Below are 51,721 nucleotides of genomic sequence, written 5' to 3' on the forward strand. Positions count from 1 at the left end.
TAAATAACATATCTTTCAGGTCTGAGATGTGCAAAACCTATGTAAGTCACATGGTGCATGATTTCAAAGCACTATGAAGTGTTATCAGTCTGGTGCATCCAGACTAAACTGAATCCTAGGAGGTGGATGGATCTATCTTTTCATGTCTTTGCACAATGTTCAATTTATGAGGAAACAGCAGTGAAGAAACGTTTACAAAGTCCTCATTACACCAGGCGATTCAGGATCACATGAGCCACATTTAGGACTTCTTTGATCCAATTTGAAGTAACCAAGCTTAACACTCACTAAAAAAACATAATTTTAACAACAACTACTTTGCAAATAAAGTTGAAGTAAAGCTGTGCCAAAGACAGAACCAGAATCCTGATAGTAGATTTTTGAAGATGTCAGTGTACATTTCTATGTTTTTGACAGTTTACAAAAAAAATGACAAATGGCTTTGGAGTGAATTAATATTTAATGGTGACTCTTTTGGTTTATCATTAAACTGACAGCTCTGTCTTTTTTATTCCACACATGTGTCCCCATCTTACCTGAGCCCATGCCACCTATATTGAATTGTGTGCCAGACTATGTTGCACAATGTCAAACAGTTATGTAGCATTTAGACATTGATTTGGCACTAAAATGAAACCCTCCCATGATCGTCCAGAAGTATAAAATCAGATGAGACTCATTCCGAGCGCTGTTCGGGCCAAAGAGTTGGGGTTCACTGTTCGCAAGTGCTTAACGCTGCAACTGAAACTTGGAAGAAGAGATGCCGCCTGTAAAGAAGGTAAAGCCTCTTGGCATATTCTGTACTGTCATTTATGTCCTGCTGCAACTGTTTTACTGACCTGTAAAAAAAAGTTTTCACTGCAGGTTTTGTGAGTGTAGTTTGTAATCTAGCCTGACTAAAGCTGTCACTGCTGGAAAGAATAAAAATGATTTATATTTGCACCTTTGTACCCCAGCTACAGCCTCTTTCCCATAAACATTCACATAAACTCCTAAATTTTCAATCTTTAGTATTTTTATATACAAACTATATAAAATGTCTCCCTCCACATTGTCTTTAGAAACAGTACATAAGTAGGTCTTGATGCATTTTGATGTTTCATATACATTACTTGGCAATTTAATCCTTCCTTCTTTATAATTCACCTCCATTTAATGTATTCCGGGCCTCTCTCAGGGTATCATCGAGCGTCTGAACGCTGGGGAGGTGGTGATCGGCGATGGAGGCTTTGTGTTTGCCCTGGAGAAGAGGGGATATGTTAAGGCCGGACCGTGGACTCCTGAGGCTACTGTCACACACCCTGAGGCCGGTAGGGCTGACAGACACACAAAAACATCAGTGTATCTAAGCCGCTAGTTCTATAAACATCTAAATGCATTGCAAGAGTGAGCCCTAACCCCATTTGGAGGCGTCTGTTACCAATGAATAGTATATTTCAGCTCACTGTACAGATTTAACACACTCCAAATGTTGCATAAGTGTCCAAATACACACATTACATATGAGCGTATGAGGTGACAAATAACAGTTAACATGTATGTCCATGTACTGTTTAATATAAGAAAGCACTATCAACACAGTGACATGTGTTTGACATGTGTCAAACCTCTGTTTCTATCAGTGAGGCAGCTGCACAGAGAATTTCTGAGAGCAGGATCGAATGTCATGCAGGCATTCACGTTTTACGCCAGTGATGATAAACTGGAAAACAGAGGCCAAACCCTGAAAATCACTGTGAGTACCCATCTGCAGCACTTCACAGCCAGCATCTTACAGATTCGACAGTGCTTGATATGCTTAATTGTGGGTTTATATATATGTAGTGTCATTATTATTTCCATGAGGGGACACAGCCTGTGACCTGGCGAGGAAAGTAGCCAATGAAGGAGATGCCATCTCCTGATGATCTGATTTCACTGTTATTTGTCATCTCTGCAGGGAGCCCAGATCAATGAGGCCGCCTGCGATTTGGCCCGTGAGGTAGCCAGTGAGGGTGATGCCCTGGTTGCAGGTGGAGTGTCTCAGACGCCATCCTACCTGAGCTGTAAGAGTGAGACCGATGTGAAGGCCATCTTCAAGAAACAGCTGGATGTGTTCATGAAGAAAAACGTGGATTTCCTGATCGCAGAGGTAGAATGAAATTTTAATAAAAATCTCAGCGATAATCTGGAATTTGACAAGATCAACACATGGAGGCTTGGGTTTGACTCTGCTGTTTGTGTCTTTGCAGTACTTTGAGCATGTTGAGGAGGCAGAGTGGGCTGTTCAGGTGCTGAAGACCAGTGGGAAGCCTGTGGCTGCTTCTCTGGCAATCGGACCAGAGGGAGACATGCACGGTGTCTCACCTGGGGAGTGTGCTGTCAGACTGGTGAAGGCTGGTATGAACTTCTTTTGCCCAAATTGATCTCCATTGTCATTTGTTTTAGTGTTGTTGTATTATCAGATATAGCAATTGTATTTTTTTTTCTTCTCCAGGTGCCCAGGTTGTGGGAGTCAACTGCCACTTTGACCCCATGACCTGTGTGGAGGCTGTCAAGATGATGAAGGCCGGAGTCGAAAAGGCCGGACTGAAGGCTCACTATATGGTGCAGCCGCTGGCCTTCCACACCCCCGACTGCAACTGCCAGGGATTTATCGACCTCCCAGAATTCCCTTTTGGTAATTGGAATATTTGTTAAATAATGATATATTGACTTTTATGCTTTTTTTCTCTTTTTTTCTAACATTTGCCTTTGTTTTGTTCTGTTTTTAGCCTTGGAACCCAGGATCCTGACCCGCTGGGATATGCACAAGTATGCCAGAGAGGCTTACAAAGTTGGTATCCGCTTCATTGGTGGCTGCTGTGGGTTTGAGCCTTATCACATCAGGGCTGTGGCTGAGGAGTTGGCAACTGAGAAAGGGAAAATGCCCCCTGGTTCTGACAAACATGGCATGTGGGGCACTGCTCTGGAGATGCACACCAAGCCCTGGGTCAGAGCCAGGTAAAGTATACTCTATGCTAATATCATCAGCTCATATCAGTCGTATTTTACATTTTACTATTTCCATCTAAGTGTCTACAAACATTATACATTTTATTACATACTGTTATCTAACTTTGGTTACTTTCCAGTCTATAAATTTCAATCCCCATCTTATTCAGTGAAAATCATGCCTCTCCAAATATTATAATTTCTTGAACGTTTATATCCCTCCGTGGACTGACAAAGTTGTCTTTCCTCTAAATCTAAATACACTCCTTAAAAGCCTTCCTGGACTAGCTGGAAAATGAATTACCAAAAAGCTGAGCTCATGAAGAGTTGACTTTTGACAGATAGGTGGTTATCACAGAAGGTCATACTAAAGAATATGATGTAGTGCATAAAGTAGATCAAATGAGCTCAACCTTAAACATCTACAGCTGTAAAATGTGACAAACATACGAAAACAGCAGCAATATGAAACCAAAACCATCATGTGTTGCTGTGGAGTGCTTTCAGAGTGTAATACTTGTATAAGGATCTGAATATTTCTTCTGCTCCTGCTAACTTCAGATACACAGTTACAAGGTTTAGAACTAGTGGAATTAATTGAATATTTTCCTGTCCCTCTTCTTCTCAGGTCTCGTCGTGAGTACTGGGAGCACCTTAAGCCTGCCTCAGGTCGTCCCCACTGTGCGTCTCTGTCCACACCTGAAGGCTGGGGTGTGACCAAGGGCCACACTGACCTGCTGCAGCACAAAGAGGCCACCACCACTCAGGAAATGCAGCACGTGTTGCAGATGCAGAAGAAGGGCAAGTCCACAGCATGAGCGAGACTGAAACTGAAAACCAGCGCACCTCTCCCTTCAGTTGAGAAAAGGGAGACGGAGAATGGACTCAGCTCTCTCCTAGTTCAGTTGTGAGATTAAAAGCACTTGTAACAGTGAACAGTAGTGGAGTATTCCCATGTAAATCCTAACCAATAAACAAAAAATTATGACTATGTGTTTTCAGTGAGTTTTATTCTGCTGTTTTTCGAAAGGATGAAGTGCTTGTTTATTGGTCTGTCTACTCCCAAATAAAATCCCACAAACGACCAAGAAAACAGATCGACACCCTAAAAAGACACCCCCCAATTAATCCGGACTAAACTAGTAATGCTCACAATACTCTCATTCAGTTAAAGAGGGGAGGGGAAGGAGTAAACACCACAGTTGTGTAACTGGGCTCTTGCCAATCAGAGTGGCTCTTACTTTGACCCCTCCCCTCCTTCAGAGAGATTTATAGTGGCCCTCTGTCACGGTCTAATGTCGCTTCAACCTCTCAAAGTCTGAGCAGTCAGGGGTCCACACAGCTGCAGGATTATGGCACCAGTGAAGAAGGTATGGCTCAACTTTTGCACAGAAGGATATGCAAGCGGGACACTCCTGTAGATGTCTGAGAAAACTGTGTTAGTTGTGATATCTTATTCTCAAATACTCTTGAGAGTCAGCAATATTCATTAAATAGCATTTGTAAGTATTTAAAAGATTAATTAACCTCAATTACAAGAATGGAATTTTTCATTTTTCTGATCTTTACATCTGAGATTCTTGCCCTTAACCTCATGCAATATGTGTGAATATTTGCTTAGGCTGAGGGACTCACTACATAGTTATAATTATGATTTATGGTTGTTTTTCTGTGTTTATTCTGGGCAGAAGTCTAAAAAGTAGGCACTCTAATGCGTCTCCTGCACAGCTGGCATGTAAGGTCATATTTCCCAGACCCTTCAGACATCTAAGCTACCGTGCTGTTTTATGTAAAGTCTCATAAATCTACCTCATAGGAAAGAAAACACAATTAAAAATATAGAACTGATGTAAAACTTAACAGAATTTTTTTTTTATTTAAAGGGCACTGACGTGTCAAGTGTTCTTTTGTCAGAGATTTTGCAAAGACTTTTAGTGCAATTATTTCCAACCAGAAACCTGCAGTTTATAGGGAGTAGTTTAATAATAATAAAAAAAAACATGCTAATTTATATCCACATGCATTTTTAAACCTTTAGTAAATGTACAATAACCAGCAGACCGCCGACACACGTCCCTTGAAACCTTTTTAACACCACATGTTTGTCTTGGGAGCACGTGAAAAGTAGTGAATGAGCAGAGTGACCTATCTAAACATAATGTATATATGTTTCATATCAGGGTTTAGAATTTAACAGATCATAGCCTAAACTCACATAAATAATAAAATACAAGTTTAACATGAGGGTATTGATAATTTTCTGTTTGTATGAAGAATAGTAACAATAGACACTTTTACATAATCAATTCTGTTATAATCATTTAGTTTATAGTCCATGCAAGCAGAATTTAGATGATCATCACAAACAACACTTACTCTTATCTGGCTATTTTTAAGGGAAAATCAGATGAAATAGTTTGAGAACCAGGTGGAGCAAACTCAGGGGAATCTTGATAGAAGATGTTTTCCTGATTCAAATACTATGAATGAATTAACAGATGAGTAATCTGGAGAGATATTTCTGCTTTTCCTGGCAGTGTACTGAACTAAAGCACATTACAGAGATAACCATATGGTCAAGAGTGGGTGATGAAGTGAGACACAAATGCATGACAAAAAGATAAATCTAAAGAGGAGTTTGTGCATTATCATGACATTTGTATTAAATAGTTATTTATCTTCTTTGTATATTCACAGCCTTAGGTTGACTCATCAAATATATTCATAACCTGTGTCCAATTCTACCCTTACGATTTCACTATTGTTCTGCATACTTCAATCTCTATATGTGTCTCTTATCACAGGGAGTCTTGGAGCGTCTTGACGCTGGGGAGGTGGTAATCGGTGATGGAGGCTTCGTGTTTGCCTTGGAAAAGAGAGGCTACGTGAAGGCTGGTCCCTGGACCCCTGAGGCTGCTGCAGAGCACCCCGAGGCCGGTGAGAATAGCAGCAGATTAGAACAGCTTCTCCATTTCCATATGCAGACTTTTCTTTGTTCTAGAATTTCCACAGAATTTCATATGTGAAGATGCAATCTGTTTGCTCTATGATTCATAGTGCGTCAGCTGCACAGGGAGTTCCTCAGAGCTGGAGCTAATGTCATGCAGACCTTCACCTTCTACGCCAGTGATGACAAACTGGAGAACAGAGGCAACAAACTCTCCTTCACTGTAAGTTAAGCTGGACTTTTTTCTCCTTTTTTTTTTTTAACCTTTTTTCTTGTATCATGCTCTGACAGCATCCAAGTCCTGCTGAACTGTCTTCAAGATGTGAAAGAATGATTGGAATCAAAAATTTTTTTAAACGTAATGAATCCAAAACTGAGATTGTTGTTTTTGGAAACCCTGATTTTAGTGCTGCCATGGACCGCTTAAACAACTACTGCCATCCGTCAGTCAAAAATCTTGGTGTGGTTTAGACAGCTCTTTTAAACTGGGCCAACAAATTAGTTTAGTAGTTAAATCTTGTTTTTATCAGTTACATCTCCTCAGCAAGGTTAAGTCACTCATGCTTTTATCATGTGGACCACTGCAACTCTTTGTACTGTGGGTCGGACCAGGCCTCCATCCACTGTCTGCAGTTAGTCCAAAACTCTGCAGCATGACTGCTCACAGGCACAAGGAGATATGAGCATATAATAGCATATGTTCTGGACTCCTTGCACTTGCTTCCTGTCAGCTACAGGATTCATTTTAAGATTTTATTATTGGTTTTTAAATGTCTTAATAGGCTGGCTCCTTCTTATCTTTCTGAGCTTGTGTCAGTACATGTTCCTCCCAGAACAATGAGCTCCACTGACCAGCTGACCTTAGAGGTTAAAAACCAGAGACTGGGCTTTTTCTGTTGCAGCCCCAAACTCTGAAACAGTCTCCCTTTGCACATTAGAAAAGCCCAGTCTATTATAATTTTTTTAAATCTTCCTTAAAAACTCATTTGACTGCTTTTAACACAAGCTGAGCAGGACATTTTATCTGTTTTTATTTACCTGTTGGATTGCTTCTATTGTTTTTGTGTTGTTCCTAACTTCTGCATTGGCACTTTTAATATGGTTGTAAAGCACTTTGTGAACCGTTGATTGTTGTAAATGTGCTAAACAATTAAATTTGACCCTGACCTTGACCATGGGCACCTGATGATCTGATTTCACTGTTATTTGTCATCTCTGCAGGGAGCCCAGATCAATGAGGCCGCCTGCGATTTGGCCCGTGAGGTAGCCAATGAGGGCGATGCCCTGGTTGCAGGAGGAGTGTCTCAGACTCCATCCTACCTGAGCTGTAAGAGTGAGACCGATGTTAAGGCCATCTTCAAGAAACAGCTGGATGTATTCGTGAAGAAGAACGTGGACTTCCTGATTGCTGAGGTAGAGATCTGTCATGTCATCATATGAGGCTGTGTCATGCTTTGTTATTTTTTTCTCTTAGTGCTAATGTCTCTGTCCTGCAGTACTTTGAGCATGTTGAGGAGGCCGTGTGGGCTGTGGAGGTGCTGAAACAGACTGGGAAGCCTGTGGCTGCTTGTCTGTGCGTCGGACCAGAGGGAGACATGCACGGTGTCTCACCTGGAGAGTGTGCTGTCAGACTGGTGAAGGCTGGTGGGTATAGAGTTCATCAATACACACGCCATGTGTTTAAAGTAATAGGCTTACATTTTTCTTAATGATCAACCTAGATATAAATTAGGTTTTACAATTTAAAAATTTAGACTATTGCAGAAAATGCTGTGAAAACTTAGCTTTTACTGTTTTACTGGAACTAATACAACCCTAAAAAGAAAAAAAACATAATTAGAAATATTAGTGCAAGCTACTTAATCACTGAATAATTGACAGTGTGGATGTGATTTAACCAAACAAAATAATTCAGACCTTTCCATTGTATACAGTGATTACTGTTTCAGCTGCAACAAGTTTTTTAATCCTAACTGATGTAGTAGCTTCTCATTTCTTAGAAAAATCAGTTTGATAGAGAGCATTAAGATTGGACTGTGTTTCAGTGGAAAAGGTCATGTCGGCTGATGAGCCCAGATTGACCTTATTGTAGTGATCGACACATCAGGATGAGAGGAGAGGCAGATAAAATTACTATCCATCATGCCTAGTGCCTACAGCACAAGCCTGTGGGGGCAGTATTATAATCTGGGATTGGTTCAGATGATCAAATCTAGGATCATCAACGTTATGTATCAAAAAATGATGGAATTAAATGTGACACTGCTTAAGCTTATCAAATCGACACTAATATGAATGCATAAAATAATCAAAGCTAAGGCAGTCCAACAAAATATTAGAGTGGAACTTTTTTTGGCCAGACAGTGCATAATACCAACATAAAAAAGGAAGTCAAGTGTTTCAAGTATAAGGATTAGGATGATTCCTCTCAGGTTCCATAACAATACCACTGTGAGAACACACTGAGCTCTTTTACACATGCACTACAAAAGTCAAGCGTGTGATGTCAACTACCAGACTGTTATGATGAAGAAAAAAAATGCATCAGGAATTTTCTAACAGTGGAATATCTATAGTTAATAAAAAGTGAAAAAATAATTCCTTTCCTTTCATCATTCAGAATTTGTAGTTTGTCATTTCAATAGTTAGACAGAACCACACAAAATATGTCAAAAAAGTGATTTAACTACTCTAAATCATCAGGAAAATATGAATATAGTGGAACCAACAGCAAACTTCTATGATATATCTACCAGTTAAATTACATTGCATTAAGTTACAATTAATCTGACATGTAACATAAACCTTTTTATATTAACTCCACAATGTGATTGCTGAGCGTTTCCAAAGTATAAATGTGGGAATATTTCTTGTGCTGAAATAAAATCCAAACATATGCTAACCTTTCAGTCACAGAATATTATTATTATAGTGTAAGAGTCGGCTCAGACTGGTGCCTGTTCTTCTCCAGGTGCCCAGATTGTGGGAGTCAACTGCCACTTTGACCCCATGACCTGTGTGGAGGCTGTCAAGATGATGAAGGAGGGAGTCGAGAAAGCCGGACTGAAGGCTCACTACATGGTGCAGCCACTGGCTTACCACACCCCCGACTGCAGCTGCCAGGGATTCATCGATCTCCCAGAATTCCCCTTCGGTAATAACATCGCCCTCTGAGTGGCATTTAAAGCCCACCATGCATTTAATAACAATCCTATACAAAATTAGACCTCAAAAATTTGTGCTTTTCTGGAATGCATGCACATACATCATCTGCTGTTGTATTGCATTACACTGCAGTAAGTTCAGCTGCTCAAAATGAGTGCAGCAACTTAAATGTGTATCAATCTGAATCTGCTGTCAGGTCTTGAGCCCAGGATCCTGACCCGCTGGGACATGCACAAGTATGCCAGAGAGGCTTACAATGTTGGCATCCGCTTCATTGGTGGCTGCTGTGGGTTTGAGCCTTATCACATCAGGGCTGTAGCTGAGGAGCTGGCACCCGAGAGGGGTTTCCTCCCTGCTGCGTCAGAGAAACACGGCAACTGGGGCGCTGGTCTGGAGATGCACACCAAGCCCTGGGTCAGAGCCAGGTTAGTAGGATACTTCAGTCTCTCCTGACTGGTGTTAAATTCATCAGTATGCACTGGCAATAAATCAGATGGGCAGTCGTGGCTCTTGAACATCATGAATTACTCTCTATTACTGGGAAGTATCAAAGTGCACTTTTTTTTTCAGACTCAGACTCAGCTTTATTGTCATTCGATCAATAGTACACGATAGAATGAAATAGAATTACCCTGGTCTTGGTTTTGTAGCATAGAAGATAAAGGCATAAAATAAAATATAAAATATATAAAAGGTGAATAGGGTACAATAAAAAGTACCATAAAATGTGCAAACAAAATAAACAATAATAAAATAACTGCTTAATATGTTCAAAATTTCATAGTATGGAGCAACAGTACAGTTTACAGTTACTACTTAAGTACTTAATTCACTTTTTACTTTTACTCCCTACATTTTAACACAGTTATCCATACTTTATACTACAATCAGGGGTGTTGGATTTTTAGCGCAGGAGAATTTCAGAGCCTGGACTTTTTTGACTTTTTCCATTTTAGTGCAGTACTTGACTCTATACTTGGCTAAAAGATATGTGTACGTTTGGGAGTATTCATTTTTTATCCTTGCCTTTCAGAGCCCGTCGTGACTACTGGGAGAACCTGAGGCCAGCCTCTGGTCGTCCACAGTGTGCCTCCATGTCAGTCCCAGACGGCTGGGGTGTTACCAAGGGCCACGCTGATCTCATGCAGCAGACAGAGGCCACCACTCAGGACCAACTCAAACAGCTGTTCGACAGGTCAAAGAGCCACTGAGCGGCAGCAGAGTTCAGTCAAATAAGTGTGATGTGAAGCTACCGATGTTGCACAATAGTGTATTCGTGAATAAACACAGTGTGTGCATCGGTCACCGTGCTGACCTCTGATGTCGTGCAGGGGCTGGATCTTCACTTGAGACTTGCACTGTTGTGTACATCTGTTGAGTTTTAAACTGAAGACACAGTGGAATCTCATGTAAAGAGCCAGCCAACAATAAGATTGGGACCTTTTTTGTTTTCCATGACTCTGGACCAGTTTGTTTAATAAAATAATTGGTTATTTGACTCTTGGTGACTCAAGCTTCTGATATTTTAATTTATATGAAACAACATGTTGAAATCCTGCTTAACTTCAACTCAATGAAGGGGAAAATTAAAAAGTAAGGTCTAAAAGTGGACTGCATATCAGTGGTGATTATCATATTATACTTTTGGCCTTTTCATACTGAGCAAAAGAAACCATTATACAACAGAGAGGATCTGAAAGTGGCTGAAGCATGATTGGTAGGCTTATCAAATCTACACACACAAGGAACATTTAATATCAACTTTGATCAAACACCAACTTTTTAGAGACATCTTCTTATTTCAAGTCTTCTCAACATAAAGAAATAATATTAAAGAATAAAAAAGCTGTAGCAGAAAAAAGTTTTGGACACCCTTAAAATGTTCTAAAATATCAAATATTATTATGAAATATTTTCATAAGAATCTTTTTTGTGTTTTAAAATGTATAGCTGCATTACACTGAAAAAAAAAAGGCAAATCATTTCTTTTGTTCATTGTTAAAAAGTGAAAATAATAAAACATAGGCCTATATATATATATATATATATATATATATATAAAGTGTATGTGTGTGCGTGCGTGCGTGTGTGCGTGCGTGTATGTGTCTGTAGCCCTTTTTCCCCACATTCAATTTAAGGTGTTTTTGTTTTGTCTTTGTTTTGACCCTTTTTTTTTTTTTAAGTATTTCTCTCAAATAAAACAAATTAAAATAAAATAAAATAAAATAAAATAAAATAAAATAAAATAAAATAAAATAAAATAGAGATTAGAAAAAATTCTCCAACAATGAGTATGTACAATATAAATCCGGCAGATGCAGTGTTCAATATCCAGAGAACCTACACCATTTATAAACTGAATCAACTTTTTCCCCAGAAATCTTAATTTAATTTTTTATTATTTTTATTTATCTTTTTAATGCGGCACACTGAGGTTGGTAACATATTTTCAAGGGAGACCCAGTAAGGACAGTAACATTACAAGGATGCTACAACATCCAAAAGAAAAGAAAAGAAAAAAGAAAAGAAAAGAAAAAGAAAAGAAAAAAGAAAAGAAAAGAAAAGAAAAGAAAAGAAAAGAAAAGAAAAGAAAAGAAAAGAAAGACTTTCAGATAGATCTTTATTTCGTATAAGTCATTATCTTACCCCGCAAAACATCTCTGGTTCATGTCTGTCCTCTCATTGGACGACTGCTGACCACATGACCCGGTTATCTTTTTTCTAAGGCGGAGTAAAATTAAAGATAGGCTGGAGGAATGGTACGCTATTTGTCTTTGCTTAGCACAGTGCTGTGTTATTGACATTTATAGACAATATACCGACACTACTTCACTCAAAGTATTTGTATATGTGGAAATAAAAGCCGCTGGAGTCGCAACGGTGATCGACGGGTGTTGTCTTAATGGATTAAGGTGTTTTATTGCTCTATTTTTGTATGTCCTTTTTGACAGGAGGCTAACTAGAACACGGACTGATAGCATGGCCTGAGCCTTTGACCTACAGCACACTGGCATCGTGTTTGGGACAAGACGGTAACCGACCGGATACTTGTTATAATCGCTAAGAAGAAAAGACGCAGCTAGAGGTAAAATATAGCTGATAAATGACTAGATATGGGCTTTATTGCTTGATTTCCTCTAAATTACATGTGTTTTAAAGAAGAAAACCCTAAACAAATTGCGCTAAAAACGTCTCGTAGTGATGGTGATGATCTATGGTATAAGCAGGAGTATGTTTGCCCCCCCTGCTGCATTTTCATCCGCATCCCATGGACCACTTTATCCTATAGAATCCAACAGCGCCATCTTGTGACGTGTCTCTGCTCCTACAGGTACCGCCTCAACCCGGAAGTAAAGCGGTGAGGTCGTCATGGGGAGCAAAGTCAGCTCCAAAATGGCAGCTCCCGCCGCCCGAGTTATTCAGGTAACGCTGTTTCTCTACATTTATTCATTCCAAACTGTCTTGTGTTTTGCTGAAATGACCCCCGCAGAGTGCAACATCATATTTCTGTAGTCTTAGCTGTTAAAGACCGTTTTATTTAGGCATTTTAAAGTGACAAATCCAGTCGTACCCTTGTTGATGTCCTTGTTAAACCTCAAATCGCTCGGTCGTGTTATGCGTTTAGTTCCGTTTAGACAGCAACAAAGAAACTTTTTTAAAATGTCAGACTTATTTGGCATATCTAGTATTTTGTCAGGGCTATTGGCTTGGCATGTCACAGTCGATGGTTGGAGTCAGGTTTGTTTATGAGTTAAAATTAACCACATGAGAGCTGCTGGCAGCTGTTTTAGTCACTCTTTTTGGTCCCAGTTTGCGACTAAAAGTCAGCGACACTTTACCTGAAGTCCTTAAAGCTGTGCGTTTTACCTCAGAAAACAAAAGTAAATAGATGTGCAGATTACAGCCGCATCAAATCCGTTTTTATTTAGAAATATGGCAGGTTTGTTTGTTTATTTAATAGTCCAGGATCCAGGATGTATACTAGACTCATGAGGATGGATCCAGCATTTAACCCAAACCAAATATGTTGATGTAATCCTCTGGAAAATGTCAAAAGTACAAAATATTGACAGTTAAGAGGACAGAACTAGGAATGTTCATGCAACAGACTGAAATGATTAATTTATTAGGTAAAATCACCTTCTAGTAGTTCAACAACTTACTGTCTCTGCATTATAGTTGAAATTGGTGTTGTTTAAGCTACATTTTGTGTATTTTCTGCCACAGTCTCAAGTTTTTTCCACCTTTACGCTGAAAGATTTCATAGATATTTTTGATGTTAAGTAAAGCAGCTATTCTCAGTTTAAATTTCCCCCCCCATTGAGGCATATGACTGGTGTCCACAGCCTAAAAAATACACAAATTTTGAAGAGGAAAAGGCTTTAGGTGATCATCTGAGGATGGTTAATTGTGATGGATCAAAACACCAACAAAGCTAACAGTTGTTCAGAGAAGAGAACATTTTGTGTCTGTGGCCATGACTTTTACAAACACATCTAAAACTGTGTAAATATTTTATTAGTGATTCGAGTGAACTGACACCTGAAATGAAATAAAATTGGTAAAAATCACAGTTCTCTCTGTTTCTTTTCAGGCTGTGAGGCCTCATGCTCCTCTGATCAAATTCCCCAACAGACAAAGCCTCCCAAAGCCCAATGGTGAGTTACACAACTGGATTTTGAACCTTGATCTGTTAGTTGCGCCATGCTTTGTCCCAGAGAACATGTGTTCCTCCATTTTTTTTTCTTTTCTTTTGTCTTTTTTGTTTTATTTGGAAATCTTGTTTCTTTTCCTTGTCCTGTTTGGTTCTGCTTGACTTATGTTTTTTTGTCCCTCATGTTCCTTTTCCAGTCCAAGAGGCATTAAAGACACTAGCAGTTAACCTTCAACAACACACTTCCGGGTCCCCTTCAGCTGCTGCATTGCCTCAGTTATCACGACCACATGTACCTTTGACCCTGATCCCTGGCACACCAGACACCCTGGCCTCTATTCAGCTACTTCCTGCAAGGTACCGCAGGAGACCGTTAGCAGCCGATGAAATGGAATACATTCAGGTGAGAAATACTACGAGGCAGCCATGCCGATAATTTCCAGTCTTATGTGTTTTTAACTGTTTTATTTCTTTTCTTTTCCCCAGCGAGGTGGACCAGAATGACTCAACCCGATCACTGCAGCCAAAGTCTTTATCCATGGATCAATCTGTGTCTTTAACTCCTCCGCACAAGAACCTAATGCCACATGAGACATGATGTAGAATAAAGTATTTCATGAATCCTGTTGAAATGTACATATGTTTATTTTTGTAGATGTTATTCTTGATTGTATTTTACGTTCATACTATAAGGCATCTTCATAGCAGCCACAAAAGACCAGAACCACATCTCCTCATTTTATCCTTTTAATGTATCATACTGCAACTTCTTGTTGTTGTTCACCCCTGGTTTAAACATTATATTCAATATTTAATTTTGTGACATATTTTAATGTTTGACTTGAAGTTACGAATGGAAATCCAAGCATTAAGCTTAGATAAGTCTTTGACTGCAATAAACCGACTCATCTGTCTCTATGAACTGAGCTACATACATGGGTAAAGGTGGAAACTGAATGAAGTGGATGAAATGCCATTCAAGTGAACGGCTGGATTTTAATGATTAAAGGAATATTGCATTTTACTGTGGTCTTCTTATCGTGCTTGATGAAAACACAAAGACACTAAAACTGGTTTGCAGTTACATCAAGAGATCATTGTCTTTAAAAAAATCAGCAGGACCATATTCAGTTTAACTGTCAGGTTTTTATTGTTACTGCCATGCTCTATATGGTAAACATTAACGACATTGAAAATTCACTACAGTGCAGTATGACTGACTACCATGAATGTGTCACTGGTTTTCTATGAGGATCCATAAGTCATTTATTACTTCGATGAATATTGGCACAAGTAGTAAGTAATACAGACATGACAGAGAGGCTGAAAGTGAATAAACACTTCACTCATCTGATTGGCAGATTGTCATTTTAGTCACTACCAGAGCTGAGACAAGCTCACAGTTTCAGTTTTTATTTTCTCCTCTTGCTGTGATATAAATGAGGAGGAGTCACACTCAGGCAAACACAATGAGAAGAGAAAAAACACAATTCTGCATCGATAGGTACATGTCTGCCTAAGAGCAAACCTTTTTTCAACAGGCTCCAAAACACATGAATGCCATTACAGAACAATTCATGGCTTTACAAAAATACTTCTGCAAGTTTAAAACCCAATATCAAACACGACCTACGAACTTTATGAACAAGGGAGTGCAATATATTCATAGAAACACGTACAGCAACAAGGACCGTCAAGTCACAAATGGGCACAACACTAGAAGAAACACTGAGGTATGCACTGGGTTACTGTGGATGTTCTGGGTTGATTTTCTGTCCTATTTGAGTCCTGGTCACAACATAAACAGCGCCTTGTTTATTGGGAATCATTTACAGTACCCCTCACTTCTCTTTACTATGGATGGGGCTGTATCTGCAGACTAACCATTGCACTTGAAATGTAATAGAAGCATTTTGTGCTCCACACTGGAGGGTCAATTGCCCTCTTCGTCCAGATCTTCAAAAGCAGGTAAGAAATCTGCGATGGTGTCCACCACGTAGTCGGGCACCAGGTTGTGGTTGGTGGTCAGCTCACTATTCCTGTACTCCTGGGCCTCCTCGATCTGAGACACACCGGTGAGGGTGAGCATGGTGTCCAGGCCGCAGTTGGACCCGAACAGCATGTCTGTCTCCAGGCGGTCACCCACCATCAGGCACTGGGCCGGGTCCACCCCCCTGAACTGACTGGAGATGCACTCGAACATGAAGCGGCTCGGCTTGCCGATCACAGTGGCTTTGCGACCTGAGGCCACCTCCAAGGCTGCGGTGAGGGACCCAGAACCTGTCAGGTGGCAAAGACAGGACCAGGGTTAGATGTAATGGCATCCATGAGACATGCATTTTTTAAAGTGATGTTAGATACAGTTCTATCCATTCTGGCACTCGTCCCATGTCTGTCATCTATATTATAAATGCCAGGTGGCCTCTGTGTGCGTCTTGGAAATCATACAAAATCCAGAAAGAGCTGACTGCTGTAGTTTTGCATACTTATGTATTTTTGGTCAAGGAAGACAGTGGTGAAAACAGCAAGTTGATAGGACCAATATTTTGGGAGATATTAGTAATTTTGGAATACAATAGCCTTACAATCATGTTGCTATGACCAAAACACTTTGGCGGACTGCTGGACAAATGCAGTACAGCATGCACAAATACATAACAGCATAAAAACTACCACATCTAGAACCTGTGGATCCCCACAGGTCAATGCACTAGTTTATTAGTATAATTCTAATCAAGTTTTTCCAACTTTCTGTTTGTACATTTTTTGTCTTATACGTTTTCACTGTCCTATAATATAAGACTACAGTATTGTATATTATAAAGCAGGGGTCACCAATCCTGGTCCTCCAGATCTACTATCCTGCATGTTTTAGATGGTTCCCTCTTCCAGCATATCTGACGGTCATTATCAGACTTCTGCAGAGCTTGATGATAGGCTTATCATTTGAATCAGGTGTGTTGGAAGAGGGATACATCTAAAACATGCAGGATAGTAGCTCTGGAGGACCAGGGTGGGTGACCCCTGTTATACAGTATTGTAGTCAGTGTATACAGCAGAATTAAACCAATTAGCCAGCTAAACATAAAAAACTGTATTTCTGTTTGCCTCTTAGACTTTGTTTATGACAAATGCACATGTTCACATTAAGAGTATCTCTAACTGAGTAAAAAGGTGTGGTAGTAGTGATGACATTTCTGTTACATTTTTCTTACAGGTGAATGGAGACAACCATCACAATTATGCAAAACAACTGAGGTTCACTTAGATAACTGCGCTCAGGTGATTATGTGACGGTTGTGACAGGACTAAACACACCATGACAAGGAAATAACTCAGTGAGAGTTAAGAAGGTGCTTAGTTATGACTTTAGATATTTTTTGTACATTTCAATGTCCAAAGGAATTGATGTCACATTGCAGTGAATATGCAGTTACTCCTTTTTGCCATTGTGGGATTACACAGGTATTAAAATGTATTACAAAAGATTTTACAGCACCTTATAAAGTATCGCAGGATCTAAGTCTTATGGTAATATTATTATCACAAACAACAAATTTATCAGTTGAGTTACTCCATCATTATGAGACACAGTCAAAGGATGATCATGTTGTGTTGTGTTTATGTGGTTTTATATTTTTATCCATTCTTTTTTCAGTACCATATTTGTTGTAAAGATAGAAACTGTCAAAAGGATTACAGACTCAGCAAACTGCCCTGGGCCCTCAAACATAGAAGTTCACCACCAGTTCACTGTGTGTTGCTTTATGAAATCTGCTTATTTCCTGGTTTTCTATAATGGACAGAGCCTTCTGTTAGTGTGCAGTGTTATGGAGTACAGACACAATGCACAGAGAACACCAGAAACGGAGGTAAACACATGCACCATATTCAACCATGGACAATAATAATAATGCACATGTCCTCACACTGAACCCCAGGTCTAATGGAAACAGGTCCTGCAGGCCAAAAATAATGTGGTAGTTTTGAGATAATTACACAATATCTCAAAATAATGTCTTAGCATCTAAAACTGATGATGATTTCTCAACGTAATGACATAATACCTCAAATCCATCCCACTGTTTTGTGATATTAAGATGTTGTTTTTTGATTGGATGTCATTACAAAGAGAAAGTGATTTGGTATTTTTGAGATGACTCATTATTTGACACACTAAGTCATTTTTATGTGATAAGAAAAAGGACATTTATATTATTACAAAAAATAAATAACTTTTTAGTGTTATTTACACATCCGAAAAGGAGTGGAAAGAAGTAAACACTTATTTAATCCCACTCCTATTCCCTAAATCATCTACTTAGAATATTTCAACCTCCTGACATTACTCTAAGATGCAAGTATATATTTACTCATAGCCTCATCCAAACAATGATCCTCGCACCAGAGGATGGATGGATGGATGGATGGATAAATAAATAAATAACTGTATTTCTATTATTAATTTTTCCCCACACACCCTAAAAATAAACAGGACAAAACCCAACTGTATTTAAACATTTTGGTCCCCATATCTGGTCATAGTCCCCTCCTTATACATTTGTTTCAACTGAATTATATTCGGATGTCGTTTCAACTCCAAGTTTATACTGTTCTATAATCTCAGGTCACAAACAGAAACACAAAATCTCTTCCTAGTTCTGTGCACCCTCATATGTTTAAAAGTATATAATCCCCTTAAATTGTGGTTTCCTTTCCTATTAATAAGGGTTTTCTGAATATTCTCTGGTAGTTGGTTATGTTTAATACACTAAGTCAGGAGTGTCAAACTCATTTTTGTTCAGGGGCCACATACAGTCCTATCTGATCTCATGTGGGTCAGACCAGTGAAATAAGGACATAATAACCTATAAATAATAATTCAAAATATTTGTCATTTTTTTGTGCCAAAAAGTGCAAAAATGTTTCAGCTTCCTAATTACACATGTGCATCACAACTTACAGATCACACTGGATCTACAAAGGCATAAAATATTTAGCACTGGGCATTATTTGATCAAACTTCCACTTATTTTTCTTAAGAAACTTCAGTTTGTTCACAGTTCTTTAGATTATTCAATTTTTTTTGTGAAAGGTTAGCTTGTAAATGTAAACAGGTTATTTAACTTTTTCACATTAAAACAGACATACATTTGAAGTCTCATCATTGTTTATGCTATTATTTTACTAGTCAGATAAGACTATATGTGGCCCCTGGACTAAAATGTCTTACACCCTTGAGTGCTAATACTTCCCAGATAGTAAAATCATTATGGCTTAAATCTGGCCCTAAAACTAAAAATATGGCCTTAAAACTGGCATGCCATTTTGGCAAAGTTCTGGGCGGATGTATGGGCCCTAAATGGCCAAAAATAGGCAAGCCAAAATCAAACCAGAAGGAAGCCAAAATTCACTCAAAACTAATTGGGGACTTCCAAAATATAGCCATAATTGTCCCAGAAAAGCCTCAAATCCACATAACCCAGCCAAAAAGTAGCCAAAACTGACCCAAAGAGAGGCCAAAAGGAGGCCAAAATTCACCCAAAATTTGTGTTGATCATGCTTTTAAAATGAAGCGGGGGTTTCTTCTGGGTAGAAATTCCCGCTGTTTGTGCAGTGTTTTGGCTTTACAGAAATATGCCAAAACACAACCAAAACACATCCATATATGGAATAAGATGTTGCTGCTCTTCAGTCAATCTTCTGGCTTGCCATAAACATGCCATACCATCCATATACTTGATCCCGCTCTTTGCCCAGTCTTTGGTTAACCTGACATATGCCAGAACTCAGCCATATGCTGCTGGTGCCTCTATATCTATTATGGATAACCTTAATCATACCACAGTTAAGCCTAAAGGTTTTCATAATGCCAAAAGAAAGCCAAAAATGCCAAATGTATGCCATAATGCCGCCAAAATATTTGCTATCTGGGTTGCAGCCTGCAAATCCCCCTGGGCCAGATTTGGCCCGCGGGCCCCATGTTTGACACCCCATTACTTGGACTTCCAGGTGCTGCTCTCCATCCCAGTATCCCAGTGTGGAATGTGGGTTCTAAGTGGACCAGTGTGTGAGAACATACGACACACAGATGGATGTGGTCTACGTGGCTTTGTCTGCAGGACTACAGTGACATAACCAGGCCCGTACCTGGCAGTATCCTTCCACCTGACAGCGGGTGCCACGGGTCGTTGTCGGTGGCCAGGAACAAGCAGTCCGGGTCCCTCAGGTAGCACGAAGCTTTGGCCAGTTTGAGAAAAGTCAGTTTATCGTCATGTCCCACCAGCACCGCCTTGACGTCCGGGGCCAGGGCGCAGTTGTAGATGGTGGCGTCCGGGTCGTCCGCCTCCTCCACGCAGGGGATGCCGGCCTCCTGCAGCTCCCTGCGCAGTCCATCACAGCCGATGACGAACACCTGGCCGCAGATCTTAACCACGTCCCTCAGGTATAGAGCCGAGCAGTACGACGAGCTGAAGATCTGCTCCAGCATCACGTCGGTGAAGCCCAGCCGGTAGAACTTGTGCACATAATTCTCCCGGGGCCTGGTGCAGTTGTTGGTGACGAACACTACGTTTTTGCCGTGCCGGATCAGGGAATTCACCACCTTGGCGGCGCCTGTGATCGCCTTCTCTCCGTGCCATATGACCCCGTCGCAGTCGAAGAGAAAGAAGTCCTTCGCCTCCAGCAGATTCCGGATCTGCGGACCTCGAATTTTCTGGCAGCCTTTGAAGCCAAAGGCGCCTGCCATCCCGGCTTTTTCCTCGGTTTCGTCCGTGTTTCACCTTCTAATGTGTCCCCATGTCAAAGGCTGGTGCATATCTGTAGAAAACAGCTGCTAAAATGAAATGAACACAAATCAATGTCAGGAAATCACATTGCAGAGTCCTTGGTGCGGTTGCACAGGCAGCGGGCTACATAAACATTGACATCTGACCACGCCCACATAGAATCCCTGACCAATCAGACAGTGGCAATGCAGCCAATCACAGCCCAGTGTGTCACACGCTCAAATTGAAAGAGCGCCCTCAGCAGCTCGCGGACAGATTCACACAGCATCCTGTACCTAACACTGGAAGAGGTTAAATGTGCTAAATTTTATATACTTTAATGAGATGAAGGGGAAAATAAATGACAAAAGTGCTGGTTGGCTTATGTTTTCAATGTATATGATAAAGTATTATTACATATATTAGTTTATGAGCATTTATACAATGGATCTTCCACTAAAAAGAAGCTGAAAAGTGAACATAGAGTAGTGGAAAAAAGATTCTGGACACCCTTAACATTTTGCATAATCTTTTCACCACTGTATTGTAATGTGCAAACTGTTTTGAAGTAGATCTGGTAGCTCTGAGACAAACATTCCTTTTCAGTAAAACACATTTTCTCATTAATTCTCACAGTTTCACGTTTTGAACCAAGACTGCATCTTAGAAACTGCATCCAATTAGCATGTTGACTTAATTATTGTTTTATTAGTGACTCAACTCTCTTCAACTGCTTTGGTCTTCATCACTGTCCTCCTGTTTATTTACTAACTTTAAACCCCTGTAATACCGACAAATCCTTTTCCTGAAATTTTAGGACTTCCAAAAAAAAAGTAATTAAACATTGCAGAAATCTGTTGGAAAAATATATCACTCAAAACACAATCTAGCAACTTATTTTTGCATGAATGAGCTAAGAATTGTGAATCAAACAGCAATGATAAACAAGTCAAAAACTCAGAAGGGTTCAACCTTGGGTCTGCTCTTATACTGGAGAACAAACAATGTAAGGTCAAAAGATCAACATAAGGCATGTCTGGAATGACCAGTCTGTCAAAGTGTTAATGTGACTAATGAATGAATCATGCAAGTGACATACACCCCCCTAACAGCATCAAAATAGAAATGACTTTACATTTATAACACACACAAAAAAGCCACTGTGAAAAGATAGACACTGGAAAAATTACAACTTTGTTTAAATTTGGAAATCAAATCATATCAAATTAGACCAAATAAATGCATTTAGAAGCAGGTTATTTCATTGACAATGCTGTCTGTCTGTCTGTCTGTCTGTCTGTCTGTCTGTCTGTCTGTCTGTCTGCATCATAATTTGATCCATGAACATGAAGGACTGACAGTTAAAAGGAATACTAAAGATCTCCCAGTTTTTCCAACAGTGAATTTAACCTGGTGTTTTTGATCAAATAATAGATCAGAGTTCAACTCAGTTGAAATTAAGGCAGTCATGGCTTTTAGTCTCAAAATAGTTAAATATTTTGTAATTTTAGTCACTAGATGGTGCTACAATTGAGTAAAAAAGACGACTCTCCACCATGGACAGCATACAGTGTATGTTCCCCACACCATTAAATATATGGTCATTGGTTACTCAATATTATAGGAGCAAATGGAAATGTAATGTTGCTGAGAGAATCTAAAGTTGTTAAAATGTAAGCCAAATGTGGTATAGCATTACATCCATGTGGTATTAATATTTAATAAAACTAAATCATGTCCACAAGAAAAGTTGGTTCAAATTAACCCCAACTATAACACAAAATGTGCCAGATTAATTCAATCTCGCAAAAATTAATGTATTTTTTACGATTTTTTTTTTTTTTTTTTTTTTTTTTTTTTTTTTTATCATGTGTTTATTTTGTTCTTTTTGATACAATAACTGCAACGTGAGTCTTATGCATTCATTCTATTATAAATACAGTTAATTATATTTTGGTTATTTTTCAGAAAATGTCGATCTTTTCAGTAATATACAGTGTGGGTTTTGTTGCCACAGTTTATTTATAGACACTTGACTCAATAATATGTCTCTGCCAGATTTAAAATAACTCTCATAATAAATAAAAAATGCCAAAAAACCATGAGGTTGACATGTTTAAATAGAAACAACTGTAATTACAGTATGTTAAAAAAAAAAAAAAAAAAAAAAAAGAAATAACAAATTTAGATAGAAACACAAAATAATGGAAATCAGTGACTTCAAAATAACTAAACCAATACATTTTTTCAGTCTTTCATAATTAAAGTCTTCTCAGTGTTGTATTGTTAGATGTTTTACGGGAATAAGTTGAAATTTAATCAATAAATAGGTGGTAAATTAAAGGTACTTAACAGTTTGAGTGAGTGAGTGAGTGAGTTGTGGAAATAATTATTAGACCACCCTTGTTTTTTTCAATTCCTTTTTCATTTTAATGCCTGGTACAACTAAAGGTACATTTGTTTGGACAAATATAATGATAACAAAAATACCTCATAAGAGTTAAATTTCAGAGCTGATATCTGGACATTTTCCATGGTTTTCTTGATAATAACCAAAATCACTTCAGTTCTTATATTAATAGCTATGGCATTGTTCTGCCAAAAACAGTGCTTTTAGGCATTCCATGTTTTCTTTTCTGTCTGTTTTAATCACATGATACACACAGGAGTTAGTACTTGATTGTATAACCATTGTTTTTGATGACTTTTGATGGTCTAATAATTTTTCCGTGGCTGTAGATAGATAGATAGATAGATAGATAGATAGATAGATAGATAGATAGATAGATAGATAGATAGATAGATAGATAGATAGATAGATAGATAGATAGATAGATAGATAGATAGATAGATAGATAGATAGATAGATAGATAGATAGATAGATAGATAGATAGATAGATAGATAGATAGATAGATAGATAGCTTCACCATTTATTTGATTAATATTAAGCCAAGAAAGCCACTAAACTAATTGTCTATAATTGTCTAAGAGTCTCTAATTTCCTTTTTCAGACATGCTCACCCTAGATTCTACCATTCTTTTATAAAACCTTGTCCAAAGCAGATCCATCAGAAACAATTACTCTCTGCTCTAAAACAAGCCCTTCACCCAGTCCTTGTGCTTCATTATGGTCGGCCTTGCCCTGCCCATTCTGGATTGCGTGCGAGCCAGAGGAAGACTCACTGGCACCTGCAACTGCCAGACAAACAGACAAATTAAATGCAGAGAGGAATGAAGGACGGCTGAGTGGGCAAAGAACAAGCCTTACTAATTGGTCATTATTTCCTTGCTAATCTATATTTTCCTCCCTGCAAACCCCCAACACAGATGTAAGGAGTGGGAGGGAGGACGGAGCAGAGTGGGGGACTGCTGTCACCGGCGGCCTGAGCGCTGACCGTGAACATTACCGTGTGCCTTTGTGTCTTGTTTAGAACTGACTGGGGATTCAGTGGAAACCAGCAGAGGGTGGGGGTCATAGTTGAGACTTGCAGGTGCTTGTGGTTACAAATGAGGAACCAGTAGACCGTAATGCACACACAAATTAAGCAGGTAAGGTTTAGTTGTTTTCAATGTCTGTCAGCATGTTTTATTTGCAACTAATTGTCCAAAGCAGAAAAGCAAGCAACACATGCAAACTGTCTCAAAATAAATGCAAATGTTGGTGTGTGTGTGTGTGTGTGTGTGTGTGTGTGTGTGTGTGTGTGTGTGTGTGTGTGTGTGTGTGTGTGTGTGTGTGTGTGTGTGTGTGTGTGTGTGTGTGTGTTTGCCTACATACAATCACCCACCCTTGCTCTTCACACAGACGGGTCAAAGCAGCACAGAGGTGGTGGACAATACGACGCTGGAGGATAAATGAGATGTGTGCAGACATGAGAGCATGGGAGCAGAGAAGCAGAGTGGGGAGGACACTTGATAGTAAAGCTGCTTCATAAAGGTCAAACTGAAAATACAAAAAAAAAAAAAAAATCATAATAAAAAAATCTCTGTATAAACATAACTTCAATAAAAGAGTTTTAAGTTAACTCTAGAATACTTGCAAACAAGCCAGGTTTTATTCCCTTCACTGTGTGTGTGTGTGTGTGTGTGTGTGTGTGTGTGTGTGTGTGTGTGTGTGTGTGTGTGTGTGTGTGTGTGAGTTCCTGATGACAGTGAGGGTCATGGTCAGAAAATCCCAGGTAAAATGTAAAAAAAAAAAAAAAAAAAAAATTAATTCATATCTCAAAACTCATCTGATTTGATTTTAACTCATAAAAAACCTAAACAGTCACTGGCAATCCAAATTATCTACTGATCTAAAATGTTTAATACCTGTTGATCTATTAATCCTATCAATACATGTAAATAGGTGGTGTAAAATGGAGTTTTTCATCTTTTCATGGTTATCAGATATGACCCATTTGGACGTTCAGAGGCTCCGTAGTGAACATGGAAACACCATCGTCACCGTCATCGACAACATTGATTCACCAGTAAAACCCATGGAGTTTGATCAATGACAGTGAATGGAGACACTTGTTTTTATGTTCAGTTATTCAGATATATTTGGTTGAAAAAGTCACTTTTTCCTCAGTTTTCTCTGTTTTGATATAATAACCTTCAACTTTAATCTGAGCTTTTATGAACATCTACATGATCAGTGAATTAAATATAGAAAAATACATGATTTTCCCCCCAAAAAAAACAAAAAAACACACACACAATACAGAAGGTAGTATTAAAATAAATAGTGATAGAAAGAAGAAAGGTTAAATAGAGAGAAAAAATAATTTGGGAACTGTGACAAAAGTAGCACTGGGTCTTTATGGGTTAATTTGCACAAATATGTACAGTATCAAGATTCAATGCCATAAAAACTGATCTTGAAAGACTAAGTGTCAAAGTAGATGATTTTCTAAAAAAACAAAACAAAACAAAACAAAACACTATATTGTGTCTAATGCCAATCACTTAGTGGCAGCAAATTGAGATTTCAGTATCATAACTGACAGCTTGAAGATAAAACACAACACATTGCATTTTGGGATTGTTATCAGATAACAGTGTGCAGTGTGCAATGGTCACTACTTGTCATAATGCATTGTGGGATACTTCGAACCAGCTCTACATTCTATAACAATATTTACCATACATTCAGACCTACAAAGCAGCATGCACGTTATAGAGAATAGTGAATGATTTCAGACACGTCTTACATCTTTGGATCATTGTCTTCCAGAATCAGTCAATGCGTGTTAGTGATTTTGGCAGAAATATTCACACTCTAAGTGGTTTTAATTTTCCGTTGAAGCGCTTGATTAAATTTGTTCTGATCAGATTTGAGAAAACTAGGTTTAATTCAGTAAATCTAGCTAGAAAAATAAACTGTTTCATGTGTCTTTTAAGTGTAAAAGAGGAGGGAAAAGGGCTGTCAATGGTTGGAGTATATGTAGTTACAGCTGTATTTATTTCATTGCTGTGTTTTCCTGCTTTAGAACATGTTCCTCTGTGAGCAAATATTTTGTGAGAAATTCAGCAGCATTATATAAGTTCATTGAGCTGAATCTTACCTTAAACTTTCTTTGAAGAATGCGTTTTGCTTAATCCATCTCAAGAATCAGCCGGTTTTAAAGTAAACTGTAAATAGAAGTTAAAACTGAATCACAGAGTTTAAATGTTATATTACATAAATGTGAATCCTTGCTGTTTCATTCCCACCTCTTAACTTCCTCTTTTAAATCACTTGGAAAATGTCAGTTTTAGTTATACTATACTACATTATACTATACTTATACATTATACTATACTACAGTATATGCAATAATCCAGTGTAATAGTTGTAATAATCAACTGCGATGTAAAAATCCAGAATGGTTTTATTTATTGAACATTGACAGGAGTAAAGTTCACACAGTTGTTCTGTAAACAGTATGAAGACAAACAACCTGAGGTTTTATTCTGTAGTCCAACAGGGACCTATTGTAGTTTTTTGTGCTTATCCTTGCAGTCCCTGCTCCTGCATAAAGACCAGCAGAGAATTACAGGAGTGACAAGTGACACTGTGAGTAGAAGCACCAGGTCCAGCAGATACCTCTGGTACCACAGCTGCATCAGTGAAACTGGTCTTAAGTGAGCTCCACCTCCACTCTGCAGGATATGCTCCACCCAGTGAACCAGTCTCAGGGACGGAGGAACCGGATGTGAACTGTGGATCTTACTGAGTCTCAGAGCTGAAGACTTGAATCTAAAGAAAACGGGGATAAGTTATTCCAGATCTGTGTGTTCAGCCCCAGTCACAGTTTGTCCGTCTGGTGTCCACATACCTGACGTCGCTGATAAGAGTTTGAATGGTGGAGCTGAGCAGATCTCTGCTGATGTGTTTGGGGTTGATGGTCAAACCCAGTCCCTTTGCTTCTGCTCTCACCACATTATCAAACTGGTCTCCGAACAGAGGCATTCCCAACACAGGAACAGCGTGGTACACTGCCTGAAGCAGGCTGTTTTGTCCACCATGGGTGATAAACAGGCGTGCTTGTTTGTGACCTTCCAGACATGGAAAAATGAAAGAAAAAAACAACAACAACATGAGAAACATTCTGGAGTGCAGGTGGATGGCAGTTAAAGTTTAAAACAGTGCATTTTTAAGGTTAGTACGGTGGTAGACAGAGCTCAGTACACTGGAGCTTTAGAAGACCCATGCAACAGCAATGCAATCAGTTTTAGAAAACATCTTCATTTATTTACTAATGATACTAGAAAATACTCACAACAAAACCAAATAAACAAATATATTCCTACTAGGTCAGATGACAACAATGATATGGTTCCACACACTTGAGAAAAGTGATGAATCTGGACAAGACATGATTACTTTAGAATTCATATTTCATTTCCAATTCTTAGTTTTGTTGGCATGCCAGCATCAAACACTTAGTTTAACCTGAGGGATAATGGCAAACTTTAAACACAACAATGTACAGAACCCGCCAGGTAAAGCCTTTTTTAAGTGTTCCTGTGTTCTAGTCACTTTTTGACCCTGTATTCCTCAACACATCCTGGGCTACTTGCAGTCCATATGGCTTTTTTTTTTTTTTTTTTTTTTAACATATATATATATATTTGAGCATTTTATCCTGCATGTTTTCTGCATGTGTTTTCTTAAGTTGCAGTGCATTGTGGTTACTTGGCTAACAAAGTTTGAATGTTGTTGTGTTGCTATTATCTATATTACACCACAGCATTAAACTAAAATTACACAACAGAGCAATGCATAGTCACCATATGTCCATTATCATACTGTACTGTTTATACAGAATTGACATAAACCTATGCTGCATTTTACAGCGCATTACTGTGTTCTTGCTACAGCATCAGACAGTAATCTCTCCTAAAATGCATTGTTTTATTGTTTTATTGTTTCCTAGGGGTTAAGCTGAGAGAAGCAGACTGATCCCACCCAGAAGGTCATTCAACGGGAGCCAGTCCACCAGTCTAACATTCTGAGGTATGTCCAGGTAAGAAGGCCATCGTTTGGGGTCATACCTGCAAGAAAACACAACCAAATCATTTCTGTACTTTATCATGATTTCAATCACATAATGTGCATGTTTTTCAATTTGCTAACAGGCTGTGTATTGGTTATAATCTAGCAGTTAGTCATGTGTTATTTTACAGATACTGACAGGTGAGGCGAACACCACCATCTGCATAACATCTAAATGGCTGAAGATAAATTAAAACACCTCCATCGGGTGCTCGGGGGTTTAAACCCACTGTGTGCCACAAATGTATGTATATAAACTGACTGAAAATGGATTCAGTGTTTTAAAGGATCCATACAGCATTACAAAACAAAATATGTTGCAGTACTCAAGAGTCATGATATTTTCTTAAACACTTTATTAACATGATCAGAAAGACAGAGATAAGAGCCTCAGACTTCTGCCACTCTGTAAACTGTGTCATGCTTTTACCTCCAGATCACACCCTGAGGGATCCTGGAGAAACCAACTATGAGCTCTGTGAGCAGAGAGTCCACAGAGACAGAGGAGACCATCGATCCAAGGGTCACAACAATAAAACCTGCCTCTTTAAAGTCCGAGATCCACACCTCAAGATCCTGATCAGTTCAGAAGACAGAGGGATGACAGAAGTTAAAAAAAAAACGAGAGAAAGGTGATGAGTGGGAAGAGCAGTCAGTACATTTGAAAACCTGAGTCTGAGTGATCCATGTAGATATTCTGAACATACCATTTCCAAGGGCTTTGAGGGTTTATTCAGCAGACCCCCGACCAGCACAGTGTAAGGCATGAGAGGCTGTGGGAACTCCAGGGAAAAGTCAGTGTTGAAAGCCCACAGTTCAGCTCCTCGGTGTAACTCCTCCAGGCCACCAGGAGGTGAACCTGAGTCCAGGTGGCGCTCAGCGACATCCCTGAACCTGGACCACACAAGTGTGTGGCCTTTAAAATAAGACCAACAGGCAATTAAAAAGAAAATAACATCTTACATGCCACATTTCTGCAAGTTGAGAGGAAGTTATGCAGTTAGTGATAGTGGGTAGCTAAAAATTACAATCACATTTTTTACAATGCTATTTTCAATCTGGGTTAAATATCAACTGTAAAAATCAAGTTGTCATAATAACATAATATTGGACAGGAATAGTTGCTTTCTTTAATTGAAATAAGGAAATAATAATTTAGAAAAGGGGGCAAAATCTCAATATTCATTTAGTTTCATTATAGGATACTTAATAAATAAAATGTTAATAAGTTATAGACAACTCCACTGCATGTGATGAACTGAAATGAGTGATTGTATAAAAGTATAAAAGTAACTAATATTTTTCAAGACCACACTTAAAGACCTGACAAGCAAATATTAACTTATGCAATTATACCCTTTGTAATATTCTTACCCACAGGAGTCATGACAGAATAAAAGGTATTCTTTGCCCGACCCCAGAGGTCCATGTGGTCTGACAGCTCAGAGCTGAAAACTGGTACATAAGAGACTGGACTGGGAAGAGCGATGGACAGTGGTCCATTCAAAGAACCAGGATAGAAAGCAATGTACTGGACACCTGCAGGAAACAATGAGGAAAACCCATCAACATGATGATTGGTAAAACATTAATTTATACCATTTATACAAAGATATAGTGCAGGCTAAATACTGTGTAACTGTTGTGATGACATTGTTTTATAATTAAAGATCAGGACATAAACTAGTGAAATAAACTGCACACATACCAAGTTTGCGAGCTAGGATGAAGGAGCATGGGTTAAAAGCATCAAGAATAACCACGTCATAGTGTTCCCTCTGGAGCAGGGACATCATCTCTTTGTCTTCTAGAAGCTTGTCACACTGATAGGATAAGTGTCCCATGAAGGTTAGAAAAGCTTTAAGACTGTCCCTGAGAAGGAAAAAAAACATGGCTTGCAGACGAAGGCAACATTTTACGGTTAAATTGTCATATATAAAGTTGTACAAATACAATGATGTATAATCCACTAACTATATCTTATCTTATCTTATCTTATCTTATCTTATCTTATCTTATCTTATCTTAACTTAACTTAACTTAACTTATCTTATCTTATCTTAACTAAAATTGGCTCGATACCTTCCCAGGAAGAACTGGGCTTGTTGCTCCAGGAACCAGCCATTGTACTCTTTAGTGTATTTCTCCCCTAAGGACCAGGTGCTGGTCTGGTAACTGTGTGCACGAGTTGTGTAGGAAAAGCCTTGGAGGAACATGGAGATGTGTACATGCTTAGTTTGTCCAGGAGAGGAAACATGTTTTCAGATTTAATGAGGTAGACAATGAGTGATAACATTGTGTAACACAATCTAAAATATATGTTTGAGTGTGTGGTTCACCTGTAATGACAGGGTTTCCCAGCTGTAAGAGCATACGGACTTCATGTCCATGTTGTTGCAAGTTATGAGAAATGTCATCTAATAACAAATAGTGGCTTCCTCCTGTAGAAGCAGAAGAAAGTCAAAAACAGACTGAGTATTTGAACACGTTATAACTATGTGTGTCAATGTACGTGTACTAACATACATGTTTTTGAAAACAACTGTATAGCATGGCAAATAAGTATTTATTTATTCATAGCTCACAAGTCTGGCAAAGAGATTTAATGAGAGTAAATTAAACAAAGTAAAAAAAAAAAAAGAAAGAAAGTCAAAAATACAATCAGTGGAGTGAACACTGGACTCACCAATTAGACAGACTGTGAGGATCTTGGCAGACTCTAGTCCTGGAAGAGCCAGAAGAGAAAATGTCCAAAATATAGTCCCCATGTTATCAAAATGCCAAACAGTTTTAAACAGCAGCCAACGTTCTGTAGTTCTTAAAATAGGTCTCTAACAAATAATCAGAGTAAATGAAATTTTATTTGTTAAAAAAAAGGTGAAAGTCTGTGATAGAAGCCAGAACCAATAAATGACTGAGGTATTTAGGGAATTTAGCACAAATGATCAAAAAGATGAGAATCCTGAAGAAAATAACAGAAAGATTGTAAAGTAAAAACTTTTTCAAAAATCTTATTTTAAGTGCATGTTTCAGCGCATTAATGTAAATCCCTCAAGTCTTCCTTTGGATAGATGGGTGCTGCCAGGTCCCACTGACATAAAGAGTTTGTCAGTGTCGATACGGGAGAATCCAAACTTCATGAATTTGGATTTTTCTCCAGATTCCAGGGCCAAACCTTCTTCCTCAGTTTAATTCCTTGTTATTCATTGTAAGATGTGAAGGGTCTGCATTCAGGTCTGTGTGACACATGTTGAGCTGTTTTCTCTTAGATCAGATAGACGTCCAGGAGCACTGGATGAATGACTGAATGAAAGGGAGGGAAAGAGGGAAAGGGTGTTGGGAAAGTGAAGTGGGGAGTGGGAGGAGGAGGAGGAGAGGGGGGTTCTCCAGCCCTTGTTGGACATGAGAACTGAAAAAATCAACAGGCATTTGGAGGGAACTTAATCCTCAGCCAGAAGATGCTCTGTAAGACTATAACACCAACTCTCTGATATTACATATTAATAATACTTATTACTTAATATCAAGTGTACTGAAAATATAAACCACCAAAAAGGGCTAAATTCAAATACAGGAAAATGTCTTGAATCATTTATTGCAATGTTTTATATCAGCATTTACATTAAAACAAATATATACATGGTTTGTGGCTGATGTTTTTTGATATTTTTGTCTTTATTTCCACACGTCCACGTCAGTTTGGTGTGTTGTAGATAGGAGTAGTGGACACAGTCGCCGCTGAACGGTCTGTGGCGGGGTTATGGGTGCTCACCGCTCGGACAGGCAGTTGCTGGGAAGTCAGGCTTGACATGTAGGTTATCCTGGACAATGCGCTCATTGTAGCCACAACCAATGCCTTTCTGTGTCAGAGAGGTCATTAGAAAAACAAGTCAGTCAGAAAAACTGATGGAGTATGTCAGGAGAAGAAAGTGAGTCAGAGGGGTCAATCCTGCAGCCGCTGATTGTTACCGTTGTCATTTTAATCATGTTGTCATTCCTACCTTCATCGGAGATTTCTACAGACTGACGCAATTGCGACAACAGACGAGACGCAGATTAGTTTATTCAATACTGGAGTAAATCATCAGGATAAGGCTAAATATTTCCAGCAATAATGTGAATACTTCAATGCAACATAAGAGCCATCTTAATTTTGTAAATGAAATAGTTCATGCATTTATGTGTAGGCGGAAGGATTTAGGAAGGTCTCATGTTGTGAATCTCTCCTTCTTCCTGATCAGCTAGTAGCACTCTGTGAATGTTCTGAAAGACACACAAAGACAGGGGGAGAAAATGAGATGATAGAGTATCAAAAATGTCAATATTAAAGGTCATAAATACTGATACGTGGAAACCTTTTCTAATGCCCATAGAGAAGTTGGATGTCACCCATACTGATGCTTTGTTGGACTGACCCTTTATAATAGAGAACTTAAGTATCTTTATTTAGGCAGAACAGTGCACATTAATGAACACATTTATACATTCCATTTCAGTATAAACATGTATATATGCCGGAGTTAGTACCAATGCTAATTTTCATCCGCAGTCCCCACATAATAAATAACAGAGATCCGTGCAATACAAGACAAAACAATATAGTGTAATAAGTGCAGTACAGAGCAAGACAGTGGAATATATTGCAAAACAGTATAGTTCAATACACTACAATATAAAACAATGATTATGATTCATAGGGACCACTTTTGCTCTATTTGCACGTATAATTTAAAAATGTATCCCCCTTCTCTTTTACAATGTATACAATATATGTGGTTGTATGCAGAATTACAGCCTATCTGCTAAATAGTACAGTGATTTTTTTTTTCTCTCAGGGTAGGGCTCTGTTGGAGCATGGGTGTGAAGTGGGGTGTGGGGACTGTTCTTATTTGTATTGACTCATGTCTGTAACATATTGTCTGTATGTATTTTGTCAGCTTTAAAGATAAAATGTAAAGCCTCACTGATGGGTTGATAGTACATGTCAGTTTTTAGTCATTCAACACAAAAAAGTATGTAGCACAAGTTCTAAAAAATACCAGGACATCAGTGATCTGTTGTGGAGTCCCTATAAAACTTACTATAAACTGGTACTTGGTTGAGGTCTCCATCTGGTCCTGGATGACCGGATGCTGACAGAGAACAGAGAAAGGGACACGATCCTCAGGCCTGTAGCCCAGTTCTCTGAAAACACACTCCAGGACCTGGACACAAACAAAGAGACCACAGGTTATTGAGACAAAAATGGTGGTCTTACTTTTCCATGTACTGGTGTTGTACCTCAGTGTGCTCCGCCTGGCTCATACAACTGGGAGGAAGGTGGTCACTGTCCGTCACCCTGACTCCTCTGTGGCAGGTGACAGTAGCCAGAGTAGGGAGGGACACTTCCTGATCTCTCGAAAAACTGCTGGATGTACAAGGATTCACCTGTTCTTTGTCTTCTCCACAAAGTTCTGGGGAGCTGAATTCAGTATCTTCTACAATACTGGGCATAGACTGTAGTAAAGGAAAATTCACACCCATATTAGCCAATACGTCTGCTTCTCACACCATAATTAATATATAGAGCTGCTTTGTAAAGTATCATTCAGTCTCTTTCTCCTTTTTTTTTTTTTTACCTTGACCAAGTGACTGGATGATGACTGCTTGAGATGCTGCCCCTGAACTACACTCAGAGCTCTGATGAAGCCCTGTTTGGGGTTTGGATCAGCTGCAAAGTACTGAAGCATTGACACATAGTCCAGATGAGGTGGGCAGACAGAGTGGTCTGCAAACAACTGGAAAAAGAACTGAAAAGGGAAAACGCAGTTGTTGTAGTTGTAATTTTAATCACTTAAGGTCACATTTCTGAAATAAATACGCTTTGGCTCAACTTTGTAAAGAAATGCTGCAGGTAAATTACCTTACGTAGGTTAGAAAAACGGTCATAGGGCAGAGGGTCAGAGGGGTCCTCTGGAACAGACTGGACACAATCATTGGAAAACCACAACTGTGTCTGGAGATAATGGAAGTCAATAAAAGGAAAAAGGTAATTTTCTTTGTGCATACAGTGCTGTAAGTCTGTATGACGTGTTTGAGATTCTTATGCAGCATTTCACTTGATCCTGCATTTTATAGTAATAAGTGTGTCATTTTTTACTTTAATTCAAGTTTGTTGTTAATCACAAAAAGCAAAATTAAATCTGTATCTGTTAAGATACTTACCTGCAGGTACTGTTCTTCATTAATGTAGCCTGTTTCTCCACTGTCTGCTGCTTTGAATTGTTGAAGTGTGGTTAACAGCTGTGTTAGGGTGGGTAACGGCCAGGGGAGGGCACAGCTGAGCAGGAACCGGCGCCAGTCTACCAGTTCATGTTCGTCCTTCAGTAGAGACACTATCTCCATCAACTGCACAGGACAGAAAAAGACACTGTAATGTTCTGTAATGTATTTTATCTATATCTAACAGACAGAATTTATGTACAATTTACACCACAAGTGAGATGTTTGATTATGTAGCAGGATAGCTTTAAAATCTGTTTTTCTCGTTTTGTTGGCAGAGAGATTTTGGATTTGAAACTACGAGAAAGAATGTTATCATATGTTTGTGGTTAATGAAAAGAGATCAGAGAACAAAATGTAAGATAACATAGCATATGTTAGAAAGTCTCCACTACTGCAGCTGAATCTCTCTGTTGTAAGACACAGAGTCTTGTATATACTTGTTGTGTTATTGTTTTGTTTTTTTCAGTAAAAAACAGTAAAGCACCTGTGTTTCATTCATTTTCATCCACCTCTCAGGCAGGGAGTCTCTGCCCATGTTAACAGAGGTGATGTCCATCAGCACATTGTAGAAGTCAAAACTGGCTATGAGGCCTAACAGTCAGAAAGGAAAGACAGGGATCAATGAATGAATATGCCAAATACAACACAAACCATGTTTTCATATATGTACCTGATGGAGCAACATCGTAAAACTGCCTGTTGAGTAACTCTAGCTGAACAATGGTGAGGGTGGACTGTGAGGGTTTTTCCAAACTGGGTGGACGGGACGGGGGTGGAGGATTAGCCACCATGTGACAGTCTCCATTCAGATAGAAGTTAGTAGAGTCCTGTAGAAGAAAGTAGGGGAACATCAGTAGAACAGTTTATATCCTTACTATCCTGAAATCAGAGACCACAACAGAGTCAACCCTGAAATACTGAAATTAAGTGATTTCCTACCAAGATCAGCTCATTCTGGAGCTTCGCTGCAGATTCTATGTGGTGGCGCACCACTTCTGTTAGTTGGTCAATACTGTAGGGGAAGACAGACACACAAAAATAGTAAACTTGCCTTCTACTGTTAAATAAATATCAACCACACATTTAATATGGTCTGAGTTTAACACATTGGTAATGGATTATTATGATACCCAGGTATTATTAAATAAAACCTTCAGAATAACATAAGACATGGCATTATGAGAAACAAAAAAGCATTTGCCACACAGTAATTCAACAATACGTTACTGCAAATGATAAGTGAAAATATAAGAAAGTATAAATAATTGACTGTAATAAATAAAATGAACTTCAAAACTATATAATGGACTGCATTTTTATGCTTTACTCACACTATATGAAAAAAATACTGTAACTATACAAATCACATGGACTCACCTCTTCATTTCAGTGACAAAACGTGCTTCTAACCACTGTTTCATGCTGCTAGAGGTCTGCTCTGCACTGTTTTTCAGGGACTGCACCATTGCCAGGCCATGACCTTTCACTAGTGCGATACGTACCTTTGCTGCTCGCTCTGGAAAACACACATATGCACAAATACATAAGGGAACTCATGAATGCCCCCAGAATAAAATTCATACATGGTAGACCTGTTACAATGTTAGGTAAGGGTACAGGTGAGGTTGAACCATATTGTGGTTATGTTCTGTGTGTGTATGTGCGAACCCTCATGATCCAGTGCAGCTGCGTATTCGTTATATACTTTGATTCTTAGTGCTTTCAACTCTGGGTTTTTTTCTTCATCTGGAACAGGGCTGGGTGCAGGAGGAGGAGGAGAGGGAGCACCTGAAGAGAGAGGTAACAAAGATAATGACAAACACTTTTAATGCATCTACTGTTGTAGTGATTATTATTATCTGACATGATGTATTATTACTATTATTTGTAATCGCATATTTGATAGCAAGGGTCACACACACTGAACTTCAGAACAGGATTTAAACCCTCAGTAACATATAGATGAGGACCTGTCCTATTTCCTCAATATTCCTCTGAGGACATACCTTTCTTTTTTTTGGCTGACTGCTCCTTTTTATTTTTTCCATGCGCACTTGCAGGTTTCTCCTTCTCTTGTTTCTCTTTTTGCAGTTTTGTCTCCATGTCACTCTGCAGGGTTTCTCCTGAAACCTACACATATGTACAACATTTACACATAAGGAAATCTGCCTCAACGATACTCTATATGGTCATTCACCCAGAATAGCATTACCAAATTTCTGATGGTTGTGAGTGCTTCTTCATAGTCAGAGATCAGTTTGTCATGTGGTGACTAGAGTAAAGAGAGATAAATGTCAGTAGGTGTTACCAGAGCTACAATATGTCTTCATATATCTAATTAGTAACATTCTAATGCAACACAAAGTCTAGATATTTCTGATGCACCCTTTAATATACTAAAAAAAAAAAAAAAAACATTACCATGGCAGGTTCTGTCTGGTGCTGGCTATTTGTCTTGGTGACCGCCCCTGAGGAGTCAGGATGTCTGGGGACAAATAGAATTTGGCAGGATTGTAGGAAATAACCAACATGCATTTTTACATGTGTGTGACATTACAGCACTTTTATCAATCAGATGGCAGTAAAATGTAAAGAAGCATTGTGTATAATACAGCGTATCACTTACAAAGTTTTCCGGTCTTCCCCTCCATCATCCATGTGACCGTGTGTCTTTGCAGCTGCCGCCTCATTACTACTGGGACAAAATCACATTGTCACTTTCCATCCTTTAAAACTTGTTCACAGTTTTGTCAGTTATTTGGACTGTCTTGCACTAAAGTTGTTAGTTTCCTATTTATATTGTAAATCTTGCCTCTCTTCTTGAGTTGTCATATCTGGAGCGCCCAACAGAGGGATACAGACAAAGCTAGTGATTGGCTCAGGCAGCACCTGTTTGCACATGCTCAGATAGTAAACCCTGAGCAAACAGAACGTGTCTTGGAATCGGTCCAACTCCGCCTACAGTATAAAAAATAAAATCAAGCCAAGATTAAACTTCTGACAAAAATAAATGTCAGACCAACCATATAAGTAACATAATCTACAACGAAGAGCACAAAACTCCAAAACAGACACAAATAAGAGCTTAGAACACAGAGGACAGAAAAGGGCAGTAGAAGGTAGTAACTTAAAGGACACTAAGAGTAGTATGACTATACTAGTTTTCAACATGAGATTACAACAACTGCAAACTGAACTTAACTAAAGAGTGACTAAAAAGACTGAATATTTCTGCCCAACTACATTGAACGACAGTTATTAAAACTCAACCTGTGTAAGCGTAGAGTGGTGGTTAATCAGGAGAGCAGTGTGATCCTCCAGCCACCCATCACCCATGACAGCAGCCCATTCTTGCTCATCTTCCTCCTTACGTTTATCACTCATGTCCCACAAACGTTCACGCAGGTCCTGCACATATATACATTATAACAGATCTTACTTACTTTCATCTTTCAGCACTTTCTGCTATCATTTTCAGGTTAAAGGCGACTACATTGCATTGTAATCAAAGTTCTTCTTACATCCAGTCTTTGATGCAGCTCTGCTTTTGTCTCCTCGTCATCTCTCATATCATCAGGTACGTTATTGAACTCCTTCTGCCACTGAGACACTAACTCCTGCTTCAGGTCTGGGCGGGCCAGGAAGTGCTTGAACTCCTCTCTGAAAATATATAATTTAAAACAACCAAAAGATGACATTTTTAGAAAGAAACTAATGTTGTATTTACCAGGAAACAAGAAGCATCAGTTTGATCAGATTTATTCAGTACCTTTGCATTATAAAATGATGTTTAAACTACTTGTGATGCTCTCTTAAATGCTAGCAACATTTAATAATACGTGTTTTACTTCAGCAACCTTTAGCTCATTTAATTAGCAACATTAACTTTTCATTTTGGCCACTAAAATCGAATCAAACTTCAGTTCAAGTTTTGAAATACTCCATTCATTAGAAAGCAAAGGAGATCAAGTCATAAGGACTTTACGTTTGTCCTTAGCCCATGACTGTGGATCTAACAAGTGCTTTAAAATACCTGAGATTGTACAGGTGATGGGTGATACATGTTCGTTCTGGACGCAGCTCTTGCATCACTGCCTTTATGGTGTTCACATAAGACTCACATACTGTGTCCCAGTGGGTGCACAAGTACTCTGGGAGCTCCTGTTAATTGAGACAAACAGGGGAAAAGAGAAGGTTGGGTGGGGGGCAGTGGAGGGAGGACGTAAACTTAAAAAATAGTGCAAAAAAAAAAAAAAGGCCCGTTCCCAGCCTCCCTGATCACTAAACCCCCACAAACTTTACTGATGTCAGCTGGTCAGTGGTTGAGTGTGAGAGGCTTTAAGAGAAGCTGAATCAACCCACATCTCAAAATAAAATAAAATAAAGTAAAATAATTTAGGTTTTAAAAATAGGAATAGCAATACCTGTTGGTTTGTGAGTTTATAATGATCAAATAATCAGTTAGCTGGTTTTGTAGAAAACTATGAACCATGAGCAAAGGACTACAGAAGGTGCTAACCTATAGAAAGTCTTCAATATGTCCACAAAATATGTAAGAGAAAATTTCAACTCCCCTAAATCCTGTCTGTGGGCATGCGTGTGGACACCAGGACTGGGTCAAATTGCTGGTGCACAGGTTTAATCTGATTATGGGGACACCTTGTGGTAACTTTTGGTAAGTGCATCTTAATTTTGACAATATCTCATGCACTGCATTTGAAAATTACTCTCAATTCTAATATGAAAAAAAAGAAATGTAGAAGTTGAATCCTACTGGAGGCACTGGTTCATCCACATAGGGCAAACTAAATGAGCCTGGGTATGGAGAGGCAGATTCAGGAGACTTCGGGGCCCCTTGGTTGTCCTCATTGGACACTGACCTAGGTGTCGCCATCCCAGATTGCCCTTTTTCTAAGGAAAAATACAGGAACATAAATAACTATTTAACCAAGTGGAAGAGTCAAATGAACACTAATAAAACATTCACAACATTCATACTGAATGTCACTAATAGATGATAAAGGTTTCAGCTGCAAACCTTTAACATATAAACTATAATTAAAAAAAAAAAAAAACATACATGTCACCAGGTCAACTTTGATCATAATTATGTTTGTCAGTGCATCCATGTCAGTATTTGGTTACTAACAATATGATAGAAAAAAAAAAGATGCTTGCTACATTTCTACTCTCATACTCTCTTTGCACCCAGTTTTATTTATAGCCAGAGTGGATTTAAAAAAAAATAAAGACAAATAAATATTATTCACACACAGACTAATGATCAAATCACCTGTTGGAACATCAGTTTCATTTCCTGTTTTTTCCTCATTTAGGCTGGTGTGAGACTCTGCGAGGGCAGGGGCTTGGTGTGCAGGTGGTGATTTTACTGAAGTAGTTTGTTGAGCCGTTCCACTGTTTACAGCATTTCCACTGTCTAACACTACATCTTAAGAAGAAGAAGAAGAAGAAGGAGAAAAAGGAGAAAGAGAAGAAGAAGTGGTGAAAACTCATGAGAAATGTATTGAAAAATTGTGTGTGTGAAGCTGTTGCTCTAGTGAACACAATCATTCACTGCGTACTCGCAATCAATTAGTACCAAACTGATTCCAAGTTACCTTTCTTTGGTTTATTCATAACTTCCTGAAGGACAGCCTCTATTCTCCTGCAAAGCTCCTCCTTCTCTACATTTGCATCAACATGGACCAAAATGTTTTGTTTCTGACCGAACCATTCCTCTAGTTTTGGCCAGCTGTCCTGAAAAGCAACAATCCTTCAGGGGGAAAGAATGATAGATGAGGAAAGACGAAAAAGGAGAGGACAAACGGGGGTTACGATAGTAGTAATAGTGTATTCAGTGAAGTTAAGTAGCCTGTTTTATGCAATATTTTTACCTGTGTGGTATCTGTGCCAGGTAAAGGCTCTTGTATGAAGGATCGGAGTGTATAGCAGCATCTGTGTCAGTAGGAAGAGCAAGAGAAGCATTTACACGCAGATATGTGATGTTTAACTAGTCGCTTGGAAAATGTGTGCATGCAGACACTTTGCATTAAATCTCCACCGGTGTAACATGCCAGTGTGATTGTATCCACGTGTGGTGACATGTTCATCAGGGATATCAAGCAGCAGCACCACATCCAGAGCAGGAGCTGGGGGTGGTGGCGGTTTAGGTGGATCAGGGTCTAGGGCGAGGTTTATCCTGTTGCTTATAACGTCATTCTCTCCTTCTACAGCTCCACCAAGGGCTTTCTCTAGCAGGTAAGCCTGGGTGATGTCCGCTGGAAACCCATCCAGGATCCAACCTGAGTTAGCTGGGATCTGCCTGGTACAAAATTAACAAATATTTCATCTGTTTGTTTTATCCACATACCCAAATATTCTAAAAACATATCCATAAATGATTTCAGGTCAGAGTTTATGTGCTCACCTGATAGCTTCTACTATAATATCTACCAGTAGTTCGTCAGGGACGGCTTTGCCTGCCCTCATCTCTTTATCTGCAGAGGCTCCCAGCGTGGCCTGAGTGGACAACTGAGAAAAGGACCCATATAAGCACTTTACAGGGGATAAAGCAAGTAATAAGTAAACAACAATGCATGTGGCGATACTAACTAGTTACATGAAAATATTTAACCAATATTTAATTCTTCCTTTTGTCATTATCTAAGCGTTGTAAGTCTTAAGCCACCATTTGGTTTTAATATAAGCAAAGTTATGATGGCCACAACTGGAAGAAACAGGAAACATGTAAAACAAAAACACACTTCAGGAAAAAATATGAATATTATACAAGCCATAGAAGCTCTACAGGTTCATCTGGACAGAGAAAAGTACAACATAGCCCAAGAGTAACAAAAAACTCTGAGATGTTCTGAGGGAAGATTGGTGTGATGCAGGGGTCACCAATCCTGGTCCACGAGGGCCGGTATCCTGCAGGTTTTAGATGTATCCCTCTTCCAACACACCTGATTCAAATGATAAGCCTATAATCAAGCTCTGCAGAAGCCTGATAATGACCATCAGGTGTGCTGGAAGAGGGAAACATCTAAAACATGCAAGGATACTTTCCCTTGAGGACCAGGATTGGTGACCCCTGGTGTGATGTAACACAAGATTATTCAAGTAAATTTCTTAACATGAAACAAGAGTTTTCAAAATGGAGGTCATGCTAAATACTGGCTTTTACTTAGTTTTTTTTTTGTGTTTTAACGCTATAGACTTAGTCCCTTCATTTTCTTGTTGTATCTTAATAAACAGACTGAGAAAAAAAGGTGTAGGCTCATTAAAACCCTGTGAAAATAACAAATTAAATGCTTTTTCTCACATGTTATTAATTTTATTTCAAATTTTAGCAATCTACTCTAAAGATTATATTATAAGAAGAAAAAGAAGTACAGAAACACAAAATTTATACTGACAGTTTGAACGTCGGTGTTAATTTCTTCCTGATGGTCAAGATCTGAGATAAAAAGAAATACAATATGACATGGTATCTATAACAGCATCACTTGTAACAAAATCTGCAATGTAAAAGTGAATTTCTTCATTTAAATCAGCTGTAACATAAAACAGAGTCACTGTTTTCCATTACCCACCAGATTTTATTGATAAGGAAGACTGGGGCTGTTTCTCACTGTCTTTCTGTCCTTGCTGCTCTGTGACCTGTAAACATTTGTTTTAAAAGGGTTGTTGTGTTTTCATCTTCAACTGCACATCTCTGAGTTTAGAGGCTAATTCAAAACATTCTACTACATTTTTTATTTCTTTGGTGCAATACTAGTACTTCATGGTATCCTCTTAATGCAGAAGTATTAAGTATGTTAAAAAAAAATCTGAACTGTAATACTGTGTTTAACTTGCCTCTTCTCCATTCCGATACACTTTTATTGCCTCATCAAGCAGTGTGCCAGCTGATAAAACATAAAAACCATGGGCTGGAGCAGAGAATAACAAAGTCATTAACCACATTCCGATCCTTTCTTATTATCAGTATAGTCATTTTATACCTTTCATGTTTGGTGTTTATGGTGCATTTCTGTCTGTATTTAGATTACATGCTATGTACCTTCTGTTATCTTGGCCAGGCAGGTGGTCTTCCCGGTGCAAATCTTGCCCAGGACACAGGCCTTAAGGGTAAAGTGAGGAAATGAAGGTTTGGCGGGTTTGACGATGGGCGGTTGTGCAATGTTCCTGAGTCGCACAACCACATGTCCCAGAATGTTGTTGTTAGTTGGGGGTAACTGGGTCTCTCCTGCTTCCTCTGGCCACACCCACTCACCTACCATGTTCTGATAAAAACAATGTCTGGCTAAGACGAGGAGGATGTGCAAGGGACAGTTCAGAGCTTCAAGATCAGGATCAGGTGAAACATAATGGCTTCTATATCAAAATGTGTGTTGATTTTACATTGAAATCAACATGTATGCACACATAGTTGCAGGTAAGTGTGTGAGCACACTGCAGCCGTACAGACATGATTTAAACACACTGCAAGCTGTATTTTAAACTCACAGTGTATTCATCATAGTCCTGGTTGTTGAGTGTCTCCTGCTTCTTAAGCTCTACAGGGTCTAGTGGGGTAGAGAACTCAAACTGCTGGCCCTCCGTTTCTATTGGCTCATAGAGAGGCAGACCACTGAACAGCAATTCCTTCCACTCTCTCATGTGTTTTTCTGGAATCAGACTGGACACGACACAGCACAAACATTGACTTCAAAAAAACACAAACACGATCCAAATGAATTATGAATATCATAAAACCTGAACAAAATATTAAAACTACCTCTTAGATGACTGCTTAATGTAATCACAAGTAAGCACAAAATATTGATGCTACAAAGTGACTGTTTCAGTTTGTGTGGACATACTCATTTGTATACATTTGTACATGTTTTAATTGTTTTATTATAAGGCACTGTTGCCTAGTTTGTAAACTTTTCTTTATATGTATGCTTTAAAATGATGCATGTGCTATTTTAAATGATGGATCCCAGGCAGACTAGTTGTTACCTTGGTAGCAACTAATGGGAATCTATTTTAAACAAATAAACTCAAGAAAAATCTGTAGGAATGTGGTATTCATCATGATAAGAAGCAGACAATAGGTTGAATGTCCTGGTTTTTATTTTATCTCTGGTGTAATATACAAGAAGGTTTTCAATATTGGTGATTAGTTCACAGGTTTTTGACTTGCAGTGTGGTGCACCTGAAGTTGCATCACATTGCAATATTTCAGTTTTCATCCAACAAATATTTTCATTTTGCCAATACTGTACTATGATTCCTTTGTTTTACTAAACTAAAACAAATAGACATAGAAACTTCAATAAAATATTAAACTGCGACACAGTAGAAGTGATACAGCTTAACAAACATGGTGTAAAAGGTCCACATACATATGCAACTGTTTAAAAGGCCAATATGTAATGTCTGAAACCAGGTTTCATATACTTCTGTATACTACTGATTATTGTTACGTACTTCCCAGTAAGCTGATGATATTCTCCAACCTTGGTGGCCAAGTCCACTATCTGCTCCACAATGTTCTTGCAGCTCTTAAAGTGCTTCTCGTATCTTTTCTGAGCACGCTCGGCGGCAATCTTGTTACAGAATTCACGTTCCTTTTTGATGTCTTCAGCACGGTCCAGCTTAGCCTGTCGAGCTAAAGCCTAGGCCAGGTTCCAGTTAGAGAGATGAAATAAGTGGAGAGGAAATGGCTGTAATGCTTGTGAATCACTGCTGCATAAGATTAATCAAGGAAGATGAAAAAATCATTAAATAAGAGATTTATTGTGCAAAACACAAGAGAGTGTTTTTTTGGTACTGGAACAAAGCAGAGAAATCTAAAGGTTGGTTAATAACATGTCACTGGACCATGACTACACCAAAGACTTAACTACAACACTTATATTAATGATAAGTTACTATATGTTTAACACTGAAACAATGCCACACCATGGCTATAATCCTTTGTCAAGCATTTTTCCATACTTTGCACCTTACTTTCCTTTTGAGCACCCTGCTAAAAAATTTCAAACTGAGAACTGTGAACATTAACAAACTGACATTCAAAGTCCATCGCTCCCACTCTATTTTCCTATGACAGCACATGTATCATCACTAATACAGCCTAATGAAAAGTACGGAAAGAGCGTATTATTGTTCTTCAACTGTCATCCTATCTCACCGCCTCCCTCTCCAGAGCTTCCTTGAAGTCCTTCTCCCTGCGCTGCTGGATCTGCTGCTCTCTGAACAGGCGGTTCTTCACGATCACCTCCTTCTGCTTGCGTATCTGTAGGAGCTGCGCTACCAAACGCTGCTCCTGCTGCGTCTGACGGGTCAAACGCTTCACCAGATACTCATCACGGCTCGCTTCCTGTAAGGTTTACAAAAGGGTGGCAGTAGATTTTGTATTCAAATGAGAAGGTGTGTGATTTGAGATCCAGAGATATTAGAAAGCTGTCTTTTCAATACAGTTTCCAAAAAATACATTGAAGAATTACTATATATTGATAAGGTTTTTTTTTTTTTTTTTTTTTCAGGGATAGACACTTAGTGGGTATTTATTTAGACACTTCTAATGTGCAAATTCAATTAAAAAAAACACTGACGTTCCCTTAGGAGGGTAGGATTGCCTGATGTTGAACTAAAGAAAAGAAAATACTCTAAAAAAAAAAAAACATGAGCATCTGATGCATCACCTCCTGAGCTTCATGGGCTTTGAGTTGCTCCACAAGGAATCTGTCTACCCTTTTCTCTCTCTGCTCACGAGCCAGTGCATCCTCCTGCAGCCTTTGTCTGATCTTCTGGATGTACTCGCTGTTGGACTGTAGTTGTGGCTTAACTTGATTTTCAGTGACCTCACCACTTTGGTTAGTGCCACTAAGGAGAAAGTCTCTAGAGTACGGCGAACGACTAGATCGAGAAAACAAATTTTAGTTCAAATGATTAGGCATTGTTTTCATGCAAAATGATAAATATCAATGCTAGTGGTAACGTGAGCAACATAGCCTCATAGCATAATTACCTCATAAATCATATTCTTGGCCAAATTGTGATATCTGCATAAAATGAAGCAGCAGTGTTGGGAGAGCAAAGTTACACAGATATAATAACAATAATAATAATAATAATAATAATAATAATAATAATAATAATAATAATAATAATAATAATAATAATGGATTAGATTTCTATGGAGCTTTTTTGGTCACTCAAAGCGCTTTACATTATTGACCCATTATTCATTCGCTCTCACATTCCCCCTCTGGTGGTGGTAAACTACATATGTAGCCACAGCAGCCCTGGGGCAGACTGACAGAAGCGTGGCTGCCAATTCGTGCCAAAAATATGATTTAATCAATCATGTAATGAGGCTAATAATATGGATTTATGTGACAAAACCTGTATACATAAAAAGCTGATTTATTTTCTCACACCTTAAAGGAGAGGTAAGAGTGGAAGTAGCCAGTTTCTTTTTGTTTGTTTCAAACTGGGCTATTTCATTCTGGAACGCCTGCAGGGACAAAAATGAACAATTAAAAATCTACACAAAAGCTTTTGCATTGGAACATTCTCATCAAATGAGCTGTACTTTATATCAAACATGTGGTATAACAATAGAACTGGAGGTAGTAAAGCATAATTTGTGGAGTAATGAGCATGGATGACCCTGTCTGAGCAAACCAAGAGTTCAGTTCCAACAACACGTTTTATTTGATCTGGTTCAGACCTGTGCTTGTTGTTGCCTGCGCTGCTGTCGTTGTTGTTGTTGTTGTTGTTGTTTTTTCTTCATATTAATCAGTGAATACTTTGGAGGTGGTTTGGGCAACTGGATGAGAGCAGTCTGGTTATGTGTCACAAGCTCACTAGGCTTCTGACGACACACCTGGAAAAAAACACAGACAGTCCACTGAGGTTAACACTGTACGTAGCATAAACAGGAATGAACCAGAATACACACGATTCAATACCAAATTATATAACTGTGAAGTATATAAATAATACAAATTAACCCATCAGTCTGGTCATATAATTTGATCTTAACTTGATCCATTATGTTGTACTACTTAATACTATATTTTCCAATCTATAGTCTCCAGTGCCTTCTTGATATTCCTTACTTTTTTCTCATCTTGGACTTTGAGTGGCCGCTGTTGCTGGACAGGATGGGCCATCACAGACCTATTCATCACCTGTTGGAATTTGTCATCATAGTGCTGACAAATTTTCTGGAGTTTCAGCTCTGCATCACGTTTTACCAACTTGTGCAGCCGCTGAAAAAGACATATAATAACATGATTCAAAATTGATGTTTTTGATAGATATTTCCTGCATACAGATTTTGGAGAGGTCAAATTTGTGCTACCTCTAACAACTGACAAAACATAATGTCAGTATTGTGACACTTCATCCATTTTACTCTTCATGACCTCCAATGAAAGATGCTGTCTAAATCATGAGCATGTAGGTAATATGTGAAGCTGTGATCATAGTAACTGTCATGTATTTCTTTATTTTGCTTACTTCATGAGGTGTTAATTGGCAGATAATTGTTAGAACTCCTAAATCATGTTGCACGTAATGTTATTTACTTGAGCAATCTGAAGGCATGGTACCCATGATTGGGATGGTATCATCTCTGCCTCTTTAGGAACCAGAAAAACCTAGATGTGTCATATCAAACTATTATTGAAACTGTGTCTTCAAAGGGAAACAAGTAAAGTATTTTTTTTATCAGTACAATGTAATTGTATTGATCAAAAATCATCATCTTCAGAAGTTGTCATTATATTTTGCCATGTCAAAAGTCAAGGGTAAAGCTCATAAATATCTAGTTTGACTGTTAAATTGTAGCAGAGACTACTAGCTATACAGTCAGTGTTGCTTTACTTAATTTTTAAAGAAAAGAGGCACATATTATAAACTCCAGTCCCCCTTACATCACAGTAGATCTCATGCTCTTTCTTGTGCAGGCCAGCAGTGGCTGCAGGCTGCATGATTTCCATTATAGTCCCTCTGATTTCTGCTTTCTTCTTCTTTTCAAGAGACAAATACAGCTGGTAAAGGATGTGCGTGGCAACTCCCTGCTTCTCGTCCATCAGTCCTTGGGCTGTGGCCACGTCGAATGAAATCCCCAGTAACCGAAGAGTAGGCTCAAGGCGGGTAAAATTGTTCAGTTTGGAGACAGAGGTGCTGTGAGAAAATTAACAATACGTAGGAACAATAATAAGATGAAGGCAGAGCTGGCTGTCTTGATAAGTCAGAAGTGGTGGAATAAGTAAACTGAGTCAATTACAGTACTTATTTAACTTATCTAAAGTACAAGTTACTTATTTAAGCCGTATTTTACTTACTGATAGCATTTCTTCATTTATGCTACTGCTTCTCCATGAAATTTGAAAGGGAAACGTTTTTTTTTGTTTGTTTTTTTTACTCCACTACATTTCTGATGCCTAGTGAGTTTTGTCTATTTCTGTGCTAAGCAAAAGATCAGTTCTTATTTTATCTCTGCAAGTTGCTTGGTTAGGAAGTGCAGTAACAGAGGGTAAAAAAGACCTTTGGAAGACAACTTACTCTTTTTTCATGAACATATTGAAATCATTTTGCAGCTGATATTTATGCAGGACCTCTCCAATTAGGTAACCACTGGAGAAATCCTTGGCAAAGGTCTTTGGCTCTGTGAAGATCCACATGAGGTTAGTTAGGCAAACTGGCATCAATTACACAAACAGTAAATCATGCTAACACTGACATCTGATGTTACACTGAATACATATTGTGTGTGTGCAAATGCAGACTTTTACCTTATTTTTGGAGAATGCAGTTTTTTTTTATGTCTTAAGAACTCTTCAGCCCTTGTGAGTAGTTTCAATTACATCGCCCTACCACTTAATAACATCTCTGCATACAATTAACCCATAAAGACCCAAACATCCACCACCAACCAAAAGCATCTACTGATTCAAACTGTTTAGTACGTGTTGATCCACTAATTCAATACATATAAATCAATACATGCAAATGATTGGTGTAAAATGCAGTTTGTCATCTTTACATGGTCATCAGATATGACCCATTTGGACTTTCAGAGGCTCTGTAGTGAACATGGAAACACCATCATCTTCTAGAACATTGGTTCACCAATAAAACCCAAGGAGTTACATCAATGACAGTGGATGGAAATGCTTGGTTTATGTTCAGTTAATGATAGACTTGGCTGAAAAAGTCAATTTTTCTTCAGTTTTCTCTGTGTTTGATATAATAACTCTCAACTGTAATCTGAGTTTATGAACATCTACGTGATCAGTAAATTAAACATAGGAAAATGCCTGATTTATACTGATAAAATACAAGATACAGAGGCTAATATTATAAATAATAAAAGGTTACAAGTCACTTAAGACAGGTTAGATATAGAGAAAATTTAATTTGGGAACTGACATAAAAGTACCACTGGGTCTTTATGGGTTAAGAGGTTGTCATTCATTGCTAGCTTTAGCTAAATAATAGTGTTTACAGTTAACTATACTGAGCTAGCCAGCCTCCAGCTAACCATACATACCAACAGCCCGGGACAGCCGGAGCTCCTCATTCAACCACCGACACAATATGTCCGACATGTCCTTTCTGTAAAATATACCCTTCTGTTTTCTCCTAAACGACTCTAACTATTTCAACATGCAGCCTGACAGCTTACAAAGCTGTCTGCTAATAGTTCGCCTTTTAGCTTGCTAATAACAGCAAATACACAAACACAAAAGGTAACCCCCAGCGGTGCGTTGTTGCCATAGTGACACATCAACAGGATTCACATACACGGGAACAGGTGGACCAGCTGTTCCTGGATCGGTGTTGTGTTTCTGCAACGACGAGAAAACATGTTTGCAATTACCAAAAACTGATCCAGAATCAGTTGAGTTTCACACTCAACTGGTCAGCCGGGAATTGGTATTTTTAGCAACTCTTCACAGTATATGTCCTCTACTAATGAGAGAGTAAAGTATGGAAGAGTGAAAAGTGGTGAATGCTGAGGATCAGTGGATAAGAGCTGAGACCAAAGGCTTTACAAATATTTAGACTATTATCATATAAGTTTATTTATTATAAGTGAAACAAAAAAACAAAACTATATATATATATATATATATATATATATATATATATATATATATATATATATATATATATATATATACATATGTGTGTGTGTGTCGCGGAGGACAAAGCTTTGTGTGTAAATTTATAATCTGTGGATAGAAACATTTTTTCTCAATACTGAATAAATATATTGTTCTGTAAATATGGAGTACTGTGCAATTGCTACTTCATTTGTTATTAATATCGGTACAGTTAAGGAAGGATAGATAGATAGATAGATAGATAGATAGATAGATAGATAGATAGATAGATAGATAGATAGATAGATAGATAGATAGATAGATAGATAGATAGATAGATAGATAGATAGATAGATAGATAGATAGATAGATAGATAGATAGAGTATATAATGTATAATGTAGGTAAATCTGCCACTACATAAAATAATACACACAGTTGGTCTGACAAATAACTTTATTGCATGAACAAGTGGCATTTCCGTTTGCAATATTAGTGTTAACATGTATTTATTCACTCTGGAGTGATCCAGTATCTCTTCTCATTCCATCAATACTAAAATATTCTCTAAAATATGATTCTTAAAGCCTTTTCATCAATGAAAGCCTCTTCATGTTGTCATGCACAACATTAGTCAATGTTAGTGTTTAAAGCCATAATGTAACATTAAAATGATCTTTACAAGATATTCCAAGCCACTTGTAGTAATACTTTACACAGCATGCATTGACAGTCCAGAGAGGAAAAGCAGAGTCAACCTGTTGTATAAACAATTCAATATTTTGTACAATTATCTGTAACAGTGGACAACAGTAACATGTAATGGAGTGAATAAAAAAATAAAAGTCAATATTTTCCATTCTTAAATTTACTTTGCGATTACTCTGGCCCTACTTACATGTGTACAGCAAAGTGGTACTGCCGTGATAAGATAGAAATGTAAAGCAGCCTAACTAGACGACAATAATACAGTTCTAATTCTGCTTAAATGATTTCTCAGAGACACTTAATAGGTTTTCACTTGTGTTAGCATACAACAAACATACAAAGTGTGATGCTTCTGCACTTGTGACATAAATGTTTTAGCCTTTATTCTCTCAAGAAGATACACAAGTTAGTTAACATTAGTTCTGCCAGTTGGGATTATAATTTTAAATGCAATAAAATCAATCTCTTATTCTAAGGAGACAAATGAAAGAACATTATATTTATGTACAGTTAGTCATATAAAAACAAAGATTTTAACAAAAATAAAAAGGTGCCATTTTGTTGATCCAAATCAACATAAAAGCATGTAACACATAGCGTTCATACATTAGTCTTCAAAGTTCTGCTTATTTGAGGAAGCAGGCTTTAAAGGAAACAATCTGCAGCCATATTTAAATACTCAAGACTATATCCACCCTTTGACGCTGCCTCAAAGCGATCACTGTTCTTCTAGTTTCTAATATGGCTGTTATGAGCCTGTGTTGTATTTTATTCATCCAGTTTTTCCTCATGAAACAGGTGAAGATCAGTGTTAAAAGTCAAAACAGAGACAAAGGGGAAATACTTTTTTTCAGTAGTCAAAGAAGACTGCCTGCCTGTAAGCAGATGATCACTGAGGCCTTCCATTAGAGTAAATCTAAATCATCATTCACATCACAGTAGTTTTACTTAAAGCTTGTTGGCTGGAGGCACTGAGTAACAAAAGGCCGCAGGCTGCCAGTTGGACAAGCCAGGGCTCAATTTTGCAAAATAAAAGAAATTAATAAGTCCTCATAAGCACTGGATTAGCGTTTCAAAGAATAACCTTAGCATAATCGGGAAACTGAGATAAATGGGGAATCCGCTACACCCACTGTGCATACATGGGTGGAGTGCAGACCGGGCAAGTGAACTGTTCTTAGGCGTCACCATTAGGGACATCTAACTGATGCCAAGCAAACATGTCCCCACATTGTTGTCTCCAAGGACAAATAACAGCATTTTGGAAACATTCTATCATTTACCAATATACGCTTTCCCCTTGGTCCCTTTTTCCAACACAAATTACATGAGGAGGTTTAAATACGATTTGCTAAAAATGATACTTTAGTCACATTTTCTAAAAACCTTCAAAACTTAGCATACACTTGGATTTCCATAAAGTAAGCAAACTTGTAGTCCACACTTCTAGTCTATTTAGTCCACATGAAATGCATAACCTATCAGACCTCCAGACTTCAAATAAAACAGCAAAACAAGAATTCTTCACATCTGAACAAATAGGGGGCTGGGGGTATCATCATGAGAAGTATAATGTAATAGAACCTTCAGCAATAAGATTACGC

The 51,721-nt window shown here is 38.4% G+C and overlaps 6 protein-coding genes across 6 annotated transcripts; 3 read left to right on the forward strand and 3 right to left on the reverse strand.

Moving 5' to 3' along the window:
• Positions 1–760: 760 nt before the first annotated feature.
• Positions 761–3,928, forward strand: LOC115425480 (betaine--homocysteine S-methyltransferase 1-like). Its single transcript, XM_030143091.1, has 8 exons — positions 761–778; positions 1,178–1,310; positions 1,623–1,735; positions 1,940–2,131; positions 2,232–2,379; positions 2,477–2,659; positions 2,754–2,982; positions 3,602–3,928. The coding sequence occupies exons 1-8, from the start codon at positions 761–763 to the stop codon at positions 3,789–3,791; spliced, it is 1,206 nt and encodes a 401-aa protein (XP_029998951.1). The 3' UTR covers positions 3,792–3,928.
• Positions 3,929–4,222: 294 nt separating this feature from the next.
• On the forward strand, positions 4,223–10,583 carry LOC115425478 (betaine--homocysteine S-methyltransferase 1-like). The gene is made up of 8 exons (XM_030143090.1): positions 4,223–4,343; positions 5,778–5,910; positions 6,031–6,143; positions 7,142–7,333; positions 7,417–7,564; positions 8,892–9,074; positions 9,282–9,510; positions 10,119–10,583. Exons 1-8 carry the CDS (start codon positions 4,326–4,328, stop codon positions 10,294–10,296), a joined length of 1,194 nt encoding a protein of 397 aa, XP_029998950.1. The 5' UTR covers positions 4,223–4,325; the 3' UTR covers positions 10,297–10,583.
• A 1,230-nt stretch (positions 10,584–11,813) lies between these two features.
• On the forward strand, positions 11,814–14,763 carry kgd4 (alpha-ketoglutarate dehydrogenase subunit 4). The gene is made up of 6 exons (XM_030143093.1): positions 11,814–11,844; positions 12,037–12,170; positions 12,417–12,508; positions 13,680–13,743; positions 13,937–14,142; positions 14,226–14,763. Exons 3-6 carry the CDS (start codon positions 12,455–12,457, stop codon positions 14,241–14,243), a joined length of 342 nt encoding a protein of 113 aa, XP_029998953.1. The 5' UTR covers positions 11,814–11,844; positions 12,037–12,170; positions 12,417–12,454; the 3' UTR covers positions 14,244–14,763.
• Positions 14,764–14,865: 102 nt separating this feature from the next.
• Positions 14,866–20,667, reverse strand: pdxp (pyridoxal (pyridoxine, vitamin B6) phosphatase). Its single transcript, XM_030143092.1, has 2 exons — positions 19,890–20,667; positions 14,866–16,019 (listed from the first exon to the last, which is right to left on the reverse strand). The coding sequence occupies exons 1-2, from the start codon at positions 20,485–20,487 to the stop codon at positions 15,673–15,675; spliced, it is 945 nt and encodes a 314-aa protein (XP_029998952.1). The 5' UTR covers positions 20,488–20,667; the 3' UTR covers positions 14,866–15,672.
• Positions 20,668–26,342: 5,675 nt separating this feature from the next.
• Positions 26,343–31,318, reverse strand: LOC115425165 (UDP-glucuronosyltransferase 3A1-like). Its single transcript, XM_030142537.1, has 10 exons — positions 30,714–31,318; positions 30,367–30,468; positions 30,110–30,230; positions 29,736–29,899; positions 29,402–29,566; positions 28,735–28,943; positions 28,458–28,603; positions 27,941–28,026; positions 26,808–27,027; positions 26,343–26,728 (listed from the first exon to the last, which is right to left on the reverse strand). The coding sequence occupies exons 1-10, from the start codon at positions 30,793–30,795 to the stop codon at positions 26,461–26,463; spliced, it is 1,563 nt and encodes a 520-aa protein (XP_029998397.1). The 5' UTR covers positions 30,796–31,318; the 3' UTR covers positions 26,343–26,460.
• A 345-nt stretch (positions 31,319–31,663) lies between these two features.
• On the reverse strand, positions 31,664–49,065 carry spef2 (sperm flagellar 2). The gene is made up of 37 exons (XM_030143361.1): positions 48,855–49,065; positions 47,867–47,969; positions 47,233–47,485; positions 46,414–46,566; positions 46,023–46,178; positions 45,730–45,806; positions 44,992–45,205; positions 44,478–44,666; positions 43,772–43,959; positions 42,803–42,974; positions 42,357–42,579; positions 42,152–42,225; positions 40,719–40,822; positions 40,369–40,613; positions 40,186–40,261; positions 39,910–40,064; positions 39,585–39,740; positions 39,066–39,202; positions 38,325–38,452; positions 37,813–37,951; positions 37,562–37,699; positions 37,104–37,249; positions 36,918–36,995; positions 36,713–36,776; positions 36,504–36,563; positions 36,298–36,421; positions 35,960–36,079; positions 35,669–35,807; positions 35,231–35,303; positions 34,962–35,118; positions 34,776–34,882; positions 34,232–34,414; positions 33,930–34,022; positions 33,646–33,816; positions 33,308–33,523; positions 33,109–33,231; positions 31,664–32,290 (listed from the first exon to the last, which is right to left on the reverse strand). Exons 1-37 carry the CDS (start codon positions 48,910–48,912, stop codon positions 32,225–32,227), a joined length of 5,058 nt encoding a protein of 1,685 aa, XP_029999221.1. The 5' UTR covers positions 48,913–49,065; the 3' UTR covers positions 31,664–32,224.
• Positions 49,066–51,721: the final 2,656 nt, after the last annotated feature.

The sequence above is a fragment of the Sphaeramia orbicularis genome, chromosome 9, assembly GCF_902148855.1.
Source record: "Sphaeramia orbicularis chromosome 9, fSphaOr1.1, whole genome shotgun sequence".
Taxonomy (NCBI): domain Eukaryota; kingdom Metazoa; phylum Chordata; class Actinopteri; order Kurtiformes; family Apogonidae; genus Sphaeramia; species Sphaeramia orbicularis.

Bases quoted from the DNA above. Each gene is read 5' to 3' on its own strand.
- LOC115425480 (XM_030143091.1), top strand. The intron at 1,736-1,939 runs GTGAGTACCCAT...TCATCTCTGCAG, and splicing joins GCCAAACCCTGAAAATCACT to GGAGCCCAGATCAATGAGGC. The intron at 2,660-2,753 runs GTAATTGGAATA...TTCTGTTTTTAG, and splicing joins CCTCCCAGAATTCCCTTTTG to CCTTGGAACCCAGGATCCTG.
- LOC115425478 (XM_030143090.1), top strand. The intron at 6,144-7,141 runs GTAAGTTAAGCT...TCATCTCTGCAG, and splicing joins GCAACAAACTCTCCTTCACT to GGAGCCCAGATCAATGAGGC. The intron at 9,075-9,281 runs GTAATAACATCG...ATCTGCTGTCAG, and splicing joins TCTCCCAGAATTCCCCTTCG to GTCTTGAGCCCAGGATCCTG.
- kgd4 (XM_030143093.1), top strand. From the start codon at position 12,455: ATGGGGAGCAAAGTCAGCTCCAAAATGGCAGCTCCCGCCGCCCGAGTT. The intron at 12,509-13,679 runs GTAACGCTGTTT...GTTTCTTTTCAG, and splicing joins CCGCCGCCCGAGTTATTCAG to GCTGTGAGGCCTCATGCTCC. The intron at 13,744-13,936 runs GTGAGTTACACA...TTCCTTTTCCAG, and splicing joins AAGCCTCCCAAAGCCCAATG to TCCAAGAGGCATTAAAGACA.
- pdxp (XM_030143092.1), bottom strand. From the start codon at position 20,487: ATGGCAGGCGCCTTTGGCTTCAAAGGCTGCCAGAAAATTCGAGGTCCG. The intron at 16,020-19,889 runs GTACGGGCCTGG...GCCACCTGACAG, and splicing joins AGGTGGAAGGATACTGCCAG to GTTCTGGGTCCCTCACCGCA.
- spef2 (XM_030143361.1), bottom strand. From the start codon at position 48,912: ATGTCGGACATATTGTGTCGGTGGTTGAATGAGGAGCTCCGGCTGTCC. The intron at 46,567-47,232 runs GTAAGGGGGACT...TGTCTTTTTCAG, and splicing joins AGCATGAGATCTACTGTGAT to CGGCTGCACAAGTTGGTAAA. The intron at 36,777-36,917 runs GTAAGTGATACG...ATTTGTCCCCAG, and splicing joins GGGGAAGACCGGAAAACTTT to ACATCCTGACTCCTCAGGGG.
- LOC115425165 (XM_030142537.1), bottom strand. From the start codon at position 30,795: ATGGGGACTATATTTTGGACATTTTCTCTTCTGGCTCTTCCAGGACTA. The intron at 29,567-29,735 runs GTATGTGTGCAG...TGTTTCCTGCAG, and splicing joins CATCCTAGCTCGCAAACTTG to GTGTCCAGTACATTGCTTTC. The intron at 28,027-28,457 runs GTAAAAGCATGA...GTTTTCTTGCAG, and splicing joins CCTCAGGGTGTGATCTGGAG to GTATGACCCCAAACGATGGC.